General features: G+C 46.4%; 4 long non-coding RNA genes across 4 annotated transcripts; 2 read left to right on the forward strand and 2 right to left on the reverse strand.

Moving 5' to 3' along the window:
* Positions 1 to 9,270: 9,270 nt before the first annotated feature.
* Positions 9,271 to 12,934, reverse strand: LOC143273967 (uncharacterized). The gene is made up of 2 exons (XR_013052337.1): positions 12,676 to 12,934; positions 9,271 to 12,250 (listed from the first exon to the last, which is right to left on the reverse strand). It is a non-coding gene; the product is annotated as an uncharacterized LOC143273967 (long non-coding RNA).
* A 5,124-nt stretch (positions 12,935 to 18,058) lies between these two features.
* LOC143273968 (uncharacterized) lies at positions 18,059 to 26,292 on the forward strand. The gene is made up of 3 exons (XR_013052338.1): positions 18,059 to 18,794; positions 20,170 to 20,290; positions 23,119 to 26,292. It is a non-coding gene; the product is annotated as an uncharacterized LOC143273968 (long non-coding RNA).
* Positions 26,293 to 33,923: 7,631 nt separating this feature from the next.
* LOC143273775 (uncharacterized) lies at positions 33,924 to 36,997 on the forward strand. Its single transcript, XR_013051951.1, has 2 exons — positions 33,924 to 34,194; positions 36,653 to 36,997. It is a non-coding gene; the product is annotated as an uncharacterized LOC143273775 (long non-coding RNA).
* A 16,547-nt stretch (positions 36,998 to 53,544) lies between these two features.
* LOC121830316 (uncharacterized) lies at positions 53,545 to 60,930 on the reverse strand. The gene is made up of 4 exons (XR_013052339.1): positions 60,191 to 60,930; positions 59,382 to 59,576; positions 57,589 to 57,794; positions 53,545 to 56,965 (listed from the first exon to the last, which is right to left on the reverse strand). It is a non-coding gene; the product is annotated as an uncharacterized LOC121830316 (long non-coding RNA).
* Between the last annotated feature and the right edge of the window lie 10,795 nt (positions 60,931 to 71,725).

Below are 71,725 nucleotides of genomic sequence, written 5' to 3' on the forward strand. Positions count from 1 at the left end.
CCAGAAGAGGGCACTAGATCTCATTACAAATGGTTATAAACCACATGTGGTTGCTGGGAATTGAACTCAGGACCTCTGGAAGAGCAGCCAGGGCTCTTAACCTCTGAGCTATCTCTCCAGCCTGTTTTACTAACTGATCTACCTCTTCAGCCCAGACTTTGCTGACTTTGCCCTGAACTGAGAAGCTATGTGCTATGGGGGTTCAAAGAACACCAGATTACATTTAGTTACGGAAAAGGAAAATAAGACAATGATTCCTGCTTTTATTCACAGTAGTATGAATTTGTTTGAAAATAGAAAAGTATGATGAAAGCATCATTGAAAAAGCTTCTCAAAACAGAGTCTGAGGCCATTGTGGAAGCAGAACTCTGCTTGCCTAGAACGTGAACTTTGGTCTTCCCCACCCTTTGGCAAGAGACATCTTGAATGACCAGAACAACTGAATGATTACGTTGTACCTGAGTCTCGAGAACATTTCCATTCTGCTCACACAGTCTCCCTCTCCTTTAAATCTTTATCTTGTAGTCAGTTTGGTGGCTGCTTCATCTCAATATTCAATGTTCTCTAGGAGCTCTCAGTTCTCCTGTCTTTAGAACTGTTGAAGCCACATCTTCGAAGCAACCCGAGAGCCCCGCACCCCCCCCCCCCACACACACACACCATAAAGTCCTTTTTACTTTGCAGTTCCTGATTTGGGGGTATGGACAGCTGAGACATGCAAAGACAACTCCCATCATACCAGCAGGGTTGTTTTCCTTTTATCGCTTAAGTGTTGAGCAATCCATGGCTAAAGTATGCCAAAGCACTAGACTCTAGTCAGTGCATAGCTGATATACTTGCTAAAAGTGAATATGTTAAAAAAAACTAAAACAGTGAGAATGTGCTTGACTAAGTACTTGGCTGTGGATATGTTTATTTAATCTTCAACAGTATTTTTATTTGTTTTCTATAGAATAGGAGTGAAGTTATATTTCTGTTTAAAGCTAAGGCTAGCTTGAAAATGGTATATTAATTTAGCAGAGAAGGTAAAGACAAAATTTAAATGGGATATTAAATTTGTATTTTCATGGATGACCCCTGGCCATATGCACTTGAATCACTGTCATAGTAGGAAATAACAGCACTGCTGAGCAGCTTCAGCAAGAGCTACAGGATTCCATCTGAGAGACAAATTCTGGCAGTGTAAGACTGAGCCAAAGACAGTAGGTATTTGGGCTCCACCAGTGTTGAGACGCCACTCCTTCACAGCGTGTGGAATCTGACCTCTTCCGATCCTACCATTCACTAGTATCTGAATCCCACCAGCCATCTTAATTCTGGCCATTGGGTGTCAAGGGGGCACTGCCCATGCTCTTCAGGAAAACCTTTGAGTCACAAGACCCAAGGCTGAGATCTGGGAAGCTCAGGCATCTTCCTTCGAGCTCAGCACTCCCAGACTCTCTCCTTTGTGCCCTTGAAGTCCCAGAGCTGCACCTGATCATTTTGTGCCTTCCGCTATCTCTTATCTTCTTGTTCTGATGGCCCTTGACCATCCTGGGAGTCAAAAGGTGTTGTGGGATATTTGTACAAGTGGAATATTCCTGTACACTGTGTGAATATATGTCGCTGTGATTGGTTTAATAAAGAAGCTGACTGGTCTATAGCTAGGCAAGATAAGGTTAGGTGGGAGAACCAGTTTAAGAGAATGCTGGGAAGAAGGAGGAGGAGGATTCTCAGGAATTACCTGACAGACTAGGAAGAAGCAACATGAAAAATACATAGACTAAGTAAATGAGCCTTGGGGCAGCACATAGATGACTAGAAATGGGTCAATTTAAGTTATTAAAGCTAGTTAAAAACAAGTCTAAGCTCTCAGCCAATAATTTATAATTAATATAAGAGAGCAGGCTGGCGGGACATAAAAGTCTGCTTGCATGTACACTGTGTAAAGACGTGTTGCGGTGACTGGTGTAACAAAAAGGTGGATAGCCAATAGCTAGGCAGGAGAGGATAGGTGGGATTTCTGGGGAGAGAAAGGAAGAGGAAGAGGAATATAGGCGCACAGAGAGAAACTGGAGACTCAGAAGAAGTCAGATATATGGTACAGAGCAGAGGTAACTGAGCCATGTGGCAGAATGTAGATTAATAGAGACAGACAGGTTAATTTAAGTTATAAGAGCTAGTTGGGGAAAAGCCTAAGCTAAGGCCAAGCTTTCATAATTAATAATAAGTCTCTTTGTCATTATTTGTGGGCTGGTGGTCCAAGAAAGTCCAACAAGAAAGCTTACTACAAAAAGGAAATGCTTCCTTTCCTGTGATGCATTTGTGGTGAGAAGCCACTTCAGGTGTCCCATGAACCTCACATCCAGGGGTGGCACAGAACCTGGATTTGCTAGGATTTCTTTTCAGATTTTGTGACCAAGAACACTGGCTTGCAGGAGCTTTGAAGAACTCATATCTTTGGCCTTACTTTGCTTAGGTCTTGCTTCTAGTCTTTTTTTTTTTTTTTTTTTTTCTTTTTTTTGGTTTTTCGAGACAGGGTTTCTCTGTGTAGCTTTGCGCCTTTCCTGGAGCTCACTTGGTAGCCCAGGCTGGCCTCGAACTCACAGAGATCCGCCTGGCTCTGCCTCCCGAGTGCTGGGATTAAAGGCGTGCGCCACCAACGCCCGGCCTTGCTTCTAGTCTTTAGAGACCTATCTCTCCAGTAGGATGGGCTTTTCATCTCAAATGGCAACAGAGCTTTAGATGTAAGCTGGCCACTGCAGGAACATATAATTTGGGAGAAATCACATGTTCAGTGGTAGATTTGGGGTTCCTTTGCTGTCTTTTGTTGGCATTTATAAACCCCTTTCATTGGTGAAAGTTGTCTATGGCCATTTTGGAAGAGGCTAGCGTATTCAGGGAAATGAAATCAATAAGCCAAATAGCAAGCCTCAACATAGTCCTAAACTGACATTAGTTCATCTCACCAGACAGAACTGCCTAGAATAACTGAGCTATGATGGTCGAAACTACTCTGCATGTTTGGTTTACTTGTAATGGAGACCTGTCGTTAGAAGTTTTCCTGTGTCCCACCCAGTCCCGCAGCCACTCAGACCCAAATAAACACACAGAGGCTTATATTAATTACCAATTGCATGGCATATGACAGGATTCTTGCTAGCTAGCTCTTATAACTCAAATGAACCCTTTTCTATTAATCTATGTTTTGCCACATGTTTCGTGGCTTACTGGTCTGCTGGCATGTTGTTCCTTGGGTGGCAGGCTGGCGTCTCTCTGCCTCTTCTTTCTCTTCCTGTCTATCTGCTTGGATTTCTGCCTGCCTCTAAGCTGCCTTGCCATAGGCCAATGCAGCTTTATTTGTCAACTAATCAGAGCAACACATATTCACAGCCTACAGAAAGACATCTCACAGCAGAGACCAGTAGGATTTGGCAAGGAAAACCTTCCTCCTGGATGAACCACTGTCTTCAGTCAAAGTTAACACAATTCTACCCACATGAAGGCTGCTTTCTTGGCTTCTAGAGAACAGGAACCTCTCCTCTGCTTCTACTCCAAACCCTATACTTTTTTTTTTTTTTTTGAAGCCCCCATTCAGTAGAGTTTGGAGCCACTGACCAGCAACCTCATCAACACACTGATTTTGTTCAACGGCCACAGATGAATTTTTTCTTAACCTTTCTGTCTTGTTTCATTTGAAGATATGGATGTTTTCAGGCTTCCCCTCAATCATTTATTTTTCTAAATGTGTGTGTGTGTGTGTGTGTGTGTGTGTGTGTATGCATGTATGTGTGTTCAGTGTGTGCAGGGTGTATGTGTACATAGGCTATGTGAGTGTGTGTGTGTTCAGTGTGTGAAGGGTATGTATGTGAAGAATATGTGTGTGTGTAGGGTGTATGTGTGTGTGCAGGGTGTGTGTGTGTGTGTGTGTGTGTGTATGTGTGTGCACGTGCCTCAATTCAGTAGTAATGGATTGTTTTCTCCTATCCAGGGAATGGTGAATCTTTTTATTCTGTTTAGGTTTTGAACTGATTGGATAAGGATCACTCCTATCAAGGATAGCAATCTCCTTTACTTTCTATCAGCTAAAATGTTCATCTTATCCAAAAACATCTTTACAGAAATACCCAGAATACTGTTTGACTAGATATCTGGACAACTTGTGACCCAATTAAGTAAACACACACACACACACACACACATACACACATACACACACACACACACACACACATGAAAATTGCCATTGCATGAACATAGCATGGACCAGTGAGATTCTTTTAGAAGACTGTGAAGTTTAGAACCATCTTTTCATTACTCGGGTTTTCTTACCTGCCAGGTCAAGGGATGATAGTTTGAGAAACATGTTCCCTATACCCTGTTCCTAAGATTGCAGTAACGGCCATTTCCCACTGTGCACTGACTATTGGCCAGCTGTTCAGCAAATATCTCACTAAAATCTCACGTAAATCCTCTCTCCTACTGAACTCACCTTCATGGAGGGGCCATAAAAGCAGCTAATCAGTCATTAAAGATGTCAGACTAGCCGGGGGACTAGTGAGTTCGGTCAGGGTAGAAAGGATAGGGCTGGAATTTGGGCAATCATTCTGGCAATCTTTTTTATCAGACTCTCCTGTGAAGTAGGTCCACACAACAGGGCCTGAAAATTCCAGTAATTCCAATGAAGTCTGTCACCACTGAACTCAGTTCCTTGATGGTGACCTCAAGCTGTCATGCATGTGTTGGCAGACATTAGTTCGAACACTGGCTGACTCAGAAACTCAACAACTCAATTCCTGGCATGCTTCAAAATTTTATTTTCTCTCTCTTATTAATCCATGTTCAAAATACTCTGGCACAGCAAGATGTGGGGAATAGATGTTTCCAAGCTGTCTTGTCTTTGATTAGCAGAGTTCAGCTGGTACTGGGTAGAGATGGGGAAGCAGACTGGCTCTTAACTTCATAGAAAGTGGATTGCCAGCCCGGGGAAGCCAGTTTTTCAAGGGAATGAGTTTCTACCAGGAACGTGTCAGGAGTTTTGAGAGAATGATAATCTAGAGGGCCACCAACCATTGTTTAATGATTTGTGGCCCAGAAAGTCCCTAGTCATTCTTCTGAGGTTCCTCCCAACTCTCAATCCAAGGGCAGCTTTATTCCAAGAGCCTTCCACATTACCTCCCTCTCTTCTCTGGCCTGCGCCTTCCCAATGCTATGGGGAAATTATCTTTCACTTCTGAAAAAAAATGTGTGGGTTGGTTTTAAAAGGGACTTTTGTGATTTCGTCTAAAGTTACCAGAGACCTGATAAGAGCATCTCAAGAGGACAATGTGGTACTTTGGACTGTTTCAGACAATTGGTGAGCAGTCAGAATGCATGAAAGGTGGGAGTCGGTTAAGAAGATTCATCCAGGCAGAGGCTTTGGAAATGGCCTATTGTCTAAAAGCAGCGTGAGTCACCATATGCCAGAAAGGTCTGTGACCCTGTGATCTAACTACACCAAGTCCGGTCCTTCCCACCCCTCTCTGCCCTCCTCTAAAGATAGGACCAAAACAAATACCCTGGCTTTACTTTCTAGTCTTCATATCAGGAGGTCCCTCCCATGACCCTTGACCTTTATTGAGCCTCCCTGGACCTCTCAGCAGATTCAACATGATTCATGCTAGTCTTAGACAAAGAGTTCTTTTCCCCGGACCTCCTTGCCTGCTCCACTCCAGCCACGTGGGGCCATTGTGAGTCCACCAGGCTCCCGTAGCCTCCAGGCATCTTCAGTGACAACTTCTCTCTGGGGAGCACGGGCACCAGACAGCAGTGTGGCGCGTTCCCCCACTTCCTCTGGCACTCTGCTCAGTTGTTCCTTTCTTAGGGAGCCCTCTCTAGCTGTGCCATTCATAAGGTCATGGTCCTCGCCTACCCTCAGCTCCGGACTTCTCGTTAGTTCTCTCATGCACTTCTGGAGCTAACATGTCACAGACTGAGTTGATTATATTTTGCTATGTTTCCACGTCACATGAAAGAGTTTCTTGATTTCATTTTTTTATTGTCAGTTATACACATCAGCAGTTTCTCTCTGTGGTGATTCCATACACACACGTGTATGGTTTGTCTCTTGCCTCTTTTTCCTTTCTCTGCTTGTGCCTCATCTACATTTAGGTGGTCACCTTTAAAAAAGTTTTGTTTTTAGAGTTCGTGGTATTGAAAAGAGAGAGCAGCAGCCATGGGTTTGAAAAGGAATCTGATACTAAATCACCCTTTGGAAACGAGTGTTATTAGAAGAGAGGGCATTGAAAACATGGAAACCATGATCAGCCCTTGAGATAGGAGAGCATTAAAAATAGAGTGTAGGGGTTGGAGAGATGGCTCAGAGGTTATGAGCATTGATTGATCTCCCAGAAGTCCTGAGTTCAATTCCCAGCAACCACATGGTGACTCACAGCCATCTGTAATGAGATCTGGTGTCCTCTTCTGTCATTGTATACATAATAAGTAAATCTTTTTTTTTTTTTTTTTAAAAAAAGATGGTGTGTTGTGTTGTATTATAGCAGTGGCAGCATGATGAGGCCTTAAAGGGGACAGGGAGGTTTCTTTTTAAGCTGTGGAGGGGAGGCTGGAGAGATGGCTCTGCACTTAGGAGAATTTGCACTCAGAGGAGGGGAAGAACAGGATCAAAATATATTTAAACTTAAAATTTGTTTTAAATAATGAAAAAGAAAGAAAGAAGAAAAGGAAAGAGAAGAAGGCTGGAGCGACGACTTAGCAGTCAAGAGCACCTGCTGCTCTTGCAGAGGACGCAGGTTCAACTCCCAGCACCCACATGGCAGCTCACAGCCATCTGTAACTCTAGCTTGAGGGGGTCCAGTACCTGTTCTGACCTCCACAGGCACACACGTGATACACCTACATGTGTAATAGACACTGGTCACAAGCCTGCAGACAAAACACTCATGTACATAAAGTAAACATAAATGAATCTAGACACCGCTTAAATGGTATCTCAGTTAGGGTTTCTATTGCTGCGACAAAACACCATGATCAAAAAGCAAGTTAGGAGCCGGGCGGTGGTGGCGCACGCCTTTAATCCCAGCACTCGGGAGGCAGAGCCAGGCGGATCTCTGTGAGTTCGAGGCCAGCCTGGGCTACCAAGTGAGTTCCAGGAAAAGGCGCAAAGCTACACAGAGAAACCCTGTCTCGAAAAACCAAAAAAAAAAAAAAAAAAAGCAAGTTAGGGAGGAAAGGGTTTATTTGGCTTATATGTCCATATTGCTGTTCATTATTGAAGTTAGGACAGGAACTCAAGCAGGGTAGGGTCCTGGAGGCAGGAATTGATGCAGGGGCTATGAAGGGGTGCTGCTTACAGGCTGGCTAGCTCAGCCTGTTTTCTTACAGAACCCAGGATCACCAGCCCAGGGATGGCACCACCCTCAATGGGCTGGGCCCTCCCCTATGGATCACTAATGGAGAAAATGCCTTACAGCTGGCTATTATGGAGGCATTTCCTCAGCTGAGGCTCCTTCTCCTCTGATGGCTCTGGGTTGTGTCAAGTCGATATAAAACCAGCCAGTACACATGGCTCAGTGGTTAAGCGCACTTGTTGCCTTGCAAAGGACCAGGTTTGGTTCCCAGCACCCACATAGTTGCTCACAACCATCCATGCCTCCAGGTCTAGGGGACCTGATGTCTTCTACTGACCTCCAAAGATACCAGGCATACATACAGTACACATAAATACATGCAGACGAAGCATTCGTATACTTAAAATAAAAATAAATAAATCTAAAAGAACTATAAGAAAATCTGTAAATTAAAAAAAAAATGTTTAAGATTTTGGTGTACTTAAATTTGCTCTTAAATTTGGCAGTTTTCCCTTGGGAAGTGGAAAACTGTTATTTGTCCCTCGCCTGGTGTTAAAGTGAAAATAATGAAGCAAAAATTTTTGGTTCAATCAATTCATCCAATAAAAAATTATGAGCCGATGGTGCCACATGCCTGTAATCCCAGTACTTGGAAAGCAGAGGTAAGAGGATCACTGTGAGTTTGAGGCCAGCTTGGGCTACATTGTAAGTTGCCAGGCAAGCCTGGGCTACACATTGAGACCCTGTCAATAGTGTTTCTTACTATTCCAAGGGAAGAGATACAGCTCAGAGGGCTTAAGTGCCGACACTACTCTAAGGCCTTGGAAGGGATTCTTCTGCTTCACTCCCTCGGCACCTTTAGAAGATGAGTTTGGATCTCATCTCCCAGTGACTCTGTGTTAAGGGCTGTCTTGCAGCTGACGGTCTTTGGAAATGATTGATTTTTGACAGCTTTGATGACATTACCAGTGGATTAATTCCGTATGATTTCAGCGAGAATGACCTCACATATTTGAATGCTTGGTCCTCACTTGGTGGAACTGTTTGGGAAGGATGGGGAGATATGGCCTTGTGGGTGGGCTTTGAGGTTTCAAAATCCCACATCATTCCCAGTGAACCCGCCCCCTCTTTACCTGGTGGTTGTGTCTTAAGGTGTGAGCTCTTGGCTACTGTTCCAATGCCATGTCTGCCTGCCTGCTGCCATACTGCCCTCCATGATGGACATAGACTCTGTCTGAAACTGTAAGCCCAAGTAAACTCTTTGGGGTGTGTGTGTGTGTGTGTGTGTGTGTGTGTGTGTGTGTGTGTGAAAGTACTTACTGTTTAAGTGGACCTCAGTTTGGTTCCTAGAATCCTCATTGAGTTTTAACCATTTTTAACTCAAGTTCCAGGGGATGTGATGCCCCTTCTGACCTCTTCAGGTGCCTGCATGTACATGGTACACATACATACACTCTCTTACCCACACATACACATAAAATAAAATAAAAAATATTTGAAAATAAAATGTGGAGGGAATTTCATTAAGGGGTAGCTTAAAGGAAAAAAGAGTTAGCTGCCATGGTCCGGATAACGGGGAGGGGCATAGGTGGAGGCCCAGAGGAGACTCTTCAGAAAAATCCTTGGAACAAAGGAAAATATCTAACTTTTGTATCCTCTCAGGGGGTAGTAGGAAGTTCCACACCACATGATTTAGCTCAAACAGCTTCGCATGTGTTACAAAGAGCACCGAGGAGCCAGGTGGGAGGTAGGACCAGAAATTAGGGTCTGTGGAGCCACAGCACAGCCTGACTTCTTAACTCTGTCCTAAATAGACAGCTGAAGGGGGCATGACCTGATTTCTTCGTGTTATAGGATCTGGCCACTTAGAGTGACCCATATCTTAAAACAGCAGGGCCATGATCTGACACATATATAGGAAAAAAAACAAGTATTATTCATCTTTCCGTGTCTGACTGATTTCAATTAACATACTGATGTCTAGTTCCATTCATTTTCTGCTCACAGCATGACTTCATTCTACTTTATGGCCAAGTAACGTGTGTGTGTGTGTGTGTGTGTGTGTGTGTGTGTGTGTGTGTGTGTATCACATTTTCAGATTATAGGCACAGGGCTGCTTCTGTAACTTAGCTCCGATGAATAGAAAGCAGAGGTGTCCTAACCTGTTTGTTCACTGTCGAATCACACTCCAGGGCTTAGAAGTATTATTGGCACACCCCAAACATACACTCAGTAGTTTAGACAAAGAAATCAATGACAAATCGTTAAATGAATCGTGACGATGTGTCCAGATTTGAGCTTCACAGGTCTGACGTGGGAAGCAGGCTGCCTGTCCTGAAGATGTTAATAGTACACCCGGGAAAACAATGCTAAGGAACTGGTGCTTCTGTTGTTTTCCCTGGGGGACACAGGCTTGCTCAGAAGTATTCTCAGGAGTTGGAGCGTGGTGTGAGCCTGTCTGTGGGGCAGTATTGGTTCAGGAGGCAGCAAGCATTCCCGAGCCGAAGGCAGCTTCCTTTTCTTTCTTCCCATGTTTTCTCTTGTCCCGTCTCTGGTCCTTCTTATCAGCCATCCTTCACTCCTTCCACAGGGAGCTTCTAGCCTGACGGTCACCACTGCTGTGGTGGGCAGACTTCTCACACCTCATGAGTTACTGGACCCCAGCAGAAGGAGATGCTTGTCACCAGGTACCCAGTCTTAGAACAGTCTTTCTGTAGTTCTTGAAGCAGGGAGCCATGTGTAAGTTAGCCAAGCCCAGGACGTGACTAATACAAGATGGCTGAGAATGATCCTTTGAATTTTAAGATATATTGCTTATCGGTGTAATAACATAAACATTGGGATAGAAAAATTAAAGTATAACCAGGAAAAGATAGCCTGGAGTTCTAGGCATTCAAATGATTTTCAAGTCTACTATCTCCCTTTCATAGATGCTCTTCCTTTTAGGAACATGATGTTATAGGCTGGGCTGCTATACCATAATATCTGCGGCCTGGCAGTTTATAAAGAATAGAGAAGGGTTTCTTCACAGTTGTGGAGGCTAGAAAATCTTGGTCATGGCGTTGACTGACTTGCTTGTCTGTTGAGGTCTGCTCTCCATTTCCAAGATGGCGTCTCATCGCTGCATCATCCAGAGGGAAAGAATACTCAGTCTTCACATGATGGGAGACAGGGAGGGCAAGTGAGCCCAAGGCTGCATAAAACCCCTATAAGAAGCACCTTAATCTCATTCACCAGAGGTGGAGCCCGTATGGCCCAATAGAGACACAGTGCTACTAAACTTTAAATGTAGAACTTTCTCGATGCCATCTTGAGCTTGACCAATGGCCCTTGATAGAGAAAATATAGCTTTGTGATGACAGGACTAGCCACCCGGCTGGAGAGATCTCTCCTTTCTCAAGGTAGCCCATGATTCTGGAAATTCATTGCCACATACTTACATACTTAAAGGTTAGAAAAGGCTACCCTAAATATCTTCCCCTGGGGCTGACGGTTCCACCTCAGGTGATGGAAGAGTCAAGAACAGGCTAAATTGGGACTGTGAGTGACTATCAGGACTGGGGGTGGGCTGGGAGGGCAGCCCTTTAGAGGTTGAGTCACAGTGCAGACAGGTATGTGCCTGGCAGGGGCGGGCGAGTGGGTGTGTGTGTGTGTAACAAGTCTAGACCTCACTGAGTAGTTCTCCAGCCATCAGCAGCAGCAACTAGGCGTGACTCAGAAAGGCAAACACATCCTCTCACATTTGGCCAATGAATAATGATGTGGAAAATTCATCCGAAAGTTCTTGGCTTCCTCATAGGCGTAGGGTCTACCTGTCTCCAACTAGGGATTGAGGCCACTAGTCTGGTAGCGATATCAGATGCGTCAGCACACTGAGGAGTCTTTCTGGGAAGCCTGGGGAAATGCACACCCGTAGCTAGCATAGTGGGATACTCAACCTAGAGAATTCCACTCTGGAACATCTTGCTGGTGATCACTAAGCCTGAACACTAGGTGGCGTCCTGAAAAATCAGACTCAAGAAGGGTCTTCTGTGGGATTTTGAGAAAGACAACTTTCTTTTTGAATAAGCATTCCTTTGTATTGACATTTTTGGGTTGTGTGTAAGACCACACTATCTGCCATTTTATAATCCTGAGGTTGATAGCCTGGAACGGGTTGATAGATGTGACTAACAATGGAAACCTGAAAGGTGGACAGAGGCTGGGAGCTCCATGATGTCGCTTGCCTGGGAGTTATCCCATCACAGGGCTTTTTGTTTTGTGAGTAATGCTTAGTTACTTCACGCTGCAAACATTCTTACCAATACAACCCCCCATCATTACCATCACCGAAGTGTTTACTGTCGCTAGGCAACAATAGAAGCTTCCAGATCCTTTCCCTACTGCCTTCTCTTTAGGGGAGATTATTCTAAAAGACTGGAGGTGGGAAGGTGAACACTGATTTACCTGTACTCCTAGGTCAGCTGTGGTTCACAGCTGCATAGCCCGAATTGCTGGTTGAGATCCCTGAATATAGCCTTGAAGTGTTGCCTTTAAGCTTTTAAGCATCACAATCTCTGGCACACCAGATGTCTTCAAACACCTACCTGTTTAGCCTACCCCTGGGAGCGGGGGAGTTCTGAAAGTTGCCAGTAAATCTCCCAATCAGTTCATGACAAAACAATGTAGAGTTTCAGTTCAGGAGGGGATTAGCAAGAAGGCAAGACTAGAGGTTAGTGGGATTCTAAAGCCTACTGACTCACAGAACCACTGTAGGATAGGAAAAGCCACTCCGAATAACAGTAAGCCTGGGGCTGGAGAGAAGGCTCCTCAGTGAAGAGCACTTACTTGCAGAGGACCCGATTTAGTTTCCGGTACTCGCATGGTGGTTCACAAATGTTTATAACTCCAGTTCCAGCGGGTCTGATGCCCTCTTCTGGCCTCTGAGGGAAATTGCACTAGTTTATGCACATACACACAGACATATACACAAACGATTAAAAATAAATTTTTACATGGTGAAATGGCACAAATTCTTAGTAAAATGTTCTGAAATGTAACATTACACTTCACACACACACACACACACACACACACACACACACACACACACACAAAAGTCACTGTTTTAAAATAGAGGTAGATGGAGCTGGGTTGGGAAGGACAGAATAGGAATTTCCCTGGTTGTTACAGGAGCAGAAAGGAGTGAGCCTTGGTTAATATTCCTAGGCTAAATGTCAGAGAAGTGATTACTGGAGCTTTTGAAGGTGGCATTGAGACAAGGAAGACAGCTGAGGGAAGAGTGAGAGCAAAGGCGGATGTGGGGAACAACACAGCATGAGACAATCACGTGCTGCTTTGTACTCACGACAGAAGGAGGTCCGCTGGGTCCCACAGAGGACCTGAAGGGCCAGGCAGGCCTGGGACCCACCATCACTCACATGCCTTGAACATGTAACTCCTGCCTCTTGATCTGTTTCTTTCTCTTCTTAGCCTGGCTGCTTTCTGGTAGCCAGAAAGATAAAATCTGGGGCACAAAAACCACCCTCAGAGTGCCTTGGAAGAAAATGGGAGCCGATGCCAAGAAAAGCCATGCCTGATACTGCTGTGTCACCCAAGCCAGCGGGGACTTGGGCAAGGGGAAGAGAGTGACTTACTACCTAGCGGCCCCTTCCCTGGACAACCCGAGCAAGCAGGGAGAGCGCCACCGCTTGGCCCTTCTGCTGCCGGTGCCCCACCCTCCCCCAGGCCCTGCAACCATGCTAGCCAGAAATGCCCGGGGCACAAGGCAGTCCAAGGAGCATTTAGGAATATCGGTTTCTAGATCCCCCAGGAGCCCCCGTGGGGGAACGGTATTGTAAAGCCCCTTAGAGCGGCACCTTCCCAGCGCTGTTCCTCTCTTCTGGAAGGCACAGGTCTAGATGCTGAACAGTTGCCATGATGGAGGGGCCTCACACTTCTCTAGTAACTAGCACACTTAAAAAAATCTCCAGGTTGGGGAGCCGGGAGCTGGGAGCCAGGAATTTACTATACTGTGCTTTCTAAGGGTATTTGACACAGAAAATCTATCTCTTTTCTCCTTTTCTCCTCTCCCCCCGCCCCCCACTTCTCTGCATTTCTCAAGACCGCACAGGGCACAAGGAAGGCTGTATGAAGCCTCGGCCTGTGAGAGAGCTGTCCTGAAAGTTCAGAACAGGGTGGTGACCTCTATTCCTCACAGAGACACTCGCTGCAGGGGAGGGGCTGGGGGAGGGTGGGCTGCCTGGCACAGGTTGGCAAGGATTACCATATGGTGAGGAAGCTCCCGGTGTTGAGCGGCAGCCTTGGCTCGAAGCTGTCGAGTGTTCTCTGGCAGGGCCAGGGCCTTCTGAGCAGCAACCTGCGGTGGTGGCCATGTCTCCTGAGGCCTCCACTTCCCCACAAGAGCAGATCATCCGGACTGGAGGTCGGGCTGTGATGTGTGGGCACCAGAGTGAGGCACTGGATTCTTCTTTAAGGAGTTTTTAGAGCTGACTAAACCCAACCCGATCCTTTTAGGCTGGCTTCCTTGGGATCTTCAGAGAAGATTCCAACAGGTCCTTACAACAATCACCAGACATCCACTTGTTAGACCAGAAACTCAAAAAAGGCTGCAAAGAGAAGACTGAAGTGGCCTCCTCCCCAGAAACTGGCCTGCTCTGGGGAATGAAGGATACACTGGATGTCAGTGAGTGCAGAAGTCCCTGCCAGTGTGAGCAACTGGGACTCTTTCCGGAAGGGGGGGGATATGGATAGGGCGGTGGCTGACACTGTTGTACAGTAGAGGTGGCCCCCACTTCCCTCGGCCCGAACGAGCATACAGAGAACACCAGGCTATGAAGCAGGCTGAAATGGAGGCTTGGTCCCAGAGGGAAAGATTGCGGAAAGGAGGAAGAGAGGAAAAGAAAAACAAAACCAACAACAAACCTGGCATGGAGTTGCTTTGGGCTAGATGTGTACCTCTTCTTTAGGCCTCACCCCAACCCTCCCGGGGAGTCTGCCTGTCACCCCCAGGGGACAGTGCATCGGGAAGCAGAGGGGTCCGGAGACTTGCCCACACCATGCCGTGAAGACGCAGCCTCCTCCTATCTGCCCAGCTGAGTGCTCGGGTGTAGATGGGAAGGATAAAAGGCAGACAGAGGAGACAGAAGAGAGATGCTGATGGTGGAGAGGTCAGAGAGGTGGCTCAGAAATGCTCAGGAGAGACACTGGCTCTTGGGGTCCCAGGACCAGGAACCAAGAGCAAGTTCAAGGGAAGTATCAGCTTCCCCGGCCGATGGCAGCAGCCCAGGAGTGCTGAGAGCAGGAGCTCCAGATGACCATTCTGTTTTCTCTGGATTCTTCTCCCAGAAGCATGGGCTCTGAGCAGCACTCTTGCTCCTTGGCGTTTCCTTTTCTTTTTGCCTGTCTCCTTGGAGCTGACAGGGAGGGCACAGGCCCTCTGGGTGGGTGAAGGAGCTGGGAGAGACTGGAAGTTCCCTTGAGGTTAGGGGGCATCTTTGACTCTCCATGGCAACTGGGCTCACTCGTCTCTGCCCCTCATAAATGGAGCTTTTGGTGTTGACATCAGACTTCGCCGAGACCTGCTATTTCAATGAGGCCGCAGGATTCTGAGGCTTCATCTTTTGCCAAGCGGCAAAAGGATCCTGTGGCCAGAGGGTAAATGGAAATGCACGGCCCAGGCAGATGCCCTTTTCCGACAAGAGCAGCACACTGAACAGCCTGAAGATTTCTGAACTAGGCAAGGAAAGCCAGGCCATACTGTCCCTCAGCGTTAACATCATGCTGCTGGTCACTCATCATCCACCCACCCCAACCAGGCATGGCAGAGTTCCATTCGAAACAACGTGGAAATGGTCTCGTCTTCACAGATGGCTTGAGAAAGCCATTTTCGGGTTCCTGCTTGGTTTTTCCAACTTTTCAGACACATAGACTGGCGTGACAGCATAAGCTCAGTGGCAGCCCCTCCTTCCTCTTCCCACTCCCAGAGGTTGAACATCTGGACTCTTCAACCAAGGCAAGGACAAGCAAGGCAGGGAGGAAGTGAGCCACTTGGAGGGGATCGGGGATGGGCACAAATGAAAATGAATTCTCCCTCAGGTTCCCTTTTGCAGTAATAGTGAAATCAGGGTCAAGAGGTCATCAAGTTCATAACCCAAGACTAACCCATCCCAGAAGGACTTGGGGACCCACAGGAGTGTGTGCTCTGTCTTGGTGGCCTGCACTGGTGTTCTGCATCACATTTTCTAACAGTAATAAAGGAGGGCCCTTCTTGCCCTCCCTGGAGGTGGATGCTCTGGACAGAGCCGTTTTGAACACTCTGAATGCGGAAAGGCTAATAACAGACCCTTGGATTTGTGGAGGGCAGGGTTGGGGGATGGGGAAGTGGGTGTGTGGATGGTGCCTACACATGTACTTTCTAATAGCTGGGTTGTCAGTTCTTAATGCTTCTCAACTGGATCGTTTTTGACCACATGAAATTGAGCTCAGGTTCCTTTATTGAGACACAATTCCTATCCCATACAGTTTACCTGCTTCAAATCAACATCTGATGACGGTATATTCAGGGTTGTACAACTACCACCACCGATTGTGAATATTTCTGTCACCCCCAACAGAAATTCCACACTCACTCCTTAACCAATCTTCCCCGAAGTCCTGCCAGATCTCCCAGTCTTAAGCAATCACTAAGCTGCTTTATGTCTCCAAAGATTTGTAAATACGAATATTTCATATAAATGGAATCATATGTTTTTTTTTCTTTTTTTGGTTAGACAGGCTGTTACATGTAGTCTTGGCCAGCCTAGGCCTCAAACTCATACAGATCCACCTACCTCTGCCTCTGGAGTGCTGGGATTAGAGGTGTGTGCCACCATGCCCTGCCAATATGAATTGCTTTTTTGACTGGTTTCTCTCACTTAACATAATATTTTCAAAGTTCATTTATGTTTCAGCATGTATTTGTGCTTTTTTAGTAGTGAAATAATATTCTATATTAATTTATTCACTCATCATCTACATTGGGGTCATTTCCACTACAAATGTTCATATACAAGCCTTTATCTAAACACAATTTTCATTTATCTTCTGTATATACTCAAAAGCAGAGTTACTGAGTTTTGTGATAACTTGCTTAATTTTTTGAGTGGCTATCTTATTTCCAAATGCACCCCAAAAGCAATGCATCGGGTTCCTCAACACTGTTTCACATTCTCTTCCTCTGATTATACTCTCCAAGCAGTGGGAATGGTATTTGCCCCTCATTGCGTTTGATTTTCCTTTTCTTGGTGGCTTGAGCTGACAGTTCATCATCTTTCAGTGTCTCACATTCTTTGTTCACTCTGTCACTGTCTGTACAGGAGGTAGAAATAAGTTCTTTTCTGGGTCATGACAGCACCAGCCCCTGAGCGCCCTGGGAGAATTTTGGGTGTGTTTTATTACATGTGGGGATACACTACTACTAAATTTTTTGTGAGTTGCTTCTCATTGAGGTTCTCTGAAGGTTTTTAAAGTCTCACATCTGGACTGGAGAGATTGTTCAGGGAATAAGAGCGTTTGCTTCTCTTTCACACAATTCTGGTTCTACCACCCATGCCAGGCAGGTCACATTTACCTGTCACTCCAGCTCCTGGAGATGCAACACCCTCTTCTGGTACCTGCATACACACAGCTCACACACACACATGCACACACGCATGTGCATAACAAAAAAAATTAAAAATCTTCACATTTCTATTTACAAAAGGGATTTTTTCAATAAATTAAAGCATAAATAAAAATATGAGAGAGGGGATGGAGTGATGGTTCCACAGTTAAGAGCATTTCCTGTTCTTACAAAAGACCTGAATTTAATTCCAAGCATCCATGTCTGGTATACTACAACAGCCTGTAACTCCAGCCTCAGAGGTATCTGAAGCCTCCGGCCTCACCTGCCCTCACATTAACATATCCATACACAAACATATGATTACAAAGAAAGTCTTATATAAATAAATTGGACAACATCTTCCTAAATATTAAAAGGTATGAGACATAACCAAATGTAATGTGTGCTGTATTTGATCCATAGTTTGAAAAATAAAATACCACCACAATGGAGGGATTGCTTTTATTGACTCAGCCCAGGCTCGTGGTTAGCAAGCTTAGCTCAGGACCAACTTCTTGGGGATGCTGCTGGCCATAGTGGACTTAGTAGCCCCCATAAGCTAACCATCAATAGCATTCCTCACAGACATGCTCACAGGATCTGGGAAGTCCTCAACTGATACTCTAGGCTGTGTCAAGTTGACAGTTAAAACTAACCAGGACAAGCATGAACCAAGACAGAAATCATGATGCATATGTTGGCCTAGGAAGAGGTCAGTCTAAGTAGCTTATACGTCGCCTGCAGTCACCTAAGTCATTCGACAGAACTGTTGTCTTCCATCGAATTCTTTGAGCGATGAATGCCTGCCTACCAAGCACACGGAGTCTGAAGCAGAGTCAACATAGTGCTCTGACTGTGGTTCATTCAAGTTAGCAAACTGTGGCCATGACCAGGAGACAGAGAGCTAGGCAACAAAGCTGCCCATGGAGGGAAGGGGGTGATTTTCAATCACGCAGTGCTGGCTGCTGCTCCCTTTCCACAAGTTATTTGTTCAAGTGTTTCCTATGTTTATGCTGAAAATCGTGGCCAGCAACTAAATCTCAAGGCTTCCAAGTGCTCAGCATGTCCCGCTGGGGTGAGGCTGGGAGTAGCTGGGTATTCATTTTTCCTCTGCCAGGTGGTTTGGCTGCCTTGTCCTTGCAGAACACAATGTGTTCCTGTGAGAGCGCATGAGAGTGAATCACTGTAGATCAGCTATGACGTGAGCTGTGGAACGGACCTTTGTGGGCACTCGTACAACCTCCCCACTTTTCAGATGGGGAGAGGAAGAAGCCTAAGAAGGACTTAGGGCTTGCTTTCTCACCAATTTGGCCATCACACTGACCACATTCAGTTGATACAAGGATGCTATTGTGCACCAGTTCCAAACTTCCGTTCCCAATTATATGACGCTCCAGGAGACCTCCTGGATCTCTGGATGAAACTATCAAGAAGAAAAGTGATTTCTGAAAGCTAAAAGGCAATCATAACATGTAAGACTTAGTACTGGGGTGAGAAAAGATCTTTGATGAGCCTGGAGCCCAACGTCCAGAGCTGGCTGGTGGTGGAACTGGCTGAAGCATGAGCTAAAACAAGCAAATGAATGCTAACGTCTTAGAAACTGGCAAGTGGAAATACATGCTCTCCGGACTATTAACTATATTAACCATGCTGGCCCAGTTAATTTTAATCTCACGTGTCTCCACCTCCTGTGCCTGGTACATGGGAGGTTCTAGATATTTGTTTTTAAAGTTATGACGCTTATCTTTAAAGTTAACACAACATAAGGAACAATGCTTGTTTCACGAGGAGATTAAAGTTATCAAGAAGACAGCTGAGGAAAGGTATTTTAAGGGCTTTGAAGTTGGCTTTGAGAAGGGGACTGGATTCTGAGGGTGAGTTATGGGTGTGAGGAAGAGTGTGTTCTCACAGAGGAGTGGCAGGCATGGTAAGGGTGCAGAATGGGGTGATCCTGGAGTTTGGGGAGTGTTGGGACATCCAGCTGGCCACAGTGGAGAGCTGAAGTAAGGGTATGAACAGGGAGGCTTGCTGCCAAAGGACCAGAACTTTCTGTCCTTTCGTTCTTTAAGAGGTGCCAAAGACATTCTCAGCTTTGAGGAGGGAAAGACAGGCGCGACCCAGTCTCAGCTACTAGACATTGCTGATTGTCCATATGGGTACAGGGATTAACCCCCACTTCATCCAGACACACTGGCTCTGGTCAGGACAATCCTGGGCACTGGCTTTCTTGAGAAATACCTTCTGCCTATTGAAGCATCCTCTTCATGGTTCTGGTGACTCATGCTCAACCGGCTGAGGAAGTGAAGAGAGGTAACAGATTGGACATGCTGGAAGACGATTGCTGAACAGTCTTTATTCTTCAGAAAGGTTCAGGCGCAGTTCACACTCGGGCCTTTAGTTTGAGCCCATGTTGACTTGTATCAGCACCTGTTTGCCCCGAGACTTGAGGCTGTATTTGTTCTCATGCCTACAGAGGAAGAAACACAACGAACTGCTCACTGAGTACTTTCCCTAGCCTCCTGCTCTCACTAATCCTTTCGGGTTTAGTTACAGTTTTAGGGGTGTATTTAGAGGTCTATAGTTACATGCTGCTTTTATCCATCCAATAATTTTTTATTTTATGTATTTTTTGCCTTTATTTATTTAGTCTCGGGGAAGAGGTGTGTGCATGGCACAGTGCCTGTGTGGAAGGAAGTCAGAGGACAATTGAAGGGAGTTGCTTCTTTCTTCCCACCACGTGGATTCCAGGGACTGAACTCAGGGCCCCAGGCTTGTTGTTTAAGTGTTTTAACCCACTGAGCCATCCTGCCAGCACCAACAATTGTTTTTATTTTCCAGATAACTAGGGTCATGTCATCTGTGTCTAGTCATAATCACTCTTGGCCTGGTCACAGTAACTAAAGGACAGGCATCCTGCACCAGTAAGGCACTTACCTAAGATGCTGGAGGAAAAGTATTCTTCTGGAGTTGCCAGATTTGTGGTTCCCATGACAACTGTGCTGTGGTCCCCTAATTCTGTTTCTTTTACTCCCCCATAGGTTGAGCTCTGTTTGGCTCATAAACCTTCCTGCCCATTGAATCTCCTTGTCAGGATGGTCTCTGAGGAAACCCATGAAAGGGGAAGAAGGGTAGGGACGATGGAAATAGGGGTGGATGGCTGGTGTTTGACTTGATGGGAAATTTTCTTTTCGTCTACAGTACAATTAAAACACAAACATGGAAGCATTCAGGAAGCATTCAGACAGAAGCCATGCAACATGTTTATACTAAAGGAAAGCTCAAACCAACACCCCCTTCCAGCTATTAGGAACACTTTAGGGTAAGTTCAGAGCAGTTTTACCTATAGCCAGGGGGAAGCCCCCCAAGAATGCTCTGGCTCCATCTTTATGAAGAACGCTTTGCTTCCCATCTATGAGCTGCTCTCATGGGAAGGTTTCAGAGATGTCTGCAGCTTGTGTTGGTTGATATTCAGTTCCTTTTTGCTGCGTGGGCAGTGATGACAGAGGCCTTGAACCAGCAGGTAAGCAATGCTGACACCGGTCAGTCTGCTGACTCCTCTCATTGCCCAGTCACGGACACAATTGCTGTTCTCAAGGTCTATGGCCAACAGAACTACAACAGCATTCCCAAAGCCAAGACACCTTTATCTTTGAAAGGGCGGTCAGAGGTCCTCCAAGAGCAGCTGCGTGGTCCAGAAGCCAGGGGTGCCTTACTCTCATCCATAGATGGGATGAAATCCCTCTGTACTCTACTGGACCAGCCATGTGCCTGGGGGGGCACTGCAACCACCTGGAAGACTGCACACATTTCTCCAGTCTTCACAAAGGTGCCCACAGAAGGTTCCCCCCATCAGGAGGACATGGCCCCTTCACAGAATCCTTTTCTTGTTTAAAAAAGAAAGGAGCTTGGGACCCAAGCACGGGCTTGCCAGGAGCAGGGGTATACCTGTAACCTGCAGGTTTGTTCACAGTTCATGGAGCGTGAAAGTTTAATCTGTTTTCACATTGGCTAGGAATGTGTTGGCCTGTTATTCTAGCTCACAGCCAGACAAGAAAGATTAGAGCTGGGCGTGTTGAGTTTACTGAAAAGCTCAGGGTGAAACCAAAGAAGGATAAATGCCACGTTTCCATTCTTCAATTTTATGCCTGGGTCAAAATGCAGATTTTAGGTACCATCTCGATAACTGTCCTGTGATGCTAAGTCAACTTTCCCACATACAGGCCCTTGTTAATGAAAGTAGGGGCCAGACAAAGGCCATGCCTCATCCCTGTCTTCATGGCCAGGGTCTCTTGGTCACCCTGAAGGGACAGATAAATCCAGGTAAGGTGTAGGACCAGGCCACTTCTGACAAGTTGTAGCCCCTGTAGTGAGACATTGGTCAAGGGACTTGACTTGTGAGAGAGTTACCATGTTTGTGTCCCAAGCCCTCAGTCTGAGGAAGATAGAAAGAGCCTTTTCAGAGACCCAAGAGTCATTGGAAAAGAACTTGGCATTGAGTTGTTCTCTGATCCACTTGACTTTATAATAACTTTAACCAGCGAATACATAAAACTAGTTATGAAAAACTGAACAGCCTAGAACGTATGAGCCAGAATGGCAAGGATAGCAAATAACACTGGCAAGGAGCTATTTGGGTAACTTTGCCTCTGATTGTGTTATTGTTTTGATGGAAGAACTCTTTCTAATGGTAAAGGAAAGCAGTAAGTCATGAATGCTTTAGCAAGAATGTGTTTGCCACCTGGATCCACGAGAGGGTCTAGACGCTGTGTGGATTGGAGGATGATAGGCAAGGTTTTGGAGACGAAGGGGATTGTGGATCTGATGGGTAAGTTTGTCTCTGTCTTGCAAGCTCACCTTTCCCATGAACTTGTTCTGGGTTAAAAGAGCGAGCTGCGTACAGGCCTAGGCTCTGCTCTGCGCCAGTGTGTTGGGAGGTGCAGATCTCCTTGCTTTGGCAGAGCAGAGTATCTTAGACTCCAGACGTAAACAGCTCATCCCACAGACAGACCCTGTTGAGTCAGGTTTAGGACACGGGGCCCCACAGAGATCAGATGACAGTCACTCCTAAAGAAAATGAAGACTTCCTGGGCAAACTTATTTTGAATTCCAAAGTTAGTGTGAAGCATCTGGAAAAATAAACCCCGGGCGGAAGTAGCTGCTGAAGGCAACACAGCTGCTGTTATCCCCTGTGGGTGAGGACCTGGAGACAGCCCTCCTCACAGGAACAGAACAGACTGTTGGGTCTGGAGAAAAGAGACCAGGGAAGGATAGCTCCAGTATTGGAGCACCTTGTATTCCAAAATGTTTTTCTGTACAAACATCCTTTGATCACCAGAAGTCTACCCCATCCCTCTGTCATCATCCACCCGTTCACGTCTGCTTTCCACCCATTCATCCACCCATTATCTACCCACTCATCTATCCATCCATCTCTCCTCCCATAATTCACCTGTCCACCCATTATCTAACCACTTACCCATCCATCTCTCCTCCCATACACTCACCTGCCAACCCACTCTCCTCTCCACCTCTCTGCCCATTATCCCACCATTCACTCACCTATCCATCAACCTAAGTGTCTTCCTCCACATGCAACTATAGAAATACCACATGTGCTAAGTTAAGGATGGCAAGCCACCTGTACCCATCTACTCACATACGGGCAGGATGGAGGGAGCACCTTATGGTATAGGAAATGACTTGCAGACATAAGACACAAAAAGATGCCAGAGCCCCTGAGCTGTTGACTAAGCTGTGTCAATATGGAGTTGGTCGCTTTCTAACCTCTCACGGCCTCAGTTACCGCTTCTATAAAATGCCGGAAGCATACAGTCCCCAGCTTACAGGATTGTGATACAAATTCAGCGAGACAATAGAAGCAAAGTATTTAGCACAGTGGCTGGCATATAAGTGTGCAAAATAAATCAATCAGTCATTAAAGGTGGAGTGTTTGGAGAACCAGGAGAGAATTCTGTCATCTAAACAGCCAATAGGCAAGGGGAGTTTCTTAAGAAGCTGAAAGATGTGTTAGAAGCCATGCCAGGCTCTTGGGGTACTTTTCAAAGGTCCAGCGGCTGGGCATGCAGGGAGTAAACAGCCAAGAAGAGCTAGAACAGGCTTTCTTTGTGTTTGTCTCCATCTTTCCAGACGGCCAGCAATGGCTCAGCTAACACTGTGGCCAAAAGGGCCCCGACGAGAAAAGCCAGAGGAAGAGGAGCGACCAAGGGAGAGGAGAGGGACAAAGTCCACGTGTTCAGAACCACACATCCTGCACGACTGTGATGGGAAGGCTGACCACCAGGAGAGCCAGCCGGAGCTCTGAGAGTCTCCAAGTCTGGGGGTGTCCTGGCACTTCGCTGTTTAATAATCCCCCAAGGAAGCAACTTGCAGAAAGGTCAGAAGTTGCAGCAAGGACAGCCGTCAAGGGTTCCCGCAACCAACGTGGAGACTTCTGCCAGCACGCAGGAATGTCTGAAGGAAGCAGGGACCCCGGTCAGGAATCAGTTCTCTGGGGACACAGAGGTCAGAGGGCTCTGTCCTTGGCGAAAGAGCTGTGAACGCCCTGAAATCCACAGGCGCCCGGCCAGCTGGTCCTGGACTGGGAGGATGGGGATCAGGTTGAGAGAGGGATGCTGTGGTTAACAAGAGAGTACCTCTAATTTGGGGACAGGGACCAGGGAGCATGAATTAAACAAGTGAACGTGACAGCTAGTGCCACTGTGGGAGGCCAGCGGTGGGGGGCTCTGGGGCTCTTGCGGGATTGCTAGAAAGGAGAAATCAAGTAACCTCTCAGATGGCAACATAAAACCTTATGAAGAGCTGAGAGATCACAGAATTCTTCCTTCTAGTATAGAGACCCCAAACTGGGAGACCAGCTGCTGGGGCCAGTGGAGCAGACTCACCACTGAAGGGTGCTGACCTTTCAGCAGGGCCCACCCTTGAAGTGCATGAGTCAAACTGTCACGTGACTTGCCCTGTTAACCCTAATATCCTAGGCCTGGCCACCAGCTCTCAGTGGGCCATTTAAAATTACATGAAGTTGTAAAAAGTAATAATGAAAGGAAGAAAAGGGAGATTTAGTCAATGTGGCCATATCTGGCAGAGGTACAAAGAGGTCCCCTGTATCCCCAAGTCTGTCTTTCAGGTCTTGACTTGAGATTTTGGTTTAAACAGAAGGCAGGAGACATGCATAACCAAGCAGTCCCGGCCAAGGTGTGGTAGGTCCCTCCGTCATTCTCTGCCTCTAGTCTCTGTCCTGTTCTGACGGGTTGCTAGAACTGTGTAAAATCCTTCTCATAGACAAGTTCTGGTTGATACCATGAGATTCATGGGAAATTCTGACTTGTGGAGAATCGTTTTTTCATAGTCTGGTAGGCAATGGAAGGGCACAAGTGTCACTTCGGAATATCTTCATGCCTGCCAGGGCTATTACGAAGTTGGTCTAACTCAGTGTAGGTCCCACACAGTACTCAAAGAACCCCATCTAACCACAGATTGGCTTCACTTATTCCAAGGCCTGTGAAACACACACACCAGCCAAGGCATCTTCTGTCACTACGGAGCCTGTTTGTGCTTAGCCTTGGCTCCTGTTCCTGAGGCCACTAAATTCCTTCAGCTTCTCCATCTGTCCCCCTCTGCCCCCCATTCCATGGATGCTCCTTGCTTTACTTCACTATAACTTGTGTGAAACTTGCCTTCCCCCTCAATTTCCACGAAGAAGCTGCTCCAACTCCTCTCCCTGCTTTTTGAAGGTCTATGAAATAGTCAGAGCTGAGAAACCCTGGGAGGTGTCCGTCAGGACAAATGTCTTCACACTCTGAATCGCTTCCGTGTTCTGAGCTGACGGCCACTCAGCCACGAGGCTTGGCCACCCTTCTCTCCACCCCAAGTTCCACTGAATTCCAGTTCAAAGTAGTTTAGTTTGTCGCTTCAGTTTAAGGATGCTTAATTGCCTTTTAAAGACACTATCTTCAGCCCAAGGTTAGGGTTTTATCTTCTAACCCTAGATGTTTATCAAGGTCTCTTCTTCCACAGGTAGTCCCTGGTGAGAAAGTTGACATTGTTTTCCTCACTCTCCAGCTTGCCTGGAGCTAGGCTGTGAGAGAGGAAAGGTGGTGCTTGTCTTTGGGAACCAGTGAGGATGGTTCTAGAAGCAGAGGAGGAAGGAGGATCTCCAACAACAAAGGAATAAAGAAAATTTATATATACATTTCAGCCACAAAGACCGAAGTTACGTCACTTGCAGGAAAATGAATGTGACTGGAATTAATCATGTTAAGCAAATCAAGTCATTCTCAGAAAGACAAACACCACATTTTCTTTCATTGGTGGTTCCTGGATTTTATATGGTCACATAAAATCATGAATGTACATATTAAATGAAAGTAGTAGAAAAATTGTCTAAGAGAACAAGTAATAAATGGTGGGGGGGTGGGGATTGGAAGGGTGGAGGGACTTGGCGAACAAGGAGAGATACGCTCAACATATAGATCTGTATGAAAATTTAAAATTAATTTCTAGAAAGACAATAATATCAAAGGCACATTAGAAGAATTTGACTGGAAATGCTGTGTTGTTAATAAAACTACCATTTCTGCTTTGTAAAAATGATATGATTTTAAGTATATAATCAAAATCACTAGTATGGTAATCAGTCCTCATAAATTCATAAACACCATATGTGAGTTGAAGTAGGCAACATGCCACCGAAACACCAGACTATTACAGAGTCACCTGTCAGTTTCACTTACAGAACAATGCTGTTTCATATTTATCACAATCTTTTCTTAGGGCTCATTGGGTAAACAGGCAGTGTTTGAAGTCATCTTGCATGGGATACTTACTCAACGAGGCATGCCTACTCTTGTGGGAACGACGGCGCTGTCCTAACTCCTATGGGTCAGCCCTGCACACGGTCCACACTCAGCTAAAGGGCAAACTGTTGCTGTCATTTCAGAGATAAAGTCGTAGAGATTCCAGTGGGTGAGGAGACTTGTCCAAAGCACACAGCTGGCTACAGGCGGAGCTGGTTTGGGACACTTCCCTGAATTTCTGGCAGGACAATGTTATTGCAGCAATTGGAAGTGTGCAGAAAAACTTCCTCTCTCACCCTGCTGGGAGACAGCACATCCCAGGCAGACACTCCTCAAAGCCTTGCTGGCCACACACACATCAGGGACAGCATCTTGCCCACATGAGCCTGGCCTTTCACTAATTCATCATCAGCCTGTGTCAGCTGCGAAGCAGCTCCAGGATCTGGTTGATTTACAGTTCTGTCTTAGCTTCTTAATTAATTTTAACACCATCTCTTTTTCTCTCCAGTTTCTTTTTTTTCTTTTTTTTTTTTTCTCTTCAGCACACAGCAGCAGCACTACAGACTGCCAATAAACCACACAGGGAGCTCTGACAGGAACTTCTTTTTTATTTATTTATTTTTTATATTTATTTATTTATTTATTTATTTATTTATTTTTTGGTTTTTCGAGACAGGGTTTCTCTATGTAGCTTTGCACCTTTCCTGGAACTCACTTGGTAGCCCAGGCTGGCCTCGAACTCACAGAGATCCTCCTGGCTCTGCCTCCCAAGTGCTGGGATTAAAGGCATGTGCCACCACCGCCCAGCTAACAGGAACTTTTAGTGGACATGAGCTCAGCAGGAAAACTCTGATAACCTAGGCTAATGTAAAATTTAATTAGAAAGAAATGTTAGCATTCCTTTAACAAAGAACTGTATGGAGTGTGTATGTAAATGTGTGTGTGTCTATATATGTATGTGTGTATGCATGTGTGTTGTATGTAAATGTGTATATTGCACACAGGTGTGTGCATGTGTATGCTTTTGAATGTATGTGTGCATGTGTATATGTATGCGTGTTGGTGTGTGTTGAAATCTATCTCCAGGCAAAGCCAGTCCAGCTTTCCAAAGCAGAACCATCTCTGGGTACCACCACACCTCAGTTATGAGCTGTTTTTTTCTTTGTTGTCTTCTCCCATGAAATTCATCAAAAGTCCATGTAGATTCCTCGCACTTCCTTTTTACCCATCTCTCCTCAAAGTCCCCTGCTAGCCTATAGTCATCCACCATAGAGCATGCCTGTTGGCCTCATCTGGGACCACAGAACCTCCCGCCCATGGCTTCCTTTGGAGTGACATGGTCCTAGTGTTGGGGTCAGAAGAGACCAGCAGACCTTGCATGGAGGTCCTTCTTGTTCTGCGAGAAGGTCTTAGGGACCAAAGAACTCAGCCAGCAGAGGTGGCCTGCCCTGCAGATTCCAGGGAGGACATCTGGGATCTCTTGAGGCTTCTCTCGGCCTGGAGGGTAGCTCATGGGACAACCTGGACAAAAGCATCCGTGGCTGGGATCCCAACACCATGCTCTTACCAGACTTCCCACAGTTGGCCCTAACAGCATATCCAGATCTACCTCTCTGAGCAGGCCTCAGTGGGCTACTCACGTGATGTAACAATGCCAGAGTTCTAGATCAGACTTCCAGCAGGGTGACAGGCAGGATTACCTGACCATTCTTCAAGAACAAGCCTTCATGTAGCCTTTTTCAGAGCCGTTCTTTGGGCCTGGGAACGAAGCTCAGTTGGACGAGTGCTTTCCAGAGTGCATAGGGCTGCTTGGTGGCTCATGCCTGTAATCTCAGCACCTCAGAACCCGGGGCAGGGGAATTAGAAGCTCAAGGTCATCCTTGGCTCCATAGTGAACTCAAGCCCAGCCTTTATGAGACTCTATCCCAAAAGTCCACCTTCAAGTTACTGTCAACCTAGCTTATTCCAGAGACCAAAGCCCCATCCCCCACGGTACTTTCTCCCTAAATCTCAGCACCATTTGGAATCCATTGGCCTGTGCATCATTCATGCCTTCTTTATTTCTATACATGAAACCCTTCAATGTAGTTTCCTCATTTGTAAAATAATGTCCAGAATTATAAAGGGGGCTCCACACAGGGCTTTGCTGGATCTTCACCTTGACAACCTCTTGGCTTCACTCTGCCATTGACCTCTCTTTCTGAACCTTCTGGCCATCTTGTCTTCTTCCTGGGGGGGGGGGAGCATCTCCTCAGTCCTAGTTGTAAGCAGGCCCTCATCCCTGCTTCACTCAGACACCCTCTGAGCGATTTCACAATTTCTTAATGACTTATATAATGACAGCAAAGTGATTGAGTAACCGGGAGCTATTTACTCTCTACTCCCTCCTGAGCCACTGCTCCAAGAGGGCAGAGATTGGCCGTCTTGACCCCAGGAGCTCAGCACTGGGTCTTGCATATGTGCTAAGTACATAATAAATAAAGAATAGGGGTCATGGCGGGGCAGACTGTCTGGACAACCACACACTGAATGTGGGGGAGGGGCAGCCGAGGGGTGCAGCCTGGGTGGCTTGTGAGAGCAGCCAGGGGACAGGCTGGCAGGCCAGCTCAGCAGGGAGGCTCAGGCATCGTGTATTTCCCAGAAAGACCTCAGACAGCCCTGCAGGCTGGGCTTCTCCGTGCTGAGGGAAAACTCCAGCTTTGGCCTTCTGGGTTTGAATTTCTCCGAGTAACATAGAAGGAAAACAGTTGGGCCGGAAATACAGGGCTTGGGGAATAGCTAAGGCAGTAAAGAGGTATTCCCTGGCACTCTCCAAAACGTACTTTTAAAAAATAAAAACCAAGAGTGGCATTGTGTGCTCATAGTCCTATCTCTATGAAGTAGAGACAAACAATTCCCGGGGGCACCTTGACAGGGCAGCCTAGCCTAGACTATTCACCAATGAGAGGAATTGTCGCAAAAAAAACAAGTGGGTGACTCTTGGGAACAACAGGCAATGTTGTCCTCTAACCTCTGTGTGCACCTGCACACACCTGCACATAGATGTGCATACCTGCATGTGCACCTGCACACACACACACACACACACACACACACACACACACACACACACACACAGAGGAAACACATCATTCATTTAGTCCCTAAGTTCTGGGAAATCCCTGTGAAGCACTCTGGAGAGGCAGAATTTATCCTTCACAATGCACAGCCCGGGGGGCGGGGGGGGGGGGGGTGGCCCCTGGTATCCTGGGGGCTTTGTAGCTCCCCTGAAGGGGTTCTGATGGATATGGAGTAAGAAAGACTGGTTCATAGCTCTGTTTCTTACTTACCAGCTGAGAGAACTCAGGCAAATGGCGTAACCTTTCCTTGAGCTTCAATACCATCTCTGGTAACAGGGTGTAGTTGCTGAGTTAGTAGAGACATTAGTAAATGTCTCCTGACCCTTAGTAAATGCCATGCTGGGGCATGTGAACGGCTAACAGCTAAAGTCACGGTGGTTTATAACTCAGGTCCTAGAGAAACTTTGACTTTGGTCCTGTACACGTCGAGCTGTTTTGGTCAAATAATAAACAACCCGTGGTGAGGCAGGTGTTGCAATGGACAGGAAGACTGCTTCTCACATAATAGGGAGAAGAGCGGGCTTAGAGTTAAACAGCTCTTCCGTCAAGTTCAATGTAATTGTGGCACCGATGCAGAGTCTTTCTGGCTGTGATTACCTTTCTTACCTTTCGTAATTGCTACTGACTCTCCTCCACAGGAGTGGGGGGGGGGGAGGGTGTCACTCCGCTGCCCACAGGAAAGACGCCCCCAGGTGTAGAGTCCAATTACCAGGTACAGTTGGGAAGAACACACACAGACGTGCATTCCTGAGCCCTGAGCGTGGGCTCTTATTTGTCCTCTCCTTATAAGGAATGAGTTATCATAAGCCTTGCAGGAAGGCCAGGGCTGCTTCTCTCTCAAGTGGCTGAAACCGGCATTTTCCTCAGAGGGGTGGGGTAGTGATTAAGCCGGCTAACCATGCCAGCACGGAGAGAATCCAAGAATGAGGATGTTTGCAGACCTTGAGACGGAGGTGGAGAGTTTGTCTGAAGGCACACTTGAGAGTCTCCCCTTGTCCTCTAGTGGAAGATCAGCCAGAAAAGCCATGTCTCCAGCCTGTGGCCATAAAAGTTGGCCTGGTAGGAGGAGCTGGAGCCATAAAGTCTTTGAGGGTTGTAGGTTATGCCTACCTAGTTCCTGGCCTCATCCTCGGTATCTTAAAGCATACAGCCTCTGCCACTGGCTCTCACGGCCAGGATGCTTCACCTCACTATTGACCTGTGGCACAAAGTTACAGGACGCCCTGGGGATGTGAGCTAAAAGAAAGTCTGCCTCCTTTAGCTTGTTTAAGGCAGGCATTTTGTCACAGTGATGGAAAAGGTAATTAACATGGACCATCTTGTCTTTTTTCTTTTTTCTTTTTTCTTTTTTTTTTTCATTTATTAGTAGTTGCTGCAGAAGCAAATAGAGACAACAGGCCTGCCCGGTTTTTGATGGGGATGGTCTTCCAACACCTCCCTTGCTGAGCCCCGGTGCAACCATACTGAGAAGTGGTAGGGAACGGGTTTAGTGGTTAGAACTCTCGGAAGCAGAGTATCTTCTACAAGAGTGATTTGCCGTACAGAGGCAAGCCTGGTCCCTACATGATCTCGTGCTGCTTCTCTCCTGGCATGATCTCTTCTGCACACACTGCTGCTGTTCCTATACACGCTCTATCCCGGGATGCCGCCTACCATGCTGTGACTTAGCCAGAAGACCCTTCCCAGAGGCAAACACACAGAACTGCTTGATCTTGGACTTCCAGCCTTCAAAACTCTTTCCCTTCTAAAGGTATCCAGTGTCAGGCATTTTGTTATGGCAACACAAAGCAGACTACGGCATTTCCAGATCTTTGCTTTTCTCTTCCTTAGATGCAAGCTGAATCAGGGCAACTTGTCTGAATAGCAAATTGGTACCCTTGCTTAGGTTGGCGCTCTAATGCAGCAATCGGACCTGGTCCTTTGAGAGCCCAGGGAGATAGGGACACCACTGGGCAATGCCTGTGCTGTTCCTACCACAAGGGAATGCTCCCAGGGGCCCTTGTACTGGTGTCTGAGCAGAGCCCAGCTGGGAGCTGAGGGGTACGCAAGGCTGCTGGTCTCTGGCTTGGGCTGATGCACCATGCATTGCCAGAGACACTGGCATCTAAGAGATCATAGCATCCGAAAACCCATTGTCAAAAATTAGACCTTTTGTTGGAACACTGGGAATCATTCCACTGATGTTCCTGGGGGAAGGGGGATGAACAGATTTCTAACCTAACTGATGAGGACGTGATAGAGCTTAAGAAATCTCTAGAAATAGTCTTTGCATTAAATAGAACAGTTGGACAAGTGGGAAATGCCCACACATACTATGTATGTAAATGGTTATTCAAAACATCCTGGACTAGACTATTTCCAGGAAAGTGTCTCATTTAAGAAAGGTGAAGTTACAGCCGCTTTTGTCTACATAATACACTCACTAACAAAACTAACAAGCTTACATTCACACGGAAGCATCGCAAGGATAATACAGCCTTCAAGGAATTGTGAACATGGGTTCTGCTGTAGATGGCATTTGTATAGTTGTTTGTAACATTATGGAAGGACAGCTGGATCTTAACTTAGAGAAATATAGTTGGTATTGTGTAAAAAAGCAAGAAATGATTTATTATAAGGTACCACAATAAATAATCATGATTGACATGTGTGACTGGGGATTGATCCTAGGACATCACACATGCTGGCTAAGTGCTCTACCACTGGACTATTTCCCTAGCCTTTAAAAATATTTTGTTTTATTTTTAACTGTGGTGTGGTGTGTGTGAGCATGTGTGAGCGTGTGTGTGTGTGTGTGTGTGTGTGTGTGTGTGTGTGTGTGTGTGTGTGTGTGTGAGAGAGAGAGAGAGAGAGAGAGAGAGAGAGAGAGAGAGAGAGAGAGAGAGAGAGAGAGTGTGTGTGTTCATGCACACAGTGCAGGCACACGTCTACTCCATTGTGCCTTTGGAGGTCAGAAGACAACTTTGGGTTTTGTCCTTGCCTCCCACCCTGTTTGTGGCAGTCTATGTTGCTTGCACCATGTACACCAGCCTATTAACCCCTAAGACTTCTCCCCACCACAGTCTCTCTCTCTCTTTCTTTCTCTCTCTCTCTCTCTCTCTCTCTCTCTCTCTCTCTCTCTCTCTCTTTCCACCCCCCTCTCCCTAATTCATCAACAGGTATACAGATGTTATCCCTCTGCAAAAGACAAAGCTGAATGAATGTGTATTTGTATGGATGGTTAACTTAAAAATGTTCTTGGAATTGGCTAATTTATAATAAGTTTAATATGTATAGACTCCTAATATTTTTTTGATTCTATGTAACAAACCTTCTTTATCCAAGAAAATCCACTAGATGTTCTTTCTATAAAACAGTTTGTGTGTTTTGGTAGGTCAGTCCATCTGTGAAATTGAAAATAAATAGAAAAATAACAAATCAAAGTCACAAATATTCAACAGTTTGCATGCAAAGTGCCTTAATTATTTATAATGGATTTATTAATATCTATTTTGTTTTCTGTAAACATTTATTTATCCATTCTTTGTGGGGAGTATGTGGGTGTCTATGCCAGGGCACATATGTGGAAGTCCGAAGACAGCCTTTGGCGGTCAATTCTCTCCCCCCACTGTGGGGGTTCTGGAGCTTAAACTGAGGGCTTCAGACTTGGTGGCAAGTGTCATTTATTTATTTATTTTTACTAGAGAAAAAATATTATTTTTAAGATGTTGAAAATAATTTTAAGAGTTTTTAATGGTATCAGAAAATGCTTGAAATATGCTGGATGAACAAGGTTAGCACAACAATTGTCCGCTTGCCTGTGTAACTGTGTGAAGAATCTGATATCAAAGAAAGAATACCAAGACACTAGCAATGCTTTCAGAGCATTGAAAACACAGGCAGGCTTTCTTTCTTTTTTTTTTCTTCTGTTTTTCTAATATTAAAAAAACACATATCTACAGTTATGGTTTTCTACATGACCAGGAGACAATTTCACGTGAAGAGAGAGAAAGGCACTCTTAGAGAAGCTCTTCGTGTCCCAATTAACACAGCAGAGAGATACTGCAGGTGGGTGTTTTCCATGGGGTCCTCACTGCAGCGCAGGGAGATGGGACCGAGTGCTCCTGTTCTGTAGATAGAGAAAACCCCAAGGAGGGTTAAGTGTCCTGCCCAAGGTTTTGTCCGGGCTTCCTGGACCAGACTCTGACATCACACCTGCCTGAGCAGAACAGCATCCCAGGTACACCAAGAGCATCTTGGGTCTGTTTCCTTGCTGAAATGGTCATTATTACAGCTGCAGCCTAAGTAACATGTAGGTTCAAAGGCTCTGATGGCCAGGCGGTGATTTTCAACTGTGACGTGTGACCAAGGTCCAGACAGAGCCCTTTAAAGAACTCCTAAATCCTCATCTCTTTCCAATAAAAAGTCCATGTTGGAAAACCTTGGACTTGTCAGAAGCTGCACGCACTAACATGAGGCAAGCTGACTGTGTGGGCGGGAAAGCTATTTACTTAAAAACTGAATTCCTGATTTGCATCCAATCTTTTATAATAATCCATTTAAGGAAAGGGAAATACTCCCTCATGGGATCAGTTTACAAAGTCTTGAGAAACCTGTGACTGAGTTTATCTAACAAAGGGCCCATCCCTGACTCAGCCTGCTAAAGTCAGGAGTCTTGCCGGAATGCAGAGAGCTCCCTAGACAGACAGACACACGCATTCTTATTTCACCATAGAAGCATCTCTCTAACAACAGGCAGCACAGAGTTCTGAGATGTAGACAGGCTTGGACACACTCCTTGGGGTACAAGCTGCCCAGAGTGATATACTTCTCTGTTCACACCTTTCCCCAGTGGCACGTCCCCCTTTCTCCCTTTCTATAACCACCCCCCTCCCCAGCCTCAATCTATTTTCTAAAGTCTCTTCGATGAAGACTCTGTTTTCCATTGCTGCTTGGAGAGACAGTCTAAATGTGTCGGGACACTCCCTGTTACACCCTCCGACAGCAGAGTGGTGAGGGAGGAAAGCGTGGTGGGGTAATAATCCAGGGAAGAGCCTGGAGCAGGAAATCGAGGATCACAAGGCTGACTTGCCGTAGAACTGGGTCAAGGGTCAGCTCTAGCTCCAAGTTACTGAGGCCTGTTCCTGACCTTGATCTCTCCTGCTGCACAAAGCACAGTTCAACACTGCCTGTTTTTCAGCCTGGACAGACACGGAGAAGGTCTGCCAGAAAACACAGAGCCCTGATTTTCCTTCTGTCTGTGAATGTCATGAGGCCAACAGAAGGTTACGGTGAATGAAGCCATGAAATAGGTAGGCGTCATTTAACTGTTCTTAAGTTACTTCTGTTTCTTAGTGTGTGTGTATGTGTGTATGATGTGTCAGAGCGTCCTTTGGGGAAGTCAGAGGACAGCTTTGAGTCACTCCTCTCTTCCTACCATGTGGGTACCAGGGGTTGAATTCAGATTTTTTAAATTAATTTATTATTTTTTTTATTAAGAGATTTTCTATTCATTCTACTTGTCAACCACAGATTCCCCTGTCCTCCCTCCTCCTACCCCCCAGGCCTCCTCCCCAATCTGCCTTTGGACTTAGTTACAAGCACCTTTATACCCACCCATCCCCATCACCACCACCCTCCACCCTCCAAGCCATCTTCCCAGCCCAGTTTTTCAAATCACTGTTATCTTCCTGCACCTGTTTTTCACCTTAGTAAACTTAGTAAAACCAAGGTAGCCAAAACGGGAGCTTCCCAAGTTTCTTTCAGGTTCTAAACGTTTCCCCCAAATAACTTATTCCATGTGGATTTAATTGAACACCAGGGATTGTTGCTTTTATTCTCCAGGAATGAAGAGAGACCCAGGAGATAACTAGTCTGTCTTTTGAAACTCTCTCTGCCTACAGTTGATCACGTGGGAGTAGCAGTAAGCACCAGACCTATCTGGGCCCTTGGTCTTTGCTGCCGCCCTGTCCGTGTGACCTTAGGGAATCTCTGCCCCTCTTTTCTATCGCTCAAAGTGAATGACAACTGTTGCCCAGCAAAGTCTGTGGGAGGTCAGAGCTGGAGGATGTACCGCCTGGCTCGCTGCAGTTTTACTTCCTTTTTGCTGGCTGAGTCACACAAGGTTGCATGTGTTCAGAGGAGGGAATCCCTGAGTTTCTCTAGACAACTACTCTATCAAAGTCTCCCCAAACATCCCAAACCAAATGTCGTCAAACAGCAATCAGAATGGGTGGTTGATTGGTTGGTTACCCAAATTTCTGTATCCCAATCTTTACGAACACAACTCAGGGCCAACTACCCTTGGAAGACCTAAATCTCTCCGAACCACCAGATCATACAGGGTCACACTCCTCGGGAGACACAGTGCTAGGTAACTACAAACAAGAGAGTCTTTCACTGCACTAGGGGACACTTGAGGTCAATGTCATGTCTTTCACTACACTAGGAGATAATTGAGGTCAAGGGTCATGTCTTCTGCTCTGCACCCCACTCTCCCAAATGGTGCCAGAAAAAAAAAATCTCAGAGCTTGACTCACAGAAAGCTTTGAAGGCAATTTGGCCGTGAATGAATGAATTCCTGGAGACTCAGTCATCCAAGAGCAGGAAAGCTGAGCAACTGGCTTAGTCCATGTCATCTTGCATATTTTTTTCAAACTTCATTACCATGCGATTTCTTTATATCTGCCAATAAGTACAAGAAAAAAATGTGTCTTTGGATGTATGTGTGAAATTTAACTCTTACAAAATTCTTTTACTCACCACAGAACTCAAAAGAAATGTACTTCAAGCTCATAGACACAGGGAGCTATTTCCTAGTCATGAACAAGTTATGAGATCTTGGGCAGAAGAAATAACTAGTCTGCCCAGTGGAGCAAATATTTGTAATTTTTTATAGAATTAAATTTCTTAATGGGAAACTTACTTCAGTCGTGAGTTTTGGTAACCATCCCTCATTTAATTGCTTACAGTTAGTAGTCTGGAATAATGATGCAATTCAGTCATCTACTGCGATGCGTGTTCCACAATTAGTTACTTGATGGGAAAATCACACTGCTCAAGTGAGCGTGTGGCAACTCACTGAGATTTTGTAGCTGTCATGAAGAGCACCACATGGCTTCAATTGCTTTGAAAGTTTTTTGAGAGAGCCAGCTCCAGATTCTTACTACAGAACGTTTGTAGGGAGCTTTTCATTGCTATAACAAAACAGCAGAGATAATCAACTTTAAAAAAAAAAGAAGAAACATTTCAGCTCACAGTTTCAGAGGTTTTGTTTTTCCAATCCATGATTAGCTGAAATTGGCCCTGGTGCTTTTGAGCCTGTGGCAAGGCAATAAATACACCACAGCTGGAGTGTGTGGTGGAGGAAGCCACTTACTTCATGGTGGCTAGGTAAAAGAGGAAAGGCCTAAGTGGCAATATCTCCTTAAGGCATGCCCAGCTGGCTTAACTGTCTCCCACGGAGCCACACCCCTTAGAGGTGCTATCACTTTTCAATGGGGACACATGCTGGGACCCAAGCCTTTGACACGTGAGCCTTCAGAAACACGTACGATCCCAACTACAGCAAGCGTCTGGCTCTGCTATCTGCCGCTCCTTTAGTCTGCTTCTCTAATACATGAGACATGGCCGGTGCTGTTTCGGGGCACTGGACACTTAGTAAGTACGTGCCCAAGTGTTGTAGACCGCAGGTTGAAGTCTTTACAGTTATCCAGCCTTCTAAGCCGGAGGGTTGCCCAGTTGCACAGGTTCTGCACCGTGCTTCTCTAGGACACACCATGTGCATGGACCACAGTAGCACGTCCAAGGCCGTACTGACCCGGACTCTACAGGGCACCAGCAGAGCCTCGCTCTCACAGACGACTAGTCGACTTCTCAGCAACTGTGCAGGGCAGCAGGCAACCAGGCATCAGCTCTCCGTTATTCAGCATTCAGCAAAAGCTTCCCCGATGGTGCCACCATCAGTGCCACCAAGCCTAAGGACCTGAGTCTGATCCCTGGGACCCACAGAGTGGACAGAAAGAACTGCCTCCTGCATGTTGTCCTCTGACGTCCACATGAGCATGCTGGCACACGTGAGCCCCATACATCAATAAATCATGTGTTAAGAACCTGCCTGAGAGATAAAGTGCAACATCCATACAACTTGTCTGTCCCTCTGTCAGTTCTCAGATCTGTCCCGTCTCAGAAAGCTGTGCCGAGGGCCCTGGTGGGTCTGGCTACATGCAATTGCTTCTACATAATTATGCCTTGCCCACGGCATCAAACACATTACAGATGGTACTGTGGATCACTGGTCCTTGTTTCTTCAGCTCTCAGATGCTCTGATCAAGGACAGGTTCAAAGCCTCTTCTGTGGAACGGCTCCTGATAGAAACTCCCTCTGGTCTTAGTATCGAGGAGAGCATATCGGAGAGAGCGGTGTTTTTCCTAGACAAGCAGATGGACCTGACTGGGTGTGATCGACGGGCACTATGACTCAGTGGCTGAGCTGCTTTTATGTCTGTACATTGAGCATTGGAAAGCTGGGAGGCACATTAGCTCCACAACAACCTTTAAAAGCTTGCCAAATTGGCTTTATCTATGCCCCGTCTCATTCCTAGCCACATCTGCATTGATTAATGCAACGGATAGGTACCGAGTGCATGCTGTGTGCCAAGTCTGGTTGGAGATACTATCCTGGGTATATGAGGCCCAGGTTCCTCCACAGAAAGCTTACAGCCCAGTGTGGAAATGCACAACAAACCATGAGTTTAGACTTAATACCATCGAACATCGTGATAGTAATAGAATGGAAAATCAACTGGAGAAGAATGGGGTGAGAAGGGGTGTTATAGGGAGAGCTAGAGAGGACTCATGGAGAAGGAACCACTTTAGCAAAGCCTAAAAAAAAGTAAGAATGACTGGACTATGTGGGTCCTGGAAAACACAACAAAATACAACATTCTAGGGAGGTCAGAGTTCTGAGGCAGGAGTGTGCCCAGCATGTCGAAGCATGTTGAAGCAGGAGACTGCTGTGGCTAAAACAGGGTCAGAGATATTAAAGTGAGCCATGGAGCCAGGTGGTGGTGGCTCACGCCTTTAATGCCAGCACTGGGAGGCAGAGCCATGAGGATCTCTGAGTGCAAGGCCAGCCTGGTCTACAGAGTGAGTTCCAGGACAGCTAAGGCTATGCAGAGAAACCCTGTCTTGAAAAACCAAACAAGCAAAGTGAGACATGCCTTTACTTGGAGCCCTGGATGTCCTAAGAGCTATCTGCTGTGGCAGCCGAAAAGTTAGAAGATTTTGAGCAAAGGGACATAACTTTAATCACTCTTGCTCCAGGATCTGGCTCAGTCCGAGTGCTTACTTGGAATGCACCAAGACCTTGGTTAAAACCCCAGAACCACATAAGCCACGTGTGGATGCATACCTGTAATCCCAGCACTCAGGAGGCAGAGGAGTGGGATCAGAAATTCAAGATTGTCCTTGGCTACATAGTAAGTTTGAGGTCAGCCTGGTACATATATCCTATCTCAAAACAAACAAAGGGGAAAGACCACTCCTTAGTAAGTCGAGGAGCCAAAGGTAGAATACAAGCAGGGAGATAAACCCGGAGACGACTGTAGAGCCCAGAGGCTCTCCCTCTGAAGCCAGCTTGCAGCAGGAGGGGGTGAGAAGGCTCCTGGTCTACAATAGGGTTTGTTGGCAGACACTGTGGGACATGGGGAAGCCGGGAAGGGAAGGGAAGGGGGAAAAGACATCAGTTGAAAACTTGGAAGGGAGGGAGGGGCGCAGGAGTGGATCTGGACGTGACAAGTGTGAGGGACTGGTCAGGCCTTCAGCGGAGAGGGAACTTCGGGTCTGAGCAGAAGTGCTGGATGGACAGACGCACTGACGGGCTGTAGAGATAGCACGGAGGGAATGCCCAAGCACAGGCACAGGAGAGACACACTTGGGGGACCCGGACAACTACAAAGCTAGTGTTGTTTCTCTTGAATTAATTGTCTAGGCTGGTACACTCAACTGAATAAACCTCCTTAAACTTTTCCGAGCAAGTTATCTACAGTGGCACCAGTGGAGCATCGCCATTTGACTGTTGAAGAGATGTTGGGTTGGGTTGGGGAGGTGGCTCGGTGGGTAGCCTGTCACACAGCATGAAGATCTGAGTTCGATCCCCAGAGCCCACATAAAAATCCCTGGTGATTGCTGGCCAGCCAGGTTCTACTGAGAGACCCTATTTCAAATAAATAAATAAGTGAGTAAGTAATTAAATAAATAAATGAGTAAGTAAGTAAATAAACAAATAAAGTAGACAGTTCCCCAGGAATGACAACCAGGGTGACCTCTGCTTCACACACGTGCACACACACACACATGCCCCCGCACACACATGTAAAGCACATACACATACATACACTCAAAAGGAAGAGTTGAGCTGCCAACAATGCATCCAGCATTAAAAGCCAGTGAGGACAAGACAAAGCACCCCCCCTTGAGGAACTTGCAAGGGGGAATGACAAGTATTTGCTGTGTAAATAAGCAAGCGACAAAGACAGCTTCAGATAGTCACAGACACAGTGGAGGGCCCAGAGCAGACCAAGCAGTGTCGAGGAGCTCTTGGGGAGTGGTAGCTCCACCGAGGCTGTGCTCACTGAACAGAAACTGAAGCAAGGAGGAGCTGAGATGCTCTCTATGCAGGAAGAGCCCTCGTGCTGGGGGGGCAGCTTGCAAAGGGAGGAGATGGAAGTGACCTTGACACTCAGAGTGAAGGAACCAGGCTGCCTGGGCAAAGTGCTAGGAAGGGAAGGCCAGGGAGGAGAAAGTGGCAGGGTCGTGTTGAGCCTTGGCTGCGTGGAAAGTGTGCTGGCTCTGGCTTTCAGGGCAGCGGGAAGCCGCTGTAGATTTCCCAGCAGGGGAATGTTGCATTTTGTGCTATGGTTTGTACTGTCTGCTGAGCAGAGAAGGGCCTGGAAGGGAGGAAGGGCCAGACCTAGAGGGTGGTTGGGGGCGGGCAGATGATAGAAGGGCACAAGTAGACAAGGGCTCAGGTGTCCTTTGAACTCATGGATGGTGGACTGAGGCGAGGAATAGAGATGTCAAAGATGTCACCTGTGTTCGGGCTTAAGCAACCAGATGACTGTGCTCTCCATGAAACGAGCCAATCAGAGGAAGGGTGGGGAGGGAGGGTTTTGTTTCAAGACTGTTAAGTCTGAAATGACTGTTAATCACTTTACAATTCCATGTGTTCTATCTGTGAAGAAAGTCACGGTGTCTTTGAATGACTATTTGTTGAGTGAGTGGATAGCGGCCGTTTCGGAGGAGGAAGTCCAGAGTTTGGAGAGGGGTGATTCAGGATGATGGCACCAACACTAACACACTGGGAAGTTGTTCCACTGCTGTCTCGATCCATCAGTTGAACCACCGGCAGAGGCCTTGTCCGGACACCACCATCTCTATGCTGCATGAAGAATGTGAGGCTCAGTTCCCCTCCATGGCTTTGCGATGATCAATGTGCCCACTCCCAGGGGCAGATGCGGGGCCAGAACCCATGTCTCTTCACCCACCATCCCACACTAACCTTCTGCCTGGGTGCTACTATCCCCAGAGAGGTCCACTTTAGAAGGGACCGTGTGATATGGAACTGCCTGTTGCCCTTGTGGCCGTGGCAAGGGGTCAGACTGAAGAAGTGAGATTCAAGCTCAGTGTGAAAGAGGCCATGGGGAGGCAAAAAGAAGCCAGCTGACGCTTCTAATCATGCCGGATCAAGTTTTGTCACTCGGCACCACCAAGCCCGTTCCTCGTCCCAGGGAAGAAGCAGCCTCACAGAGGAAGGGTGGGTCAGCCTTTGAGGCAGAGTCCAGCCAGGTGGTGTCCTCTGCTGCAGCTCCTGTCTGGGTGGATTGCATCATGGCGATAAACCGAAGGACAGGGAGGGGAGTGTGTGGTGTCTTTCCAAAGGGTGTGTACTTTCAATGCTCCAGTTTCCAGTCTCTCAATTTCACAACTGGCGTGGGACATTCTCCTAAAAATGTTTTTTTAATTTCTACATCAGAGATAGAAATAGAGATTTCATGTTTACAAGTGTAAGCGGTATTTTAAATAAAACAGCACTATCTAACTTGACTATGAGAAGAATTGTTGACGAGAAGAGGAATGCACAGTAGTTAAGATGTTGTAGCCAGAAGCTAGATTGCCTGCATGTGACTCTTGTCTGGACATTTGCCATTTGTGTGGCCTTGGGGAAGTTTGTGAATCACCCAACACCTGAGTTTATTCATCTATATAATGGAGATAAGGGCAGTACTAGTTAGAGTATTACTGAAGGGTTGTGGGTGTCTTAGTTAGGGTTTCTACTACTGCGATGAAATACCATGACCAAAAGCAAGTTGGGGAGGGAAGGGTTTATTAGGCTTATACTTCGGCATTGCTGTTCATCACTGAAGGAAGTCAGGACAGGAACTCAAACAGGGCAGGATCCTGGAGGCAGGAGCTGATGCAGAGGCCAGGGAGGGGAGCTGCTTACTGGCTTGTTTCCCATGGCTTGCTCAGCCTCCCTTTTTATAGAACTCAGGACCAGCAGCCCAGGCATGGCACCACCCACCATGGGCTGGCCCGGCCCTCCCCCATTGATCACTAATTAAGAAAATGCCTTATAGCTGGGTCTCATGGAGGCATTTCCTGAGCAGAGGCTCCTTCCTCTGATAACTCTAGCTTGTGTCAAGTTGACACACAAAACCAGCCAGTACAATGAGTTTATGTAAAGCAGCTGGAATGTGCGTGTATGGGTACAGGTAAAAGATGGCATCTGCCACGGACTGGCCCATAGGGGGTACCACGACCGTGGGGGGACCAGAGCTTGAGTAGTCAGGAAGGCAAGGATTCGGCGAATGACAGACAGACAACACACTCAGAAGTGGTTTGAATCTGCTGCAACTTTACTTCTGCAAATTAGTAGTTTATATACAGAAAACTATCAAGTCATACAAGGAGCAACAAGAGCTTGGCAATAATTCTATTACATCATCTTTAAAAAACAGTAAGCATATAATTATTAATCGGTGCTAGACATATCCCTTCACTCACAAGAACTTTATGACCCAAAGAGCAGTCTGTGTTTTTTAAACTTAGTACAGTTCCCAGACTTGTGAAGGCTTCTTTGCGGTTGTGGCTGTGTCCTTCATCTTTATCTCAGCCGCTCTCTAGTTTATTACGTATTTTTACTTTTTTGGTTCTCACCCACTTAGCCAATTTGGATGTTGCAGATCCTCCCTAAGTCTTTCTTCAGTTTTTTTTTTTTAATCACATATCTCTTTTAATATAAAACCTTTTTACCTGCTGGAATATGGACTCTTGTACTTTTACTCCTGTAAGAGGAAGGTGTAGCTATGCCCACAGTCAGGACAAATCTTTGTCACCACCAGTCCCACAGCCGCTCAGACCCAACCAAGTAAACACAGAGACTTATATTGCTTACAAACTGTATGGCCGTGGCAGGCTTCTTGCTAACTGTTCTTATAGCTTCAATCAATCCATTTCCACAAATCTATACCCTGCCACGCGGCTCTTGGCTTACCGACAGCTTTTCATGCTGCTTGTCAGGGTGGCGGCTGGCAGTGAGTCCTTCTGCCTTCCTGTTCTTTTATTTCTCCTCTCTGTTAGTCCCGCCTATACTTCCTGGCTAGCCACAGCCAATCAGGTTTTATTTATTGACCAATCACAGCAACTTGACATACAGCACAGCCAAGTGCAGACCATCTCAGACACCTGCACACAGCCCCGTGGTCCTAATCATCCTCTATGCGGACCTGCTGGGTAAAGCCACGAGGAACCCAAGAACGGGCTCCCACAGGACATACAGAACATCCCACAGCATCCAAGAATATGGACTCTTGTACTTTCACGCCTGTAAGGGGAAGGGGTTCTGCTGTAGTCCTTAAGTTTTCCATGCTGAACTTCCTCAACAGAGGGGCCCACCATCTGCCTCCTATGAGATAACGTGCTTTTTTTTTTTTTTTTTGCCATAAATCACTTTAGTTGGGATTCCTAAAGGATTCCTAGTGGGTGAGTATTCATTCCCTAGAAGTGCCTGAACTATTATACTTTCTATTATCTAGCGGCTTGGGGTCTTTAAGGAATAGCTCATTCTGTTATATCTGATTAAGATCCATGTCCAGCTTCCCCCTTCCTCCATAGTTCACAACCCAAGCATTCACTAATTTTGGCTGTGTTTTATAGATTAATTAGAACATTATCAGAAAAAGCAGTTATACAGAACCCATAGCCCAGGGAGCTCATGATCTGTGAAGCACGTCTCCTTCGAGAAGGAGGCATAACACGGGCACTCTGTCAGGGACCTCCAGGGAGCTTAGTCCCGTGGGACACGTATCTCCCGTCTGCTATTATTGACATAATTGTTCATGTCACACGGACGACACTGGAGTTGGTGTGGTAAGCATTGATTCATAATAGTATTATTTTTATAGCTGAATGTCTTGTTAGAAATGCCAAGTCCAAAATTACACACAGAGTTCCTGTTTCACTGGATCTGGAGTAGGACTCAAGAACACGTCAGAAGTGCAAGAGTCTAGGATGCAACAAGATTGGGGTGACGCTTGGATAAACCCTGTCTACAGGGCATCAGTGCAAGGTGAAAAGCATAGGACTTGAAGTAAAAAACAACCTTATCCTTTTGGACATTCATTTACTTTTAATCTTTTATAATTTTATGAAAATATTCATCCTCCAAATCCTCAGATCAAAAGTGTGTGAAAATTCCAACTAAATTTCACCAATAAAAGAAACTCACACGTGTATGCCCAGATCATGACCCAGACACAGTAGAATCCTAGAGGCCCTCTTGGGGCCACTTCTAGTCCCATCCCCTACATGTATAACTACTATCTTGACTTTCATTCAGTTCTCTACTTTGAGGCAAAGTCTTACCGTGTAGCCCAGGCTAGCTTTGAACTTGTGTTGCCTGCCACAGTATCACAAATCCCAGGGGCTGCAAGTGTGTGCCACCTTTCTTGGCTCAATATTGACTTTGGTCTGATGAGTCTTGTCTGTTCTTGAGCTTTGTAGAAATGAGATCATAGAGTATATACTCTTGTATTTGCTTTCTCTACTAAACATTTTGTGTGTGAGGTCCAATCATGGTGGTTCACATAGAATTCTTCTGTGATCACAGCTGTAGAAGATTCCCTCATAAACATATCACAGTTCCTTTGTGCATTCTACCGTTGACAGACATTTGAGCTGGTTCTAGGTTAGGGCTTTTAAATAGTGTTCCTACATACATTTCTGCACATGCATTCATATAGGCACATTTCTATCTTGGATTGACGGGTTAATATTGAACTTCCCACTAGTGAAACCCATTTACACTCCCATGAGAAGTGTTAGAGAATTTCAGTTGCTTCATAGCCTTATCTGGGTATTATCTGTTTGCTTGTCACTCAATGAGTGGGTGGTGGTAGAACACTGGGATTTTTAATGTGCTGTCCTGTCTAGGTCTTTCTGGGCTGCCATAGCAATACATCAGATGTTTATAAACAAGAGCAATTTGTCTCATGGGTCTAGCCATTAGGAGAGGACATCAAGCAGAGTGAGTGTCCTGAGGGCCAGCTTTCTGATTCAAGGACATCTTCCTCTGTTTTCACAGGGGCACAGAGGTTTCTCAAGGATCTGACCCCACAACCTGGCCAGCTTCCCAAAGGGCTAGGTCCTGATCCTATCACTTCCGGAGCAGGGGAATAGGATTTCAATGTGTAAATTCAGGGGAGATATGAACATCACTGGACAGTAAGTTCTCTGGTGACTGGCAGTTGAATATCTTTCCTGTTTTGGTAATTTAGATATTCTTTGTATGAAATATGCCACTGATTCTCAATCTTTTTTAGTCCTGGTATTTTACATCTCACAATCATAGATCACATTTCCCTCTGTTTCTTAGCCATATAGATATCTCTCCTTTACTTTTCTAATTTTTTTATATTCTTTCTTGCTGAAAGTTGGTGACAACATTATGATAGAAAATGAGAAAGAATGAATGGGTACTTCCTTCTTTCTGGGTCGAGCAGACTTCCTCAGCAAGGAGCAAGGGACAGTGTCAGGAGAAACCCCCACATGCTGGATCCCTTCCATAGACACGTCACCTCCGCTGACACCTTCCATACGTGACATTTGTCTGTCATTCTCCAATTGTTCATGTTTATGTGCTTTGTTTCCTGAATACCTGTTGCGGGCTGTCAAGAATATATTATAGAGATTCAGCTGTGTATTAAAGGCAAGCCATTTATTATGAATATTTGGTGCCATCCAGCCTTTAATATTTCAGCTGTCTTCTACTATTGAAATTCTTGCATGCTCAAATATTTCCAAACCTGCTGAACTTCAAGGTTACTTATTACCCCCCTCCCCTTACCTTAAGGGCCTGCAAATGAAGCTCAGATCATCTCCTAGCCGCCTGGAAGCCTAGTGGCTCTCCTGAGCAACTGACTGAGAACAAAAGAGTTTTTTACATATCAAGGTGGAAGGTAGGGTGGAGGAACATTCCTAAGGAGGCAGAGAACCTTGTGGCCAGGGAGAAGAGGACAGGCGTTTTCTGTAGAAACAGGACAGAACGGCATGGCGAGAGAAAAGAGGGGAAGACAGAGGTTCTGTAGAGGGTAAGCAGATCTCGGGTAGAGTTTTCTGAGAGCCAGGAGTAGAGAGTAGTGGAAATGGAGAATGAGGAAATGGAGGACGAAGATGAGGCTGGAAGTATAGAAGTTTAGTCATTAGCAGGACTGTGGGCCAGGGAACTGGACGGAACTGAAGCTATGGAGACAGGATTTCAGACCAGAGAAATAAAGTAGACGGATATAGAGCTTGGTATATCTATATTTATTCTCACCCTGAATGCCTGACAGAGCTATTGCTGTATTGATAGAATTTTATCTTAGAGGAATAAAGTTTACAGACAAGAACATAGTGTATACAGATTTTTTTCCCCTCAGATATCCCATGCCAGACGTGATAATATCCCCGGGACCCCTGGGAATTCAATAAATACTGGTATGTTTCTTAAGGTCAAGAATGCTGCCTTCTCCCTCTGAAATCTTTTTTATCCAAAACCACCTTGTGAGACTGACCTTCCTACGTCATTAATTTTATGCTTTTTAAGTTGGAGGAAGTCCGTGACACTGAAAACTGTGTGCCTGCCATCATTTACCAGCTGTCCCTGTCATCAGGGCTTTGGGTCCAGAGGCTGGGATCAGCGGCATGTTTGAATTCAGAACCCACATATGACTTCATCAAGCTTAAAGAAAACCATGTTTCCCTGGGAAAGGGCAATCATCTATGTATTTACTAGAACAAGTATGGTTTTTGCCTGAGAGCCTAGCAAAAGAAATGAGCTAGAAACAGTCTCCAAATTATTTTCATGGAGTAAGCAAAGTGACTTTCCAACATAAACTCATGAATAAAGTATGAAAGTTTGAAGGCGGGTGTGAAAGCATGCACTCCTGGATCAAAGACCTGGACTTGGAAGGCTAAGGCAGAAGGATCAGTTTGAAGCTAGCCTGGGCTCCCTAGGGAGACTTTGGGGGGGGGTTATTATTTTAACACTCATTTGAAATATATGTATCTTTAGTGAAATCCAGTCACCCGCTCACCCTCGAGTGGCGGGCAGGCCAGGAGCAATGGCTGGACGTTCATTCTTCCTGTAAAAAGTCCACATGGACGGGCACTTTCTCGGAACTGGAATGTAAACTCCTTCAGAGATCTCAGAACTCACACAAGGCTAGGTCATGATGCTTGGAGGGGTTATTTGGGGTTCTCAGTTGCTTAACAAGAATTTCAATATGTCTCCAAGTGCTAGTTTAGGAGTTAAGGAACTAGGTTTCTAGGGTCTGAGAAAGTGGAGTATATTAGTAAGAATCTCTAAACCTAAACTTGTCTAGAAGCAGATTTGGTTTATGCTTCTAGTGTAACTGGGGAAATTCCTGGGAATGAGGTCACTAATCCAGGGGGAATCCTGCTGAGGGTATTCTGGGAGGCACCAAACCTCAGAGGTTGGGGAAATCTGATTACAAACTCAAATTTCTCTTCGTCGTGCGTGTTCTATGTCCTGTGGTTAAGAATCCCAATAAATTCATGCTGCGTCTTTATGGCTCATGGAGTAGAAATCTAAAACCCATGCAGATTGAAAAGAAGGAGGAGGAAAAAGAGGAGATGAAGAAAAAGAAAAGGAAGAAGAATTAGAAGAAAGAGAGAAGAGGAAGAAGGGTAAGAGGAAGAGGAGGAGGAAGAAGAAGAAAAAGAAGAGGAAGAGGAAGAGGAAGAGGAAGAGAAAGAAGAAGAAGAAGAAGAGGAAGAAGAGGAAGAGGAGGAGGAAGAGGAGGAGGAGGAGGAGGAGGAGGAGGAGGAGGAGGAGGAGGAAGACAGCTTGCAACCACTCACAAGATATTCTCACCCCAGAGGAACTTTTGTCAGATCTTGGCTCTGTCCAGCTGTGTCCATCCGGAAGGGAAGAGTGTGGCCAACTGCCTGCTGTGCCAGTCAAATATTTTGTAAAGGTCTGGGCTCTACCACCTGCTGGATTGGGGCTGATCAATTTCTGTGAACTCTATTCTTCATCAGATACACCCAAGATAGAGATACTTACTTCATAGGCAGATTGGCAGTCCAAACAGTGAGCACGAAGATACCTGATAAACAGTGAAGTGATACATGCAGCAGGGCTCACATTCCTTTGTCCTTTTCTTCTGATCCTCAACAGGAGCTCTGCCTTCCTCCCAACCCAGGGAATAACTCCAGGCACTCAGCAAACTTTTTCTTATCTAGGTGAACACAATCTTGAACATAGGAATGGATTCGGTCCTTTAATACACATCTTTGAGTGCCTAGCCCTAAACCATAGCCTGCAGGCTGCATGTGCTCCAGGCTAGCTAGGAATATGACTCAACACACAATTATAAACTTACTTTTAAAATTATGAGACATTACTTTGCATGTGTGTGTGTGTGTGTGTGTGTGTGAACTCAACTGTGCTTCTCTTGTGTGTGAACTTTGTAGATGACAACTTTATATCCCAATATTAAAAGGTTTAACACGCCTAAGTGAATCGATAAACACAGAGGAGGCTGTCTGTCAGAAGTGTGGGGAAGAAGGATGCATTACTGAACCGTGAAGCTCTGAAGAGTGTGGGTCAGGTCTTTCTGAGAATTCCTGTTCACCGTTTCGAAGGCTGGATTCCTCAGGCGTGACTTAGCTTTCTAAGGCCCTCATTAAAAATGTGTCATCTTCCTGTGTGGCCATCACTGTAGTCTCAAGCACCCAGCAGCCAGGCTCCAGGTCAGAAGACCAGCAGCCGCTACCAAGAAAGCAGTGACCAGGTGCAAAGAGAAGTACGGGACAGTACTCGAAGCCATCCAGACTAGATCAACCCGGGGAAGATTCCCCCCATCCCCACCCTGCTAAGCTCACAGCCATGTTTTCTGGAGCAAAACTGAACCGAGTCAAGTTTCATGTACTTCAAAGTCCTTCCTTGTTGGTACATGAAAACACATTCCTGTCCAAACTCACCTAGACTAACCACAGCCAACTTCCTAGCAACTTTTTCATGCCTAGGAATTAATCCTGGCACGAAACACACGTTTCTAGCTCTTAAAAGATGTTGGCTTTTTTTTTTCCCCTCCTGAATTTTTTCCTTCATGTCTCCCCGGCTATTCAATGTCCAGTTGAACCATCCTTGACCAAGCTTACTAAGAACTGTATGGCAACATCACGGCAGTGGTGTTGAAAGTGTGCCACATAAGTCTGGGGTTCACCACAGCCACCACAAGCTCTCTCTTGACTTTATGGAATCATCGACTTTCCTCCTCATCAACGCTGTGATTGACAGATCTACAGAAGATACGGCCAATTTATCTTCTGTAAAGCATAAAAATGCCGTATAAAATTGTATCATCAAGGGCGGCAGGTTGTATCTGCCAATCCCATAGACCTGAGGTCTGTGAGGAAGGCACAGGCCACCGGTTGAGGAGAGAAGCAGAGAATGACAGTGTCTGCTGTGTACAACAGTGATTCCTCTGGTGTATGTAACGACCCAGTCCACTTCAGCCTTTTCCTTTAACGGATCAGCAGCTGGATACTTAGCACATTGTGGATACTGTGTCTACATCCTACAGCCGCTGAGAAGTAATGGGATCTGGAATCCAGTCCTTCAGATTTCCATTTGAGTGTTATTTCAACACCGGCTATTTGTGTGTGGTGCACATGTGCTCTCATTCCCAAGGTTCAGGAGGGGAATGCGTCTGTGAAGGGGAGAGGCTAGTGACCCAGCAAGCTCTGTGTAACGTCTGACACAGCTCGTGCTCATCAGCTGCCCCTACGTTCCCAGGCCAGCTCCAGCTCTCTGCCCTTCTCAGCTGGGCTCCACATCTGGAGAATGAGGGTCCTGCCCACCCATAGAGAGGCCCGGGATCATAGCCTCCTCCTGGTCCTCACCCTGAAGTCACCCCCTTCTCCCTGCCATCATCTTGCCCTCTCGGTTCTTATCTGTCCAGTTTTGGCAGGCTTAAACCTGTGATGGTATGCACAGAATTGCTTGTTTTTTGCTTCCAGAGTGATGTTGACATTGATGGCATTTATTTCTATTTTAAAACACAGTCTTCTTTTCTAAACTGATCTGTTTGGTAGGAAAAGACATTCATGCCTGGTTATGACGAGAAGTGGTTTGTCAACAGATTGTCTTTGGGTTTTAAAGATGTCATAAACCCTGGCTCGGCACGCCTATTTACTACTGCTTTGGGACTAAGACCCAGGAGGTGCCAAGGCTTCGTGCGGGCCAGACTTCCTCCTGGGAGGCTCCATTTCCTCCTTCCATTAAACCAGTTGCTTTCCTTAACTGTGTCGAGTGCTCCTGAAACTCGGAGTACGAGAAGAAAACTTGCTTGTCCAACACTTATTAAGAGACTAATGTTTTGGGCCCTGGATGCAGCACTTAGAAAAAGAGGCCATAAATTAGAAAAAAAGAGCAAGAAAGAGTATATGGGAGGGTTTGGATGGAGGAAAGAGAATGAAAAAAAAATGTTGTAATTACATTATAATCTCAAAAATAAAAATGAAGAGAGACTAGGCTAGAAAGATGGTTCAGTGGTTAGGAATATTGACTGCTCTTCCAGAGGACCCAGGCTTGATTCCCAGTAGCCACATGGCAGCTCACCACAGGGTCTGAAACCACAGTTCGGAGAGATCCAATGCTGTCTTCCAACCTCTATAGATACAGACATGCATGCAGGTGAGACACCCATCCCCATACAATAACAAAAGTATTTTTCCAAAAAAGAATAAATGATACAATGATGTATCTGACTTCAGAAAATACAACTGGACTTCCCCAGAAGCACATACAATGAGCCAGAGGAAGGCCACGCTCAGCCTCAGACCTATGACCCACCCATTTCAATCCTCATCTACACTGACCCTTCCTGAGCGCCTGGGTTGGTTTGTTCTCCACTCCATACACCGCACCAAGTACACAGCCTGGCACCTGGAAAGTGTAGCTAGAGTTTTCCTGCCTTGCCCACAGTCAGGACAAATCTTTGTCACCCGCCAGTCCCACAGCCGCTCAAACCCAACCAAGTAAACACAGAGACTTATATTGCTTACAAACCATATGGCCGTGGCAGGCTTCTTGCTAACTGTTCTTATAGCTTAAATTAATCCATTTCTATAAATCTATACCTTGCCACGTGGCTGGTGGCTTACCGGCGTCTTTACATGTTGCTTGTCCTGGCGGTAGCTGCAGGGTCTCTCTGCCTCAGCCTTCTGCTTCCCAGAATTCTCCTCTCTCTTTGTCCCACCTACTTCCTGCCTAGCCACTGGCCAATCAGTGTTTTATTTATTGACCAATCAGAGCAACAGATTTGACATACAGACCGTCCCCCAGCAGGAAAGGCTTTGGGAGACTAAATAACGGATTTCCTTACAGCCACCCTACAAGGTAGGCACCGTTTGTTTTCCTTTTATCAGAAAAAGAGCAGAGGATGAGAGGAGCCAAGAAACCTGCCACGGCCTCAGAATGAAGAGGACCTGGGGACTGTGTTTCCCAGCCCTGTGCTCGCTGTCCTCTGTAGCTAGGCAGGTCACCTCACCTCTCTGGACTCGCTTCTCTTACTTGTAAATTCAGAGACACAGGCTGGATGATTCCATGATCTGTTCGAACTCCAGTGCCTAAGATGGACCTTGAAACCCATTGTAATCATTATGCCAGCGAGGGCTCCTTTGTTTTTTTTTAAGCATGTATTTCTGTGCAACCATGATAGCCCCAGGACTGCTCCTTTGATGTTTCACTTTAGTATCCAGGTGTGCTGTTCCCAGTCTATGTTCTGAGCACTAACACTTCCCAGGCATTTAAAAGGTTTGTGACTTCCTATAAACCCGCCTCATCTAAGGACGGAGTGAACCATGCACGTCTCTCCCCAACACCCAAGTTTCCCCACCCCCATTTTTCTCTTAAGGACAGCAGCAAATTTTGGGTTCCCTGCTGCACACCTCAAATAATCCCTTTTCTGGAGATAGAGAAGATACTTCTTGGAAATAATGATTCTTGATTTTTAAAGGAAAAACAGATTTTAAAATTTTATGAGGTACTATGTAAATCCATTTATGTCTATACATTAGCAATGGACAATCAAAAATGAAATTAAGAAATAATTTCTAATCATGGGCTAAGGAGAGGGCTTGGTGACTAACAGCACTTTCTGCTCTTGCAGGGGACCCTGTTCTCTTCCAGAAGCTTTATGAGACTGTTTGAGACCACTGTAACTCCAGTTCCAGGAGTTCTAATACCCTCTGGCCTCTGAGGGTATCCCACACAGCACACCCAAACGCATGTGGGCATACACATATACACATGAATTTTTTTTTTTTTTTTTTTTTTGGTTTTTCGAGACAGGGTTTCTCTGCGTAGCTTTGCGCCTTTCCTGGAGCTAACTTGATAGCCCAGGCTGGCCTCGAACTCACAGAGATCCGCCTGGCTCTGCCTCCCGAGTGCTGGGATTAAAGGCATGCGCCACCACCGCCCGGCTACACATGAATTTTTAAAAAGAAGTAATTTACAATTACATCAAAAATCATAAAATGCTTAGAAACAAATTGAACTAAAGACATGTAAGACTTGTACACACTGAAAATGACAAATATTGTAGCAGGAATCTTAAAGGGTCTTATTAATAAAAACAAACCTGGAGCCAGTTATTGGGGTGAATGCTGGAAGATCAGAGAGACCGAACAAGCCACAGCTTCCTCACCTCACCAATTCCTCAGTTGATCCTGTTTCCTCAGACTGGATGCATCTCAGCTGAACTGTGCTGCTCAAAGACTAAAAGCTTAACCAGCCAAATGCTTCTAGTTTCTGGTCTTCACGCCTTATATACCTTTCTGCTTTCTGCCATCACTCCCTGGGATTAAAGGCTTGCTTTCTGGGATTAAAGGCGTGAGTCACCATGCTTGGCTGTATCCTTGAACACGCAGAGATCCAGATGGATTTCTGCCTCTGGAATGCTAGGATTAAAGGCATAAGTTCCACAATTTTCTAGCCTCTGTATCTAGTGGCTGTTCTGTTCTCTGACCCCGGATAAGTTTATTAGGGTGCACAATATTTTGGGGAACACAATACCACCACAAAATATTGTTAAAAATGGAAGTTCTAAACATAAAAAAAATCTTATGATTGCAGCCTAAAAAGTTAATATTGTTAAGATAGTCACACTTAATTGAAGTGTGCATGCAACAAAACCCTGATTGAAATCCAAATTAACTCACTTTGGAGAAATTGATAAGCTAATGTCAAGAATCATATGAAAATTTAAGAAACCCAGAATAGCCAAACTCATCTGGAACGAGAACAGGTTTTTGAAGATAGATACTTCCTAGTTTCAAAATTAAATGCAAAATCTACATGACCAAGCCAGTGTGGTTCTGGTACAAGGATAACCATACACATGCATGGGAGAGAATTTAATGTATAGAAACAAATCTTCACATTGACGGTCAATTAATAGTTGATTTTCAAAGGGGGAAGTTCTTGAGGCAAGTCAACTATTTTCTGGAAGGGTGAAGCCATGCTCATGTGGCCAGAAGCTGTGTGAGCAGAGGTGACGTCTCATCTAGAACATGACATCACCACTAGAACGGAGCCGAGTGAAAGCGGTTGTTAGACGTCAACAAGATTCAGCCCAGGGAGAGAGCTGAGGGCAACACACGCTCTCCGTCCAAGAGAAGGAACAAGATGAGAGAGTGACCTCTCAGAGTGGCAAGGCCACCACAGTTTCTTTGTCACCGTGAAGCGGGATAGAAAGACAGGGGAAAGTGTGGGGACGGCAGAGGGAAATGAACCCCTCGCCCACTCCAGAGACTGGGTGGAACCTCGTTCCCACAAAATAACAGCACTGGCTATAAAGGTCACTGGCATAGGGATAATGTTCCTTTTATAGAGAGAGATTTTCAACTAAGATTGTTCAAATAGCAATGAAACATCCTAAAAGCCTGAACATTGGTAAACTTGTGTGTGGTCTTTTTTTTTTCATTTTTTAAATTTATTTATTAAATTTATTTTTACATATCAGCCACGGATTCCCTTGTTCTCCCCCTCTCACCTCCACCCCCTGCCTTCCTCCCAGCCCACCCCCCATTCCCATCTCCTCCAAGGCAAAGACTCCCCTTGTGTGTGGTCTTAATTGTCTCCAAGAAGCTTTCTGGAAATCTCACAAACAAGACTATTAACTTTAGTTTATAGTTGAGACATTTTAACTCCTCCTACAAATCTTGTGATCTAGAACTTTACCTCATCAGCTGAAATACTGTGTATTTCACCCCAGAAACCATCCTATGATTTCATCTAGCTTCCTCAGCAAGCCTCTAAAGATGCCACTCTAGAAACCACCAAAATTGCACACAGCAGACCACAAAACAGTGATTCCCAACCTATGGGTCGTGACCCCTCGAGGATGGAACAACCCTTTCACAAGGGTCACATATCAGATAACCTGCATATCAGGTACTTACATTACAGTTCATAACAGCAGCAAAACTACAGTTGTGAAGTAGCAATGAAAATAATCGTATGGTTAGGGGGTCACCACAACACGAGGAACTGTATATTAAAGGGTCGCAGCGTTAGGAAGGCTGAGATCCTCTGCTATAAAGACACCTAAGCAGACTCTCTAGGGAAGCCTTGCTTGGCTATCTTATCCTTCCCCTTAGTGCCCTGCTCAAATTCCTGTTAAAACGTCTTCGTAATAAACTCCAACTTTGCTTCATTCAGGCTCTTACTTAAAATTCCTAGCAGCAAAGTCAAGAATCCCAGCTACCCCTGGGGAGGAGGTTATGGAAAAGAGCACCCCAGGATGCTCCAGGTGGCAGCTGTGTCTCCAACCCATACCTCACTGCCGCTGACAGCCCTGGTGCCCCCCCCCCACAGGCTGTGACACGAGCTAAGAGTAGGGGGTGCCCTGTGCTAAGACTGTCGACGTGACTCCCGGCAAGCAGTGTGCAGAATTTCTCCCTGAAGCTATTGACTTCCTCTGGCTTGCTGCCTTGTCCCATCACTCCACCTGGTATGTAGTTGGTGTCCTACTGTCTGTCCAGGTCATCCCTTGAATGCTCTGCCTGAGGGCATCTGAGCCTCGGGGCACACCCTGCCACCATCATAGCTGGCCTCTCGAGCAGGGTCGGCAAATGATGAGTCGGGCCTTGTGGAGCCCCTGACTCTTGGCCTTGTCTGTACCCTATTCTGCTCTCACAGTGTCCTAATAGAGAGAGGAATACATGTCTCTTCCCCCTGAGAAAACAAGAACAGGAGGCTTAAAGTCATGTAAACAACAGGGAGAGGCTGGGTCCAAGCACCAGGACTTCTAATAGTTCCCGTTACTTTGGGTAGGAATCGTCATGCCCTAGTTTGGTTCTTCGTTGCTGTGGATATACATCGTGATCAAAAGCAACTTGGGGAGGAACGGCTCCGTTCAGCCTACATATCCTGATCAGAGTTCACCACTGAGGGAAACCAGGGAAGGGAATCAAGACGGAGAAGAGGCAGGAACCTTGGAGGGATGCTGCCTACTGGCTTGCTCCATCCGCCTTGTTCGGCCACCTTTCTTATATAAACCAGGACCACCTGCCTAGGAGTGACATCGCCATAGTGGGCTGGGCCCTCCCATACCCATCATTCATCAATAGAATACCCCACAGATTTACTGACAAGCCAATCTGAGGGCGGCAATTTCTCAGCTGAGGTTCCCTCTTCCCGGATGCGGCTAGCATGTGTCAAGTGGACAAAAACTTACCAGCACATTTCCCTATGCACTCATCCCTGAAACACTGTGAAAAATTTGTTGTGCCAGCTTGCAGGCCACCTGAATGCTTGAACACCAGAAACAGCTCCTCTTTGTTGGAAACGTGTGCATTGGCTTGCTATCTAAGCACAGACACAGATGGCTGTTTTTCTGTTTATGAAAGCAATGGTGCTTGTTATGGAAAACACTTTGAGAATGGATGTGTGCATTTCCGTGCTTCAGAAGGAAGGTCTTGAGTCCATCTTTGGGGGAAGGTGACCTCATCTTAGATGAATGGATATTTGGGGGTCAAGGTCATGGTGTGTGGTGTTCTGAGGGAGGATGGCTCTTTTTCTCCAAGAGAGTAAACAAGTCATTGAATTCTTAAGTGTTCGGGTTCTGCTTTAACGGGGCCATCATGTCCTGTTCAGAAGACCACTGAGCCTTATTGCTTAAGGATAGAAACAGAATGAGAGCTTTTGTGCAGAAGAGCCGGCAGGGTACTCTGCCAGAGAGAAAAAGTACCTACATCCACAACTTCAGGTGGGCAGACGGCAGGGCTGCTGTTTTTGAGGTGTCCCTCCCAGGAGTGGGGCTTGGAGAAAGAGTACTGTAGGAGAACAGCCAAGGGCTGTGCTGGACCACATGCTTGCCCTCATCCCACCATAGGGCAACCCAACCTGAGGATGGGTCAGCACTCTGGTTGAGGTGAGAACTCTCAGCCCCATGGAAGCCTTGTGTTTTATCCGGGTTCAGCTTAGCTCATCGTTCTGGAACACACACGAAGTCCAGTAAGCAAGATCTAATGTAGGGTATCCAAGATCCCACTTACATATCTAGGGGCCAGTCAACAACTGGTAACACACCCTGAGTCAGAAACAGAGGTGACTAGACACCAGTCTTCCAAGAGCCAGCCAAGCTGCAAGAATGCTGGTTTGCCTCTCTCCTCCTGGGAGGGAGCACAAAGGCGAAGGTTAGGGTCTAATCTCAGCCAGCCCCCCATAGCCACGCCTCTCTGCAGGGAGGAGGAGGAGTGGGCTCCATCTCTCCTCCCCACGGAAGCTGTTGCACTCCTGCAAAAACAGATTCTTCTCCTGAAGATTCCAGCAAAGAGAAAGATGTACCTCGCCACTGAGCAAACTGTGACAGGGACTTCATTATCTTTCTTGTCTCCTCAGCTGCTAGCATCTTGCAGCACCTGAAACTCCCTACAGCCACCTGAGATTTTGAAATCCAGGTACCTTCGGAGGAAGATGCTTATCAGTTCAGAAGATAAGGCCTGGTGTCAACAGGGTGTATGACGGTGACAGGAATGGAGGGTAGGGGTGGGGCCAGAGGTTGGGGTGGGGTGGGGGAGCTGCTGGGAAGCTGAGGTTGGATCTCCTTGCCTCTAGGGGTGAATGAGGTTGTATGTCTTCCAATCACCTTGTTTGGGGCCCAAGTGGGATTGAATAGCCTCTGTTTGGCCTTCCAGACAAGAACAAAACCCCATGATAGTCTCTTGGCTTCTGCTTGGTTATCATATGAGGCTCATAAGCATTTTTATAAAGTGAATTGAATGCGATAATATAAGCTATATGTGATGGGGGAGTCAAGACCCTCCAATGTTGCCTATGTCCTAATCCCAGAACCTGTGAACATGGCAGGTTGTGTGGAAGAAGGGAAATAAGGTTGCTGGTGAAATTAAGGTTACAACTGACTTTAGAAGGAGCCGTCTATGACCCAAACCTCACCAGATATAGAGTCTTCTGGAGATCCGATCATGGTCTTCTTGGCCTCCAGAACTACGAAAAAGAAAGTTTACTCATAAGCCATCCTGTCTACTTTGTTATCACAGCACAATCAGCTCAGCTGGTAACTGGAATAAAATAGAATGGGAAGAAGCCAGACTACCAAGCTGTAGGAGATTCACAGGAAAGAGCCCTCATGGCTCCCTAAGCTCCTGGTTGCTAGGAAACAGACTCTGGTTCTGGGTGGAGTTGCATGGGAGAGAGGGGGCTTCCGAGAACTCAACTCCCCAATCTTACAGTGGCTGATACCCTTGAACCTGCATCATACCTACCTACAAGACTCCCTTCCAGAGCTCATCTCCCAGCATGGGGCATCTCTATGTCCCCAGATGGCTCCCTGCATTGGGCAGACCCTGGAGTCACCATGCTAGGTGCTGCTGCCGTACCAGAACACCCCTCCCCCAGCATTCTCTACAGAAAGGCCTCGGGGTGCCGCCTCTCACTCATCTCGTCCAAAGGGCCCAAGTGCCCCATCTCACCAGCACTTGGGGTGTGTGGTGGGTGGTTAACGAATGCCAATTGTCAACTTGACATGACCTGCAATCACCTGAGACAAACTTCTGGGCGCACCTGTGAGGGAGTTTTCAAATGGAGTTAACTGAGGCGTGGAGACCCACCTTGCAGGTAGGTAGCGCCATTCCTTGGGCTGAGGTTCCAGGCAGTAAAGAGGATAAGGCGAGGTGAACCACATCCCCTCTTTCTTCTGTTTCCTCACAGTAAACACCCTGTCACTGGCTGCCTCACGCTTGGGCTGCCATGGTGTCCCAACCTTGGTAGACTGTGCATTCAAACTGGGACCACCTGGGAGCTCTCGTCATGAATTCTGTCACAACAAAAAAAAAACAACTAATACAGGCTGTCACTCACTTGACAAGCACTTTCACTCTTCCCAGAGGTTTCAAAACCTCAACTTTGTAGCAGCTCCGTGAGGTAAGGACCATGGATACTGTGTGTGACGGTGCCAGAGAAATAGACAGGTCACTAGCCAAAGTCACTCAATGAGCTTTGGGATTTTAAAGTAATGTTTTATTATATATATATATTATATAAAACATATATATAATAAGACAAAATTATTATTCTTATATATACAACATGTAATAAAACAAGACTATATATTTATATATTTTCTTATATATAGTTTTGTTATATATACTAATGTTTATTAATTTGTTAACAAAACAGAACTATATATATAAAGGCTTATATAGAGAAAAGTCAGTGAGCTTTTCTCTCCTGGGCCCCAGGCAAAGGGTGGCTTGACCTGAGATAGAGTCAGCAGGGCAGAAGTCATATCTTACTGGTCTCCCGACGTGTGCTTCTTTCCTGGCCTGGTCCAATGCCTGACTCTCTCTGGAGTGGGCTCCCTTTCAGAAGGCTCCGAGGCCCTCATAAAGAGCACTCAGCTGGGCAGCACAGCTAATTTATCAAAGAATCCCACACCCCCTGAAGGAAAGGACAAATCCACAGAAATGTCCTGGGTCTCTGTCGTCCCTGTGGCCAGGGACTGGCTTCAGATTCAACCCTGATTGCTTGCTTTTTAGGCAAGGTCTTCTGGAAATGGCCACTTTGTTCTGGCCAACTGCTGTTCCCTTCTCAAGTCCAGGACATGCTTGTCTAAAGAAGATAAACAAGAAGGATTGACTACCAGGACTGAGCAGGGCCACTGAGCACCTCCGGACCCATGGAGACTCACTCCAGAAAGGGCCCTGGGCTCCACCACCTGCTCAGGAAACTGGAGTCAAAGCGCAGAATGAGCTCTTCTGTCTAGAAGGAAGAAAGCTAGCTACCTTCCTTCCACTCTCTGCTGGGATGTAGTTGAGAGCCAAGGGAATCGAAACGACCCCCTGGGGCCTTCCAGCTGCTCAGTGGGAGGTTGACAGAGCTGAAGCCACAAGTTCCCTTCACCATAGTCAGAACCCAGGGAGAGGGGTGTGTGGGGAGGGTGCTGTCCCTTGAGTCCTGCTCCCCTTCCAGCTCACAGTCCCGGTGTGGTGAGGGCATCACCAACTCCACAAACAGGAGGTTGCTGATGAAGCACCCAACTATTCAGACACACACACTAACAGGGCAAAGGCAGCCTCCCTGCCCTGCCCTGCTCTGCCCTGGACTCCTGCCAGGGCTTGGGCTTTCTCCAGTGCTAACAAACAGCTCATAAGTAAGTACCACAAACTCTGGCACCTGGAGACCAACTTCCAACATGAACAGAGCCCAGGTTTAGACCCTGACGCAGGAGCTGAATTGGACTTGGCCAGCCCCGCTGAGTCTGGGTGCTGTTGAGACACGTAGATGGCTTGTGTTGCTCTAAGACGGGCCGGCTCATCATAACCAACCTAGGCCTCCTCCAGACAGCGCCTTTCTAGGTCACCGATACTTCCCCTTGCCTGGGAGACATGTCGTGGAAACCTACCCTGGTACTCCGTGTGTTCTGCTGGCTCCAGGAGGTCCCCAGACTCTTCCCTGGTCCTAGAGAACACGTGTGTAGGCTTGAAAAGCAGACCCGAGATGCTTCCTTATCTAGCTCCTACCCTGCCAGCAGCTAAGCCTTTGTGGATGCGGGCGGAAGAGCCTTCCCGGTGAGGCTCACAGCTTGCCCTGAGACCATCTGCAGAGCGAGAAGCGTTATCACGGGTGTGTGTGTAAGGCAATTGGAATCTGTCTCTTGGAGCATTTACAGCTCCACAAGGAATCTCTGTTCAGAAGAACGTGTTGGAAGAAGCACTATCTCAGGCTGAGGGGCAGCTTCTGCAGATGAAGTGTCTGCCACAATAGTACAAGGGCCTGAGCTTGATCCCTATAACTCACATTAAAAAAAAAAAAAATAGAGTCACTTGCGGGGTTGCGTGCTTGTAATCCCAGTGCTGGGGAGGCAGAGGTGGGTGGAGCTCACTGGCCTGTGAGCCTAGTAGGCAACCCCCAGACCAGTGAGAGAAAGACCCTGTCTCCCATTCCAATACTAACCAGGACTGACCCTGCTTAACTTCTAACATCCGTTGAGACAGGCCCGTTCAGGGTGGTGTGTCTGTAGATGAGGCTTGTCTCAAAGAACCAAGTGGACAGGGACTGAGGAACAGTACCACAGGCTCTGCTCTGGCCTCTAAGCACCCATGCACACACATGAGTAAATATAATAATACAGTATAGTTTATATAATTTATAATATTTATATACTGTGATAGGATATACAATATACTATGGTAGTCTGCCCTGCCTGCTCACCTTGACTCCCTCAGGAGGTCCAGAGGCTGTTGTCCCTGGCTCTGCTCCCCCTGCTCCTTTTAGGGGTTATTAACACGGCTGTTGTCACTGGCCTGCCGCTTCTGTCTCATCTCTTGGCCTTCTCCTGAAGGCTGTATGCAGTCTGAGGGATTTCTCTGTCTGTAGGAACGTGCTGGGCCCACAGCCAGTCAGGGAGTTAATGCCAGTGACTGACAGACAGGCAGTGAATGTGGACACATTCGCCAGCCTCAACAACTGTCGGGCAGACAAGGCGAGGCACATTCTATTCCACCTCCTCAAGGGATGGTCGAGGTGATCTACAAGGGAATCTGTTCATTCAACATACCTTGAATTCACCCTTTCCTCATCAGCCCACATAAACCCTACACGGTATGAAAAATCAGAAAGAGGAACATTTAAGCAAGAGTAACTCCTCCAGTGTGGCATTAGGTTTAAATCCAGGAGAAAATCAGAGTGCATCAAATAACTTGAGTGGGCAGTAGCCTCTTATCGCTGTGTCTGGGTAAATAATTATCAAGTATTTCATGCTGGAGGCCAAGAATGGAAAATTTGCCTTATCTGTCCTTGCTTGTTCAGTGTATGTGGCACCTGGTAGGTTCCCAATAAATGAGAACTCGGGGAAGTGGGAGGGGGTGCCTCTGTGGCGACCCTCTTCTATCTCCCTGAAGTCTCCACTAGCTGAGCAGTAGTTACAGTATTGAACTAGGCACAGTGCTATGTGACTGTAATACCAGCCCCTGGGAGGTGGAGGCAGGAGGATCATCAGGACTTCAAGATTATCTTTAGCTACATAAGAAGTTGGAGGCCAGCCTAAGCTGTATAAAATTCTGTCTTAAAACAACAACAACAACAACAAAACAATGTTTTGGCATTGGTACATCACATTTTCTCTAATGTTGGAAGAGTCCACTTCAAGTTAAAGGCTGGCGAGTCCCTTTAAGGGCTCCTAACTTAAGACTGATGTATTCACGGTACACAAGTGAGAGAAGCCTTTAGCTTATCCTCACCCTCCCAGTCCTGCTGTATATTGCTCTGTGCTGGGAACAGTGACCAAGATACTTGGTGCCACTTTTGATGCCATTTCAACAAGCCCTGCTCACTCTAGGTTCTAGACTCCGTTCCCATTATTCAGTCCCATCTCGCCGTGGCACTGATTGTTCACAACAAAGAGGATGTTGAAGGATTCTGATTGTATCTGAGCTCAGGAATATATTTCAGGGATCTGTCTTGTCTCAGCCTTCTGAAAAATAACCTAATAAAAAAAATCACCCAATTGCCCAAAGAAAAAAAGAAAGAAAGAAAAAGAAGAGAAAGGAACCAGTAGCACCAACCATCAGGTCATATTTGTGACCCATAGGTCTTAGATGGTTGGACCCTGCAGGGAGTCCCAGTTACTCCCTTGGTTTCAGTCTGTTCACACTGTCTGGGTTAGTAGGCAAAGCCAAAGACCTAGGAGGACTCCATGAGCCAGATGTGTCTGGCTTTCCACTTCCTTGGCATGAATCACACCAGGCAGCCTCACCTCCTCCCAGCGGTGTGCCGCCCCCCCTCAGAGAAGTATAGGGGAACAGCAGACCGGGGACTGTTGTCTGCTGGGACTGAGTCAGTCTCTGTCTTTGGCCGCTAAGCAGGTTGGCCAACTCACACAGGTAGCATCCTTTTTCTCTTGGCAAAGAAAACTCTAAAATAGAAGGAGGGGTGGAGGAAAGGGAGATGGGAACTTTTTTCCAGGTTCTTCTGCCAGGGAGTTAATGTTTTCCTGGGAAATGCCTTTGATGACTCTCATGTGGCTGATGACAGATTCTAGGAGGGACCCAGTCCCCCACTGGGCTTTCCTCTCTGCTTTTGTTCTTACCTCTCTTGTAGGAGGCCAGCTGGGAGACCAGCTCCCACATTTTACCCCAGGGTTCTCTTGAGGAGAAAGGGATAAGAGATTTAGATAAAAGGATAGAGGGGAGAGAAACAGATAGAAACACAGGATAGCCTCGGGAGGGCCTGGATTCTTATCCACCAGCCCCTCCTGTCTCTTCTAACAGGCTATTTATAGGAATGCCAAGGGCTGGAGCAAAAGACCTCCCCCTAGCTCAGCCTAGTGTAGAACCTTCCAGTCACCTAGAAACCATGCACCTGGTCAAGCAATCCTCTAATGCAGCTCTGCTAGGTAAAGCAAGCTCAGATCTCACTAGGTGTGGGCCTCCACACCTCTCCTAGCCCCAATCCTCAGTTCCCTCACTTTTATACATGGATACTTTCAGTTGAGCCCAGGAAATTGAATGGGGTAACAGGGCTCCAAACCTTAACACAACTGACTCCATAATGGAAGTACTATTCAGGCCATAAAACTCAGCACATAGACAATACCACCTTCCAAAACGGAAACAAAGACCTAATCCATCAAAGTCCATAGTTCTGGGAAAGTCTCTAAATGTACCAACTTTGGGTTTTTTGGCTCCTGTAGTTCTGCATCTGGCTAACTGTTCTTGTTAACTGAAGTGTCTCAACCCAGAACATTGTTTTTGTGCTTAAAAGCTCACTCTGAGAAAGGCTTGGTGGCTACACTGGGATTCGAACACCTAGTGTAGTTGCTGGCTGGCAAATAAAGACTTTCTGTTGGCTTAAACCCATGTCCAAGCAATCTTCTCTGATGGATACCCCACAACACTGGGACCTATGGATTCAAATTTAAAAGAAAATCCATGAACAGATTAAAGACTAGATATATTCACACATACAGTCGCTTTGATCCCAGGACCAGTGCCTTCAATGCAGCTCAGAGGTCCACTTCAACATTCAAGGGCAGGCCCAGCTCCAAGTGTGCCATCTCAGGAGGAATTCCCATGGTATTCTCAAGCAAGCACTTATGTGTGAGCCCTTGAACCTAAAGCTGACTCTCCAGTACTGCAGGTAAAGCTGCTGGAGAAAACGGGGTCCAATCCCTTGCTCTCGGCTTTGGCAGCTTTGAGTGGGTAGCTCCTCCCAGTCAGCTGGGCTTGCTACACCCTATCTATCCTAAGACCGGTTCTTGGCCTGATTTAATCCTCTCCTCGCTGTTTGAGAAGATTCAAAGAGCATCACAAGAGGCCAGCTTTGGCCACAAACAGAATACTGTACAGGTCCGGGGACTCAACGTGTGCAAGATATTGGGCATGCACCAAGAGGTGACAGCCTTGTGGTCTCACGGAAGTGACTTAAACAGTGGCACCCACCAGTCATAACACACATTAGCTGGCTGTCCGCATCATTGGGTCAGCACAGTGTGTTACCAGCTGTGACCTTCACCAACACTGTGACCTTGAGCAAGACAAACACATCCCTGGGCTTTTCAGATTTCTAGCTATAATGCCTCCTCACTAAACCCTGCAGAAGTACCAAATGAAGTCACAGTGGAGGAGAGCTATCTGTGAGCTATCACAGAGTCTCAGATGTCCAACACCTGGCAGCCATTGTGACCGACAACTGAAGTGTAATACTAGTTTCCAGAGTTCTTCGTTGTTTCTCCAATGGTGAGTTTACCCAAGAGGTGTTTTTTTGTTTTTGTTTTTGTTTTGTTTTTTGTACATGAGGCAAGATAGCACACAACAGGAAATGGTTTTTGCTCTATAGGACAATTTCCTTCAAGAAAGAAAAAAGTGTGGCTTTGAAAGTCAGTACAAATTTTGGAGAAATTATTTCATAAAACTTCCTTAAATGGCTTTTATTCATGTTTTAAAATAATTAGCTATAATGTGCATACCTATGGTTCCTTCTGGGATATTTCCATAGAGATAGTAATTAAGAGAAAACTTCCATAAATGTACAGCATGTTTGGATTGGTCTTTAGAGGTACAAGCATAATGAAGGAACCTTCAGGAGAAGAACTTTGCCCCTGGATCTGTACTGGCATTCTGAAGCCTGACTATGACCCTCTGCAAGGATATACTTGCTCCTGAGAAATTCTGCAGGCCCCTAGTCAGGTGCAGTTGGCCCGAGAAAGCACATGATCAGTGTTATTCCACTCGCCTGGACAGCTAGCCTCATCACTGCCGTAACAGTTAAGCAAGGGGCCGTTTCTGAGTTGATCGATCTTCCTGAACTCCCTGTCTGACAATGGGAATGGGAATGTTTTGCAATGGGAAGACTTGGGAAGGCGTTGAGGTAGCCGGCTCTCCTGTCCGGTTCTGCTGTTCCTTGGCTGTGTGATGTTGACTGACAGCCTTGCAGCCTCATCCAGCAGCTTTATTAATGGAAGCACCTGTTAGATGCAGGGGCTGCCTCCCAAGAGTGAACAGTCAGTTCTATTTCCAACTCCTGGTGTCCTGGTGGATGTGGAGAGTGAGGCTGGGGACAGGCTGGGCAGCTGCGGAGAGCCATGGCAGGTAGGTACTGGTGTCAAGAGCTCATTCAGAGACCATTTCCTGATTCTGTTCCACCCCAGGGCATACACCAGGGAGGTGCAGATGACTGTGTAATAGGTTGGCATTTGCTGAGGATCTTCCACAGAACAGTGGGCTGAAGGGCCGTGTTGTAGAGGGTACAGAAGTGGACCCTTGTCCTCAAGAAGGTCAGAGACCACATAGCAGCTCTTACCTGCAGCAAGCCTTGTGTGAATAGCTGCTTCCCTATAGCAGAGACGATCAAATCTGCCTGGCTTAATACAGGAGTTCAATGTAATTGACATTAAGCTTACTTTAAAAAAAAAATCACAGATTGGATTGTTGTTAAGTAATAAGTATGATATGCTAAGTTCCCGGCACATGTTTTCTTTTAAAGGGAAATTAGTAGTATCCAACAGAATGTTAAATATGTAAGTCTTTGAACCTGGAAAATTTGATCCAATACCCTTCTAAAGGAAGATATGAGTGTGCAGACGTCCAGTGCAGTGACATTTACCTAAATGTTCATTAACTAGGAGATGATTAGAGCAAGCATGCACACTGCCATTTAAGATAATTAAATAGATTAAATAGAGCTGGGCGGTGATGGTGCATGCCTTTAATCCCAGCACTACCGAGGCAGAGGCAGAGGTAGGTGGATCTCTGAAGTCAAGGCCACCCTGGTCTACAGAGTGAGTTCCAGGACAATCAGGGCTACACAGAGAAACCCTGTCTCAATATATATATTGAGACTGTCAGGTCCAGTGGAAACTCCATTTCCCCAAATTCTGGCGGTTAGACAAAAGTCAACATTTCTAAGAAATTTGTGAAGCCAATTCCCCTCTACTCAAGGAACCCTTTCCCTTATCACTGGCAGAAGGGACAAATGGCGATCTGAGTGCTTATTAACTTACCAAAGTGCAGCTAGCCTCCAGGCTCCCTCAGTCTGCTGGCCCTGTTCAGCCTGCTGCTTTCTCTACCTGCTCGGGACTCTTCCAAAGGCCTCTGGCTGTTCTCTCCCTCTTATCTGCAATTAAAACCTTCCCCTTACCCATACTATGGAGTGGTTGGGTCATCAATTAACACTATGACTATCACTACTAATCCATCACTAATATTAGTAATATTGTTAGCTATTACTATAAAAGCATCACCAGCCAGTGGGCCAGTGTTATGATGTGTCTGAGACAGACACAAAAGAAGGACTGGAGGGCAGAGTCCATCAGGGGACACGTGTGTCCCACCTCTTTCTGTGTCTCTGAAGAATCCCCAGAAGCACCTCAGGGGGGCTCTAGAACAGGAAACACAAGCCTTGGGAATGTGATTTTTTTTTTTTTTATTATTGTGGTTAATTGCTTACTGCAAAGCACACAGCCTCAAGACTGAGCTGCTGAGGAGGCAAGCCCGGGTTTCTTTGTAAGGCTCCAGCAAACAGAATGGCAGGCGCTCTGTGATCCCCTGCTAAGTGAGAGGCTTTGGAGGGCATCCTCAAAGGGGGCTGCAGGAGAGGGCCCCTTTACTGCTCCCAGAAGAATTCCAGGCATCCTTTTGATCTCTGAAGAATCCAGAGTAGCAGGCTTTCTTGGTGGGCAAGGAGACCCATTCAGAACTCCAGTATCTTAAATACTTTGAATTCTTACTTCTGGAATATATTCCATTTATTTATTCCACATGTCACCATGTGTAAGTTTTTGGATTGTTTCTTCATGCAATTGTCTTCCGAAACCCTGACGTTATCAAGGTGGAGTGTGTTAGCAAATCTGTAATAGTAGAAAAGGCTTCTATTGCTTTGGCTTCATCCTCTCCAGGAACGCTGTCACCCAGAAAGACTTTTATTTTATCAAGTGTCTGTTCTGATTTCTGTAGGAAAACAATCATTCCATCATAATAACTACAATCTATTGAATACTTACTGCATGCCAAGAATGAGCGAAATTCTCCTTGGATTTCATGTATGCTCTTAGCAATCCCCATTACTGATAAGCCATGTCAGTAATGGATTATCCTGCTTTACAGCTGAGCATCAAGAAAGTGAGAGATTATCTAACTTGTCAAAAGTCTCATGTGCAGCTATTAAGGTAGTTAGAATTCCCTTCCAGAATGCACTTTTCCTGATTACACTCCACTTTTTCCATAGTTCTAGAAACCTTCGAGATGGTTCTCTCCATGACTTTTAGTCGTCTAGATGTTTATCTTCTCAAGGACTGAAGAATTATTCCATTTTAGATAAACTACTGCTTCCAGGGAAGCAATCACAAGCCACAAGGAAGCCCCTATCCAGACTCAACAGCCTACCCTGCCTTCCTGATTTGTAAACACTTCAAATGAAAAAGTCAGCTGCTGGCTGGGTGGCTCTGTGCTTTTCATATCAAGGCAAGGGACAATGCTTCCTTGCAAATATTTTGGAGATTACAGCTTAATGCTTGGGATGGAAAACTGTGCCAGGGGGTCCCATTCTACCCGCCCCCTCGAAAGGAACCAAGTTCTATAATCTGTCTTAAAGCTCCCTATAGTAAATATTTTTCTTCAAAAATGTTGAGCCCAGTTATGAAAGTTGACAAGTGTTCAGACGCCCAGCCAGCCAGGAATGAAATAACACAGATGCAGACAGCAGAGTGGAAGAGAGCTATTGAGTGGGGGAGCCTGGGGCTGATGTGAGACCAGGAGGTGGACAAACCCCCTACTGGGCGGACAGATAGGGAGCGAGACCATGGCGAGGTAACAAAGTTGGCAAACTTCAATGATGGCCGCTTCTTCCTCACCCTCTGGACCTGAGATAGAGGCCTGGCAACTTGAAGTTCTTGTAAGCTGTTTACTCCCCGCCAGTAGGCCGCCTGCTGATGGACTGGCTTTGCAAGTTAGGGGCCAGATCAGGACACATTACGCAACAGGTGTGGGCCAATCAACCAGCCTACATTTCTTCAACTAACCAGCCCTAACCTGGGGGAGGGAAACCATTCAGGAACTTAAAAACCCCAGCCCTCAAGAAAAGACTGGGGTTTTTGGCTTCCCAGGTGTCCCCTCTGCTTTACAGGGGTCTTTCCCTCTGTGTCTGCAGTATGCATGTGTCTCCTCATCCCCAATGAACAACTCTCTTCAAACGCTGGCTCTGCCTGCTGCTATTTACGGTGTCTGAGATTTTTTCCACTGCCACCTGTGACACTCAAGCATTTTCCTGCCTTTTAACTCTTTAGTTGGCAGAGAAAACAAACAGGATTAAGCCGCCTAAACTGTATCAAAAGGAGCAGAGCAAAGGCCAGTGCCAGGAAGAGAACATGAGCTGAGAGAGCATCTCTTCATCCACACTTAGCATCCACTGAAGAAGGTCTCGGAAGCCACGTGTGCCCCCAGGAGGAGCTACCTTCCTTGTGTCCACATAGCTCCACAGGACTCCTGGTGCTTCTGAATTTCCACTTCCCAGTAGAAGAGAACCTAAAAGCCTTGACTGCATGCAGTGCATCAGATCAACCATACGTGCGTGTGGTTTGGTAGGAAAGTCTGGGCTAGATGGTGTTCACCAGCATCACGTCCTCAAGTGCCAGCTGTCTATACTTGACAACAATCAGGGATGAAAGCAGCACCCCATGACAGACACAGGGGCAGTTAAGGTTCATTTCGGAGATCTCAGATGTAGAGGGTTTCCTTGAGGTTCACAAAGCTAACATTCCCAGACACAAAGGGGCAGCCCTCTAGTGACCTGTCCACCGAGGAGAGGGGGCAGTATCAGAGTTTGGAATATGGCCAGGGACAAAGGCTGCTAGCATCATTCCCACTCTCCTGAACACATGTGATGAGAGCCAGGGACATGGAAGATGGATGCTGCCCAGGGTGATGTAATAAAATCAATAGTAATGCCACCATCCGTCTGTTGCAATATTTCAGGACACTTGGTTTAACTTAGAAATGCAGTAGTCTCCTTGCCTGTCCCCTCTCTCCTATATAAAAAGAGGTTAGCCCGTGATGCCCATGCCAAGAAGAAAAAAAATCCTTATTTTTTTCCCATCGGCCGTTCCCTATCAGTGTAGGATCTGCTCCTGTGATGTACTTTCCAGCCTACAGACTTCTCAAAATAATGTACTTCAACACACACACTTGACAAGGCTTTGCTCTGACGTGATATTTCAGTCTTACCCTTTGGGATGACATGTTGTGTTGTTTTGATTCTAAACTTAGCCTGTTGAAGTACATGTGAAAAGTCCTCTCTTCTCAGGCAGTCTGAAACTAGTTCCAAAGTGAAACTTACTGTGATCAGACTCACCAAAGGCAAGTTTCTCTAGTAATGATGAATTCCAAAACAATATGAACGTATATGAAGGCACTCCATTCCAGAAAATCTTAGGTCAGAATCTTTTTCCTCGGTCAACATTGGGCTAAGCAGATAGCCTGCCAGCCCCGGCCCTCTGTCCCCTGGGTGTTGCGTGCAGTTATAGCCGTGGGCAAGGCTTTCCCTGATCCAGCTCCTGAAATGTCACCTTTCACTTGCATGTGTATCGCCCAAAGCTGCGTTTCCACTTCTGACCTCTCACCCCGTGCCTAGCGTTACGTTGCTGTGGCCCCACGCGTACAGAGGTCGCGTCGCCTTCCCACCGCGTCTCAGAACAGTTCCTTTCCCTTCGTCCCAGTTCTGACAGTTCCTCTGCCCTTCCCACCAAGAAAGACTGGGAAGGGGAAAAAAGAATACGGTTTTGTCCACAATGATGCCTTTTATCTGATGGTACAGTTATTATCCGTATCACTTTCCACCACTCCATAAAAGATAAAAAAAATAAAAAAAAAAAATTTAAAAAATAAAAAAGCTCTGGGGTTGGATTCCTGTGCCTCCAGAAACCACAATAAGAAATGGTCAATAAGGTTCACCTCAGAAAGAAAGATAGACAGAGTCCCTTTCCTTGGCACCCCAATCCTATAATGGTTAAGAAATCAGATGTCAAGTGTTTCAAGGCTGGTGCAGTGTGGACCTATGGTTATATATATATATATATATATATATATATATATATATATATATATATATGAGAGAGAGAGAGAGAGAGAGAGAGAGAGAGAGAGAGAGAGAGAGAGAGAGAGAGAAGTAGATGATATAGATATATACATATATGGGGGTAGGCACCAATCAAGTCAGTTTTTTTTTTTTTTTTTTTGTGTGTTGCTATTTAGATATTTTGTAAATATCCTGATTGATAGAAGAGAGCAACCTGGAAATGGACTTAGACCTTTGCCCTAGAATATCCAATAGCCTGAACCTTGAACTTTGGCTCCAAATCTCTTAGTTCTCGTTGCCATGGACATGCAACTCACACAGGGCACAGGCGGACCCAGGCAGCGCTCCTGGTGTTACAAAATTGTCTCCCCAGGGTTTCCAGACTGCAGTGTTCAATTTGAGAGTCGGCAGGAGTGACTGGAAGAGCAAGCATGCTTCCAGGTTCTGTGAGTTGTATGAGCAGGAGGCATCAAGACAACACAGGGCTTTCTTCCTTAAGGGAGCTAGGAGGTACCCCAGCAAGTACCCTCCCACACCCCTTCCTGATGACCTCTCCTTCCCTCCCTCAAACCCCTCTCTATTCCAAGGATCGGCTTCCTGAAAGAACATTTACTCATTGGCCTCTGTTACCATTTCAGCGCCTGGACCACGTTACACATGCCAGAGATCAGGAAAATATCTTCTCACTGCTTTGCCTCCACAGAATTCCGAAGCTACAGGGCCTGCCCACGGAAGCTCCATGATTTCCCAGAAAAGATTCAGGCCCGTCTATTTATAAAAGCTGTCAGAGAAGAAATTCCATGGATCCTTTAGTTTTGCCACAGTATAAACAGGTTTCATGCTGGCTGGCTCACCATCCTCCTGGGGTTCCACAGCCGGCACACGTGAGCCATTTCTCTTTTCCCCTTGGCTTCGGATGTCTCACTCCACCTCACGGCCACCTACACGGAGCCTCCAGAGCCCCCACGCTGCCTGACACATGCAGCTTCCTGGGCCTGCAAGGAAAGGCAGCCATGGGGCTGCAGATTTTACCAAATTGGCTTTCAGACCCGCTGAGAGGTCCCGGACTAATGGACTGGAAGCTTCTGGAAGGCAGGGTCCCTCATCTGGGCCTTTTTTCCCTTTAATATACTCAGCAACCAGCTTGAAAGAAACAAGTTCATTAGTTGATTGTCACTGAAACATTGACCGCTAAGGCCCAATTCTGAGTGAATGTTTAACTTTCAAGATGCCTGGGACCAAGCGCGCGCCCAAAGTTGTCCAAGGTTGTACTGACTGGGCAGATTCAAACACAGACCCGGTTGGTCACTGTTTGTGGAGCCTTTGGACTCAAATCAACGATGTGGCTAAAGGGATAAGAAGGCTGGCAACCCCAAAAAGGAGAAAGAAAAGCAAGGGGGGATAGCAAGGAAGAGGATTAGGACAGAGGCATGTGGGGTGGTGGTGGTGGTTAGAGCAAGAAACAGGAGGGGTTGGAACAAGGGAGAGACAGAGAGCCAAGAGGAATGTCAGGAGGAGGGTAGCTATCTCATGGCAGATAGCTTGGGTGGGCTGGGGGTGGGTCACTTGCCTGTACTCAGTTACTTATGACCTGCTCCCTCACTTGGAATTACTTCCGGTGCCACCAGGGCTCCTCTGTGACCTGACACCTCTGGCTCAACAAGCTAAAATAGTGCCCCAGGTAAAGAGGTCATCCGAGAGCTGCCATGGGCCAGGCCCACCCATCACCTCTGTACACCCTCCATTGGCCAGAACTGACACACAGTTGCAGGGAATAGCTTAGTCGTAGAGTGCTTGCCTGGCATGTGTGGATTCCCGGGTTCCATCCTCAGGACCATATGGACGGGGTGTGGTGGTGCAGACCTCTAATCCTAGTACTGGGGAGGTGGAGGCAGGTGGATCTGAAGTTCAAGGTCATCCTTGGCTACATATAAAGAATTCCAGGTCAGCCTTGGGCTACATGAGCCTCTGTCTAGAATTAAAAAAAAAAAAAAAGAAGAAGAAGAAGAAGAAGAAAAGGCAAAGCTAACTGCCAGGGAGACCGAGAAGTGCCTTCCATCTGTGTGGATGAGGTTGTCCTAGCAACCCACCTTTGTTACACATGCACCTCACATGCTGTCATCTCTCCATCCACGGTCCTTCTCTGTGTAGGTGGCTCCTGAATCTGGAGGAAGCATTTAC

Source organism: Peromyscus maniculatus, chromosome 6 (genome assembly GCF_049852395.1).
Source record: "Peromyscus maniculatus bairdii isolate BWxNUB_F1_BW_parent chromosome 6, HU_Pman_BW_mat_3.1, whole genome shotgun sequence".
In the NCBI taxonomy this organism is placed as follows: domain Eukaryota; kingdom Metazoa; phylum Chordata; class Mammalia; order Rodentia; family Cricetidae; genus Peromyscus; species Peromyscus maniculatus.